The sequence below is a fragment of the Podarcis gaigeae genome (genome assembly GCF_964106915.1).
Source record: "Podarcis gaigeae genome assembly, chromosome: 2".
NCBI lineage: Eukaryota > Metazoa > Chordata > Lepidosauria > Squamata > Lacertidae > Podarcis > Podarcis gaigeae.
In genome coordinates this window covers 26,638,308-26,710,396 of record NC_139679.1, presented here as the reverse complement: position 1 = coordinate 26,710,396, position 72,089 = coordinate 26,638,308, and the positions used below count along the sequence as shown (strand labels likewise).

The following is a 72,089-nucleotide window of genomic DNA, read 5'->3' as shown; positions in this document are numbered from 1 at the left end:
TAACCTGAGGTACCACTGTAGCTGACTTTGATTCTGCAGGCTGTGTTGCGAGAATTCCTTGCGCAACAGATTTCTCCATCTGCAGTTCTGCTGCTGTTCACCATTGCCCATGGTCATCATGTAACAATTTGCATATCCCCAGAGGTATTATAATTTATCTTGCTGTGTTTTTGTGCAGTACAAACAAAGCAACAGTCTTGTCTCTTTTAAATTGCACCTGCAATTTCTTCTTCTTCTTAATTTGGTCTTCATGCCAGCAACAAAATGGTAAATAGAATTGGAGAGCAGAGGTAGCTTACTTACTGCTGAGTAGGCGTGTGAGGAATGGATTTCTGGCTAACCCAGTAATGTAAATAAATGGTATTATTTTTATTATCAGCTGTTGGAATGTCAATGCCATCGCGGTGAACTGCATGTGTTCGTGTACAACTTTTACAAAAAGAAAAAAGACCCTGAGTTGCCCTTCTCCTCCCCCATCCCACAGATAATGGTAGGAAACCAGATTAAAAACATACCAATGAATGTGAACAGCTACTGTTATTGCCTCAATTAAACAGAGTTAAAGGGAACACACATCAGCAGCACAGCAGATCTGACACTGAAATGGTTTGCCCAATTATAATAGCCTGGATCAATAAGTTGTTTGTCAGTATCAATATTACTTTTCATATTAATCCCAATAGAATTTCATGTAAATCCACTCATACAAGGTGATAGCCAATGTCAGTCATGCTCAGGGACGACTTACTGAAATCAACAGATTTAAGTAATGTTATGAGTTTGTGGTGTTAAGCTGGGTACCAGTCCCCTCTAATCAATGGATCCAGTGAGTGTTAGAATTTAACCAAGAATTTAACCAACTTCAAATTACTGGAATAGCCAGGCTAGCCTTTTTGGTGAGGCAATAGTGATGAGCCATTAAAAGGGATTAAGGGGCTCAGTGCAAGATGGCAAAGGGCTGAGGTCCCCTCACTCAACAGAAAAAGGCAGAGTTTGAAGTTGAAAGTGGGGGTGGTGTGAAGCAGCAAGTTGGAGAGTCAGAACAACATTTGAGAGCGTTGTTTGATTTCTGTTTGAATCCAAGGCTGCAGCTACGGGAGAAACAAGACCCTTCTGGGCTCTTAATGCTGTGAACCCCTCCATTGCAAGTTCAGATTGTATATATGGGTAAATAAACCTTATATCATAAAGACACCACAGTCTCCGCTGTGCCTCATTTCCAAAAGGAAATCTGAACCCTTGCTAAGCGCTTGGAATCCCTGGAATCTCGCATCGTTTGGAGATTGGGGTGATATGCAACAAGAATTTAACTCCATTGATTTTTATGGGCCTAACACTGAGTGTGACTTAGTTGGATATCACCCATTGTTTAATTAGGTAAGGATAAGTTCCAAGATTGGTTCCATTTATCCCTTCACATAGCATTTTGCTACTGCTCATTTTGTGCAACCATACCCTTAAGTTGTCTCCCTGCAACTCTATTATTAACATATCTATATCCCCCCAAAACCTTCCTGCCTCCGCCTTTTCTTTTCCAAATGTAGTATTTTAATTTTTGTGTGCCTGCTTCTTGAAACTTTCCTTCTGATTAAATAGTAAATGAATAATTCCAAAGTAATTAACATGGATGTTATTGGATGTACACTGATGATTACATTATAGGACTGGTTATCAAAGGATTACAGCTAAGAGGTTTAATATTCTCCAGCTGATCCCGTGGCAAATTAATCTGGCCTGACCTCTAATGTTCTTTGTTATGTCACCAAAGTATCATTTCAGCTGCATCATCCCTTACTCATTTAAATAATAGTAATGATAAAATGAACGCACTCTGAAACTCCAGAATGCTATTTTTAGAGGAAGATGTCATTTTGTGTGTTTGTACTGACTACTGAAAACGCGTGAAATTCTAACAAATCCACTGTTACAAACCCTGGTGTTCACGGCAACTGACTCACTATTACAGAAGAGACAGGAGTAGTTCAGAACACCACTGAGGCCAAAATGTTCTTCGTAAAGCTCAACAACATAAGGGCAATACATGATGTGGTCCTGTTGCATTATATAGATATGATTCACTTGAAGGAAAGAGAGAGTAGGAATGTTTGGGTATAAGAACATTTTGCTTCATGAGCACATGGGGGGTTTCCACAATAATGGGCAAAATCAAGAAACACGGATTATTTATATCCTATTATCATTGCTATATGGACGTGGGTGGTGCTGTGGGTTAAACCACAGAGCCTAGGACTTGCCAATCAGAAGGTCGGCAGTTCAAATCCCCGCAACAGGGTGAGCTCCCGTTGCTCGGTCCCTGCTCCTGCCAACCTAGCAGTACGAAAGGACATCAAAGTGCAAGTAGATAAATAGGTACTGCTCCGGCGGGAAGGTAATCGGCGTTTCCGTGCGCTGCTCTGGTTTGCCAGAAGCGGCTTAGTCATGCTGGCCACATGACCCGGAAGCTGTACGCCGGCTCCCTCGGCCGATAAAGCGAGATGAGCGCCGCAACCCCAGAGTCGTCTGTGACTGGACCTAACGGTCAGGGGTCCTTTTACCTTTATAATTGTTATAGCAGTGAATTTCCATGCATTGCCAAGAGGATTTGGCAAGAATACCTTTCAGGTCTCTTACAACTCTATTATTATCTGCAGTTGCTCCCATTCTGTGGAATGCTCTCCCCAGGGAAGTTCGCTTGGTACCTGCATTATACATCTTTAGGCACCAGGCAAAAATGTTCCTTTTCAACGAGGCCTTTGGTTGATCTGATTTACATCCTATGCCCTTTTAAAATGTGTTTTTTGTGGGGGAGGGGGGCTATTAGGTTGTTGTTTTTATTTTTATTAGGTATTTTGTGGTTTTATATCTTGATTTTATTCTGTGAACTTAGTGATCTCTAAGAAGCAGGCAGAGTCCTTTATCTTTTTGCATGAAGCACCACTGGTGCTAAGATTGGAGATATAGCCTGCCTATTCTTTAAGATAATGGAATGCGGGTGGAGCTGTGGTCTAAACCACAGAGCCTAGGGCTTGCTGATCAGAAGGTTGGCAGTTCGAATCCCCACAATGGGGTGAACCCCTGTTGTTCAGTCCCAGCTCCTGCCCACCTAGCAGTTTGAAATCACATCAAAGTGCAAGTAGATAAATAGGTACCACTCCAGCAGGAAGGTAAACAGCATTTCCATGCACTGCTCTGGTTCGCCAGAAGTGGCTTAGTCATGCTGGCCACATGACCCGGAAGCTGTCTGCGGACAAATACCGGCTCCCGCAGTCTACAGAGTGAGATGAGTGCCACAACCCCAGAGTCGTCTGTGACTGGACCTGGGCAAATGATCAGGGGTACTTTTACCTTTATCTGTATTCTTTAAGAAGAAAAGGCAGCATTTCCGCACGCCCCAAACCTGCGGTCGAGTAGGGAGAAACGCTGCCTTTTTCTTTGCCTAGAATGACTCATCTGCATGTGCTTGTGTGTGAGAGAGGGTGTGACTGCATGTGTGAGTGTGCCTATATACCTTAGGGTTGCCATATTTCAAAAAGTGAAAAATCCGGATACTAAAGTTGCTGAGCTGCTTTTGTTTTTTGTTTATTTTTGAGCTATTTTTAAGGAAATTCACCAAAATCTACACCTACACATACCTCTGGATTTCCCTAGACATTTCAGCAATTTCCGCCCAATCTTGGCTATGTGCAGGAAATTCCAGACGTATGGCAGCCCTAGCATATCTGATTATGTGTGCTGATTGTGCAGTATGTGTGTGTGTACATGTGAGTGCATGTGTGCCTGTACAATGGCTGCACCCATTGCTGCTATGTGACCCTCAGAAAGGTGTCTGGCCATCACTGTGTCCAGAAAAAGTTAGCCACGTCTGCAGTAAATCATTTAAATACAAATCTTCCTCAGCATGTCACTGTACATATAGCCTACAGTGCGGAGGATCAAACTTTCAGTTTGCCTCTTTACCATCCAGTTCTATTCTGTGTTATGGTGGGTGAACTGTCTGAGAAGAAGAGGAGGAGGAGGAGGAGGAGGAGGAGGAGGAGGAGGAGTTTGGATTTGATATCCTGTTTTATCACTACCCTGAGAAGTCTCAAAGCGGCTAACATTCTCCTTTCCCTTCCTCCCCCACAACAAACACTCTGTGAGGTGAGTGGGGCTGAGGGACTTCAGAGAAGTGTGACTGGCCCAAGGTCACCCAGCAGCTGCATGTGGAGGAGCGGAGACGCGAACCCGGTTCACCAGATTACAAGTCCACCGCTCTTAACCATTACACCACAATCACAGACCCTCCAAATGTCCCTATTTTCCAGGGACAATCCCGGATTTACAGAAGCTGTCCCAGTTTCTAATTTGATCCTGGAATGTCCCACTTTTCCTTAGGACGTCCCTGTTATCACCAAACAAAGGTTGGAGGATATGAAGTTAAGCGACCCCTGAGCCAAGGAGATAAGTACCTATACAACCTTTAGAAGACATCTGAAGGTAGCCCTGTATAGAGAAGATTTTCAATCTGTTTTATTATGTTTTTATATATGTCGAAAGCCGCCTAGAGTGGCTGGAACAACCTAGTAAGATTATTATTATTATTATTATGGAATAGAATTACCCTATTTCATCATAGAAATGTTGGAGAGTATATAACCGCACATCCTAGCATTGGCTGTGTGAAGATTGGTCCTCCAAGGCTCCTGCTGGCAACTCAATATCAGTCTGGCTGTACCATCAGAAACTCCAAAATAAAAGCTGTGTACATGTACATCTCCAAGGTTGTCACCTCCTCTTGCTCGAGAACAAGTGGCCATGAGATGAGATCAGTCTCATGACTAGGTTATATAAATGTGAAATATAAGCAACATGTGATCTTGAATGCCGGCTCCACTGGAATTCATGTAAAGCATCTCACACTTCACTCACCAGAAGCAGAATGTTGATGCTGCACAGACATGAGAAATATTGTTAACAAGTGAAAGCCCATAGACTCGGCTAAGGGAAATAGCTCCGTTCAAAGAGCACAATGGGCTCAGAACAGAATTCTGCATTTGGCCAATTGTAACAGCATTTAGATACATACTCAAAGCCAATAAGGGGCACTGAGCCAGTACCTAGATATGGAATCCTCCCTCCTTAGCACTCTTTTGAGACATCTTTTAAAGCAGTCACCTGTATTATATTTACTTATCATTTATTATTTCAACACTTGCCCTGTCTTTGTGCACAAAACACCCACTGCAACCAAGAACAATAAAACGTGAAATTGCAATATAATTTTAAAACATTAAAAAAGAGAGAACATTGGATATTTGTGCATCTGAGAAATCCATCTGAAAAAGACATTTGAAGACCAAATTACAGTCTAGCAATAGCAGGAATAGGAAAGGATTACATCACAGAAAACTTTCCTGAATTTTATGCTGACTCATGGTTGCGCAGCCAAACACTAGGAAAGAGGGTGTGGGGACTTTTTACCTGCAGATACAAGAATGTTGCTTGGTCAGTGCTATAGAAAAGGAATTAAAGTGCAACTAGGGGAATTACCAAAAACTCTACACCACATAATTAAAGTATAATATTCAAATAAGTGAAAGGGATTGAATTGCTTTTTGTTGCAGTGTTGGGATTTTTGCAGAACTAGGGGGGAAAGGCAGTGAAAGGAAAAGGCTAATGGAACTCACAGAACATAATCCTAATCCTGCTAAAAACAGTGAAACTTGATATTTATGGGACTTTCTGTCAAATTGTACCCATAGAAGCTAATAGGGCTATAGCAGTTAGGGGGAGAGTGACAACTGAAATTTCAATGTTTCAGACCTTTTGCAATACCTGCCTACAAAATCTGACATTTCAGTGCAAGTTTGAAAACTAGACGTTTCCTCATTTTCGGGGGGGGGGGAGGGACTTTCTACGGCACAAAGTTAAGGTGGTCACATATTTGCAGATCTCTTGGATAGCAAAAGAAAGGGGGGAAAGGTAAAGGAACCCTGACAGCTGGGGTTGCGGTGCTCATCTTGCTTCACAGGCCGAGGGAGCCGGCGTTTGTCTGCAGACAGTTTTTCTGGGTCATGTGGCCAGCATGACTAAACTGCCTCTGGCGAAACCAGAGCAGCACCTGGAAACGCCATTTACCTTCCTGCTGGAGCAGTAACTATTGATCTACTTGCACTTTGACGTGCTTTCGAATGCTAGGTTGGCAGGAGCTGGGACCGAACAATGTGAGCTCACCGCGTCACAGGGATTCGAACCGCCGACCTTCCGATCAGCAAGCCCATGGCTGAGTGGTTTATACCACAGCGCCACCCACATCCCTCTAGCAAAAGAAAAGCATTGAGTTTAACAGTTTCCTTGTCCAACCAGTTCCATCTTCCCACCTTAAACTGCCACTACAATCTGATTATAAACTAGCAATTTGTGGTTGGCATTTGAAGGGAGAGTCATACTTGTTACATAAGGTGGAATGAAACATGGTACGTGGGTATGTGATGCTCAGGGACAAACAGGATGCGGGGCTGCTCCTCAAGGACCTCCACAAACTAAGCCACCTCTCCCCATTCGCTTTTCTCAGACGCCCATAGCTGATACTTCCCAGTTCTGGAACAAGGCACCAGTTATGCCCCTGCACCAAAGAGGCAGGCCTTGGAGATTATTCCCAGATGCTTTAGCACTTGAGTGACAGATTATAAGACTGGGCTATAAATATAATGCTTAATACGTAAGCTTGGGTGGCTTGCTGATAACTCTTTGGGAAAGTCTCATTAGAGTAAATGCTGGCTCCATTTATGTAAGTATTTTTAAGAAGCAAACAAGCAGCCTGCTGTTTTACGAGTCAATTGATTCTATTAAAGTTTTATTCCCATTATAACTTCATCCCCCTGAAGCTGCTGAACAGCAAGACAGGAATACAAGTTGCTTTATTAATGACGGTAGTTGCAGTCATTGCTATTATTTGCACTTATATACTGCTGTGTGCTTTCGGGAGGCTATAAAAATATTGCCCAATTCAATGCAACATAGTGCCAGGATTATGCCACATTAAAATTGGTTTTATTTTAATTTTTCATTGTTCCTTATTCATGTTTTTTGTCAGCTAACTTCATCCTTTACTGCTTTCATCGCTCCTCCCTCTGCTGTCTATCACACAGTCAAAATTATATTATAAACTCCTTGAATATTCAAACTAGTACTGTGCCAAAATTACTGCTCTGTTTGTACGTGTGTGTGTGCTTTTCTGTGCATTCTCCCATCAGTTAAGCAGAAAAGAAACTGCATTTGAAAATTATTAAAGGGAGAGGAAATCTCAGTGAAATTCTCAGGTGGGCTACAGGGTTTTGGGTCCTCTTATTTTTGGAGTGTTTATGAGTGTCTTTTCTTTCATTCTAGAAACCATCATGGAAATATGTCATAAGGAAACTCCTTCCATGGGTCTTTTTTCCAGAATTGGAGGTGCAGCTGACCAGGAAGCAAGCAATGCTTAATGGGCAGAAAAATCAGAAGACATATTGCAGCACTGAACTAATTAAAAGAATGACATCTGCACCTGACTCTTTTGCATTGACTTTGAAGTAACGGATTTTGCATGCATGACCCACAAGGAAGAGAATTAGTGAGAATACAGAGGCTCTCTCTCTCTTTTGCAACCTTGCAGATACAGTGGTACCTTGGTTTATGAACTTAATCCATTCTGGAAGTCCATTTTTAAACCAAGGTGTGCTTTCCCATAGCAGCGGGGGGACTCAATTTACAAATGGAGCACACTCAGCAGGAAGTGGAACATGTTCTGCTTCCAAGGCAAAGTTCACAAACCAAAACATCTGCTTCCAGGTTTGCAGCGTTCTTAATCCAAGTTGTTCATAAACTAAGCTGTTCTCAAACCAAGGTACCACTGTACAAAGAAAGAACAGAGGAGGTTGAATCCAGGGTGGTGGGCATTTTGTGCATTATTAATACCATTCACACAAAAAACTGGAAGACCTTTTCCGACATGCCTGGCACGGCTGCTGTAGTTTGATAAGGCAATTATAAGTGGCTACAAAGTTAAATTTGGAATTGTGATTTCATATTATTATCAGTGTCGTGATGGCAGCTACAGTACTCCTTTCAACTGAGATTTCAGGTTTCTCACACCCTAGAGCAGAACACAGTATCCTCAAAGGCACTGAAAAACTTATCGGCATGCTAGGGTTGACCCTGATGATTGTTTCCTAGGGAGTTTGCCAGTCCTTAACAGTTATAAAACAAAGCATACAGAGAGATGGCCAGAAGGCAGAGGAGGCTAGAGATGTATTGTGCCTATTATTGCAGTGAATGAATAAATTCCAGGTGTTTGATGGTATGGAAGCAGTGGTCTTACCTAGACAGATGATTTATAAGGCACAGGTGGCAGCCAAATGACAGCAATGTCGTCCTAGTTACACGCTGAAGTTGCTGATTTGGTGAATATGAAAGTTAAAGACACTCCTGCCCCAGTTTCAAGGGAATCCTACATTTCTTAGACGTTTTGGGCACTTTGGAAAATATTAACTTCTTAGGTCTTGCTCCTCCAAATACAAGGTGCAGGTGGAAAAGTTAATTAAGAATAACAAAGTCCACCTTTGCCAGAAGTGATGACAGATCTGTTTCTTTAGCTAGTTTAGTACATGTTTTCTTTGGGTAACAAGAGCCGTTGAACAGATTTGTGTTACAAGAGTAACTTTCCTTTATAATTAATTAATTGATGACTTAGTTAATCCATTCTGTGCGATACAGTCACTTTGACAGCATGCATTACAATCCCTTTGTCAGGTTGTTAGTGACCGACCACTGACTAAATGCATGGCTCGGGTTTTGTTTTGTTTTCTGCTTGAGAAAATAGGCCACAGTAAGGAACACCAAAGTGCAAAGGAAATAAAATGTTTTGCTTTCTTTATGCAATCTTTAAATTCTTCCATCGCCAGAGGTCTTCCTGCAAATGAACTGTGTCTTTATTAACGCACAAAATAAAAGTGGGACAAAGTCATTACCAAATGTATTTGGAGCAAACTCAGGGCCCATGGGATAAGAGGACAGGACCTCTTGTGGACTGGTATCTGAATAAAGAACAGGAAGCAGGGGTCAGGGTTACATGGACAGGGAAGTAAGACCAGGGATCCCCAAGGATCTGCATTAGCATTAGAGCACAAAGAAAGTGAGCAGTTAGGTAGTCATGCTTTTTGGATTGATAAATACCCAAGCAGATAGCAAAGAGTTCCAAAAGGATTTGGGGGTTTGGGTGGAAAACAACCTGGCAAATGAGGTCCGCTGTAAATGTAAAGTGGAGCGTTTCAGGGCAAACCCTCCTGACTTCCAGCCTTAGGAATTATAGGGTGTTTTCTAGTAATGTCAAAGAGATTTTGGGAGTAGCCATGGATGGCTCAACTACCGTGGCATTGAAAGAGGTCAGTGATGACAAACAAAGGGACTGGAAAGAATGTAGCCTCGATCAAAATGCCTTCACATTTGTGTGACATAGCAGTAGGCCTGAATGGTCCAAGGTACCTCATAAAGCAGTGGGCTCATTGTCAAATCTTTTCTTCCCATCTGCCCAGTGGAGGGGGACTACTTTGCATTAAACAGCATATAGCTCTATTTTGGGAACACAGCAAACTCCAGGGCACTTATGGATTTTCAGTGTCTCTGTTGCATTTAAAAGCTGCGAAAAGGTCTATCAGAACGATGTTGTTCAAGCACACCTCCTTCTGAGAACACAATCGATTTCTCATTTTGCACTTGGTTCCATCCAAAATGAAAACTCTTCCCGGTCTAAAATCCATTTCCTTCCACTAAGGCTGCATCTTATGCAAACTTTCCTGTGCTCGGATATAGCAGGGCTTTCTTCTGTTGCAAAGTATTGCACCGCAAGTTTCTGATAAGTTTCACTAAGCCAGAGGTTTTCAACCTTTTTGACTCCACGGCTCCCTTGATCAACTACATTCTTTCTGCGGCACCCCTGTGGGGCTCAGGAGCTCAGTTATGTCACCCCTTGCCTGCAGAGCTAGCAGCTCCTCACCCTTTTTCAAACACCCTCCCTTGTGGAGTGTTCCCTCAGGCACTTACTTCTCGTATTCCCTCTACAGTGGTACCTGGGGTTACAGACGCTTCAGGTTACAGACTCCGCTAACCCAGAAACAGTACCTCGGGTTGAGAACTTTGCTTCAGAATGAGAACAGAAATCCCACAGCGACGGCGTGGCGGCAGCAGGAGGCCCCATTAGCTAAAGTGGTGCTTCAGATTAAGAACAGTTTCAGGTTAAGAACAGACCTTCAGAACAAATTAAGTGCTTAACCCGTGGTACCACTGTACTTGGGAGTCCTCCAGGCAGCTGCTGCCCCTGATCTCTGAGCTGTTCCCACCCCACCCCAAAGAGAAGCGCCTCTCTGAGGCACCATTCATCTGGGGAGGTTGCAGTCAGGGCTGCTGCATCAAACAGGTGTGCAAGCCTTTGGGAGGCAAAGAGAAGAGAGGACATCAAAGAGAAAGGGGAAGAAAGAGGGACAGAGGACAATGTTGCCCGCGGCACCCCTGACCATCATTCAAGGCACCCCAGGGTGCCATGGCACACTGGCTGAAAACCACTACACTAAGCTTCCAAAGTTTAACTATAACTAGACTAAAGTAGAAGAAAATTGGAATGGGTAAAATCATGCAAAAAAATGATACAGATGACCAGAAATATTCCCCATCCCTAACTAGCAAATCCTTTAAAGGTAAAGGGACCCCTAACCATTAGGTCCAGTTGTGGCCGACTCTGGGGTTGCGGCGCTCATCTCGCTTTATTGGCCGAGGGAGACGGCGTACAGCTTCCAGGTCATGTGCCCAGCATGACTAAGCCACTTCTGGTGAACCAGAGCAGCACACGGAAATGCTGTTTACGTTCCCACCAGAGCAGTACCTATTTATCTACTTGCACTTTGATGTGCTTTCAAACTCCTAGGTTGGCAGGAGCAGGGACTGAGCAACGGGAGCTCATCCCATCACAGAGATTCGAACCACCAACCTTCTGATTGGCAAGTCCTAGGCTCTATGGTTTAACCCACAGCGCCACCCACAGCACATCCTTTAGAATGAAATAAAAATCATGTCCAAACAGGAGCAGATAGGAAACCAGGAAAAGCACAGAAATGAGGAAGGCAGAGATATTGCAAACATCTCTTCCCTGCCCCCCTTAGTGCAGGGACATTTGCAGTGAAAATAAAAAACTGGTGCCACATTAGTGTGGTTATGTCAGATCTCTCAAGTGAGGGATCCTGGTCCAGAAATAATTCACATTTACTGGATTATTCATGACATCTTAGTGGGTGTTCAAAGCATCTGGCTTCTTCTCGTTTAACAAATATGAATTTTACATCACGTTTCATTCATTTAAATCACATTTTAATATTGAGTGTTGACATATTAATTTAGAACGATAAGGAAATAGTCGTTTGTATTTTTTAAAATAAGTTCCATGTGTGGTGTGTTGTTGTTTTTCATGCTTAATCAGTTCATATCTTGCCTGCACAAAAGATAACACAAATGAAGTGTGTATCTCCTTTCTTTCCAACTGTGACTGACCTATATTAACCTGGCTATTTAATACCACAGGTTTCACCTTTCCAACACAAAAGGGACAGAGGTTGGCTCCCTCGCCCCACTTTCCTATTCTCCCTCCTAGCTCTGTGTTGTTTGCAAGAATGGAACACACCATTGTTTTCCACTAATGATGCCTCTCCGAGCTGATCAGGTTAACGGTAGGTAGCAGCTGGAGTTTAATTTGTGAGTGTGCAAATGAAAATTATACACTTATTGGATTACTGCATCTCACCAAGAGGTTGGCGCACTGCCGGCTTCGCTTCAAAAAAATAAATAACATTTGTACAGGGCTTGAAGGAATTATTGGGAGCATGCTCAATTTTCTTACCGTAGTGGCATTTGTTCTGAATAGGTTGGTGTCAAAGGGAGAGAATTACGTAGACATTCAAGTGCTTAATTTGGGGAGCTTATCGCTCATCTCCCCCTACAATAAATAAATGAATGTAGATCTAAATATAATTCCCATTGCCATATCACAGAGAATATCCCCATGGTACTAATAAGCCTCTGGCCACTTTTCTGCCTAAGGCAAAGGACAAAATAGAAACTCCATCCCACAATTCCATGACAGGACTTGTTGTTTAGTCATTTAGTCATTTCCAACTCTTCGTGACCCCATGGACCAGAGCACGCCAGGCACTCCTGTCTTCCACTGCCTCCCGCAGCTTCGTCAAATTCATGTTGGTTGCTTCTATAACACTGTCCAACCGTCTCGTCCTCTGTTGTCCCCTTCTCCTTGTACCCTCAATCTTTCCCAGCATCAGGGTCTTTTCCAAGGAGTCTTTTCTTCTTATGAGGTGGCCAAAGTATTGGAGCCTCAGCTTCAGGACCTGTCCTTCCAGTGAGCACTCAGGGCTGATTTCCTTCAGAATGCATGTGTTTGATTTTCTTGCAGTCCATGGGACTCTCAAGAGTCTCCTCCAGCACCATAATTCAAAAGCATCAATTCTTGACGATCAGCCTTCTTTATGGTCCAGCTCTCACTTCCATACATCACTACTGGGAACACCATAGCTTGAACTATACGGACCTTTGTTGGCAAGGTGGTGTCTCTGCTTTTTAAGATGCTGTCTAGGTTTGTCATTGCTTTTCTCCCAAGAAGCAGGCATCTTTTAATTTCATGCTGTCACCCTCTGCAGTGATCATGGAAAAACAACAGGCAAGCCACTCCAGTATCCCTGCCAAGAAAACTCCATGGACAAAGACAACAGGCATATAAAAGTTATGACGCTGGAAGATGAGCCCCTCAGGTTGGAAGGCATCCAACATGCTACTGAGGAAGAGCGGAGGACAAGTACATGTAGATTCAGAGCTGATGAAGCGGGTGGTACAAAGCCAAAAGGACACTCAGATGTGGATGTGCCTGGAAGCGAAAGGAAAGTATTGCATGGGAACCTGGAATGTAAGATCCATGAACCATGGTAAGCTAGATGTGGTGAAACATGAGGTGCATTTTATTTCAATACTAGTAACAGCAGAGCAGCATACCTGAGGGTAGGAGGCTTATTTAGGGGATGCAGGGCAGGCAATGTGGCACACACAGCTCTATCCTCAGATGAGATGAGAATGGCTAGGGGCTGCTACTGCCGCTCAGCATCTGCTCCCTGAGGCAATCATCTCCAGTGTTAGGGCCTGCTCTGGGTAAGCCAAAGAGGAGGACTGTGAAAGTCAAACTAAGAGGAGACCTACCCTTCAGGTTTCATCTGAGTCTCCCTAGAATATGAACCATTTTCAGGCCTGCATTAGAGCCGACACTTATGCTCTTGCATACATTCTAGGATGTATAAAGTAGTATTGTGACTTCTTTTTTTCATCACAAGAAGAACATCAGTCATAACAGGACAAGATGGTTATCTCCTCTGCAGACACACACAGACACCATTCACATATTTGGAAAAGGGGGATTTGTCACTTTAGAAAGCACACCCAGTGTATCTATTTGTTTAACTGTTTGCATTCCACAGGGACCTAAGAGTTGATGAAAAGTTCTCCGGATGAATAGCCACCTGGGAATGTTTTCGCTCCTGGCCTCCTTAAATGGGCAGCTTGGTGTGGCACATTCCATCATTTTCCCTTCTCGTTTGAATATTTTAGATATTGATTTGTTATTTCACATCCTAAATAAATAAATATATCTGCAAATCAATGAACCAGTGTAACCTTGCAGACCAACAGTAAATGATGGCTAACAGCTTGCATTTTTTTAAAAAAAGATGGCAACTGACCTAGTTTCCTCAGGGATATCGATATAAACATAACATTCCACCAGCTCCCATCTCACGTTTGTCAATTTTTCAGATCAGTTGCTTGAGAAAAACAACAACCGAGGGCTGCTGGTTAGAGGTGAGATCCAGATTTATTTGCTTCTAACATATCCAAAACTCTATCATCATCCAGTTCTATAATTACTTGGTCTTCTTCAGAGGTGCAAAGAAAACCGTTTTCTCCTGCTAAGAATAAAAGGCCACTGATTGAAAAGAAAACTGCCACATTTCAGAAATTCCCTCTGTTTCCAACAGATGCAACAGGTTGCAGTTATGTCAATTATCTGTCAGAAGCCCTTCCTTCTTTCTGCTGGCATTTGCCTTAATTTTTTCTAGCATGGCGGGATCCTACAGTATATCATGAGCAGTATGACAAGAGTACAAGTTTTTCTGCCACATCTGTGATGGGCAAAGAAAAGGCAGAAAGGCAGGCATATGATAAAATAATGTAAATGGGCAGTTCCTGTCCCAGGGATGGCTGCGTTGGACACACAGGGTGCAAATGGTGACAATTCCATTCCATATGAGGAAAGAAAAAAGACAGAACAAATCTGTGGGGGAAATATATTGCATTGCCTCCAGTGTCAGAGACTTCCGATAGGCAACTGGTTGGCCACTGTGAGAACAGAATGCTAGTCTAGATGGGTCCCTGGTCTGATCCAGCAGGGCTGTTCTTATGTTGTTAGGAACTTCGTCTCCAAATTCTGCGGGAGCAGGAGCTGGGTGAGCAATATTGCACTCAGGTCCTCCTTGAGGGCTTCCCATAGACATCTGGCTCACCATTGTGAGAATGCTGGCCTAGAGAGACCTTTAGTCTAATTCCTGCTATCTAGAGATGGTCCTGTGTCATATTCGAGGGATTCTCTCCTCCCTCAGCAGCCTCCAGGATCAAAGAAGGAACAAGGAAGTTTGTATTTATGGTTTTATTCAGTAACTGTGGAGCAGAACTAAGAATCTGGTCCTAGACGCCATTAGGACATTGCTCACTCTGAGCCCCTCCCTGTCCTTCTCCAACAACAATCTGTGAATCTACGGGACGCCACAGGGTTCAAACTCTGCAACGTCCATTGTTCTTGAATTCTAAGTGATCAACGAGTCCTTGGAGAAGGAGGAGTTCCCAGACTCTCTAACAAAGTGTCTGCTGGCTGCTCTCCAACTTCTCCCCTCTCTCCCACTATCTCGTAACTTGGTGGTTCTTCCTGCAGCTGTAAATTAACCCTGTTTACTTCTCCTCTTGAAATTGCTGAAGAAAGTGGAAGGAGAATCTTCCCACTCCTCTTCTGAAAGGAGCTGAGGGGATGGAGGGGGCAATTCCCAGCCCTCCTCTTCAGTCCATTCCCTGAAATTCTGCTAGCTAGAGATGATGGGAGTTGTAGTTGAAAAACAGCTGGAGAGCCAAGTTTGGGAAACTCTGGAATCCACCAGGGCTCCTTCCATGTTGTTCAATTTATGGTGGTTTCATTGCTGAACCTCTCTGAGAGGTACAGAAGGCTGAGAAGTAGGGATTGGTTCAAGGTCACACTGAGCTTCATGGAAATTGTGATTTGAATCCTGGTCTCTCTGGACATTGCCCAACACTCCAACCCACTACATGGTCTGGCTCTCTGCCAGAATATCTTGATATACATCTTAAAAACTGACGTCCCAATGAAGGTGTGTGTTTTATGTGTACAACTTCATCAAGCATGAGCTAGTCGAGATAGTAAGAAGATAGGGACCCTGACTGTACTATACTAGGGCCTATACTAAGGCCATAGGTTTAAATTCAAGCACTTTGATCTAATTTCTGCAAATGGCCACCCCTCTCTTAGTGTAATCTAAATTCAATGAAATAAATGGGTCTTCCAGATTACAGTGGTACCTCAGGGTACTTAATTCGTTCTGGAGGTCTGTTCTTAACCTGAAACAGTTCTTAACCTGAAGCATCACTTTAGCTAATGGGGCCTCCTCCTGCTGCCGCGCCGCCACTGCACAATTTCTGTTCTCATCCTGAAGCAAAGTTCTTAACCCAAGGTACTATTTCTGGGTTAGCGGAGTGCGTAACCTGAAGTGTATGTAACCCGAGGTACCACTGTATAGCAGAGTGCAACAATGCATAAAACATCTTACAAGCCACAAACCACCTTACTAATAGCTGACTAGGACATTTTTTCTCTGTGTACATTTTGGAGATTCGTGTTTCTAGTGTACTTTCAGAAATGCTAGACTTCTTTATAATCAGAAATGTGGTGGAATGTGACCTATACAAGATCCTTTCTTTACAGAATGCAGTGCATCTGTGGCCAGCCTTGCCTGATGTACAAAGTACTTGGATTCTAAAGCACACAGTGTGACCGAAGGCAGCAAATGGGATCCCTGAGGGGTTAATTTGTTCATATATCTTTTCCTCTAAGGCCACAGATCTTCTTTTTAACAAGTGAAAGACAAATATTCCCAGAGAGAGGCAGAGAAGAGGCACACATAATGTGGCCAAGCAGAGGGCTTTTTTTCATCTACGGTTTTGGGTATGTTAAAAGGAAAAGGGACGGGGGTGTAGGAAAGAAAAAATGAGATGTTGCTATGCAGACTGCATCTCTCCGATGGTGCACTTAGATGAGGTCTATGCCGTGTGCCATCCTCAACTTTGCAGGCATTTGTTAGAAGCAACACTCATTCAAAATGGGGGGGGGGGGAGGAAATCAAGTGGGAGGAAATGGTGCTTATTTTTATTTTTATTTTTAAAATATGGCTTGTTTTCTAGAATAGTACACCAATTTCCCAAAATCAGAAGAGGAAGGCTTGCTTTTCTACACTGATGATCTCACCTGCAAAACATTGTGTTCCATCATGTATGCATGTATGTATTTCAGTCAATCGATAAGGTGTTCCGTTATGGCAGCGGAAGTAGTTTGCACTTACAAACTCATCAGTTATCCAGAAGAGCTTTTGAAGCCATTCTCTGCTGGCTTCCTCAATGCACACAAACCATGGACAGTAATGCAAACTTGCATACTAGTACCCATAGTGGAAGCCCACTGAGTGCTGCTTTTGCACAAGCCAGGTTAAAATGATTGGAGGGCCTATTAACTGAAACATTGTGGCTGCGATCCAGTCTGCTGCAATGAATGAGAGTAAGCCATGACTAACTGTGCACTGGATTGCAACCTGTTTGATCACATACTCAACCCTTCCGTACGTTAATGGATAGTACCTGAACCAAAATGCAATAATATAATGGCAAGTATTGAGAAAAAAGAACCAATGAAATCACCAAACTGAAAATGCTTGCTTCAGAATATGAAATTGTCACACTCATAAAACATGAGGTCCAGCACCGAGGACCTTCTGTCAGTTCACTCACCAAAAGAAGTGAGGTTACAGGGAACCAGGCAGAGGGCCTTCTCAGTAGTGGCGCCCACCCCGTGGAACACCCTCCCATCAGATGTCAAGGAGATAAACAACTATCTGACTTTTAGAAGACATCTGAAGGTAGCCCTGTTTAGGGAAGTTTTGAATGACTGATGTTTTAATGTATTTTTAACGTCTTGTTGGAAGCCGCCCAGAGTGGCTAGGGAAACCCAGCCAGGTGGGCGGGGTAGAAATAATAAATGATGATGATGATGACAACAACAACAATGACGATGACGACAATGACTTATCTTGAATTGGGCCATTTCTGTCACAAATTTTTGTATATAAACTTTCCCTCAGCTCTTTTTGCTGGCCCATGTAGGACCAGCATGAATAGTTGGCCCCGGTGAATATTTGACATTTTCTCCCCTTATGGCTTTAATCTATAGGCTACCACTAAAACAAGACTGCATTTTAAGCTGCATTTTAAACTGTATTGTAACTTATATTTAAATCAACTGGGTTTCTTTTTTGCTTTTTGGTTTTGTTTGTTTGCTTTGCTTTGCTTTTTAATGTTTTTATTGTATTTATATTTGGTGTAGCTGCCCTGAGCCCAGTCTTGGCCGGTGAGGGCGGGGTATAAATTATTATTATTATTATTATTATTATTATTATTATTATTATTATTATTATTATTATTATTTAAGTGGGGAGAAGAACCCGGCCCTGACCCATTTACCTGGCTATAACTGTAGTATTGAGGTCTTTCTGTCTTTTCTTCTTCCCTTGCTGGTACTTGCAAAGCTTCTGTAGCCATGGATGCTGGGAAATGCAATTGTGCATAGCTCAGTTGGTTAGAGCATGGTGCTGATAATGCCAAGGTCGCAGGTTCGATCCCCATATGGGACAGCTGCATTGTGAGGGTTTGTACTAGATGATCCCTCAGGGTCTCTCCCAACTGTTTGATTCTATGGCCTCTACTTCATCAGACGCATGGGAAAATTGCACTTCCTAGTATCTCTGGTGGCTCCGATACTTTGGCCACCACATGAGAAGAGAAGACTCCCTGGAAAAGACCCTGATGTTGGGAAAGATGGAGGGCACAAGGAGAAGGAGACGACAGAGGACCAGATGGTTGGACAGTGTTCTCCAAGCTACTAACATGAGTTTGACCAAACTGGGGGAGGCAGTGGAAGACAGGAGTGCCTGGCGTGCTCTGGTCCATGGGGTCACAAAGAGTCAGACACGACTAAACGACTAAACAACAACAAAGCATCTCTGGCATTTGGAAAAATACTGCAGCAGCATTCTGGGCATCAAGCAGGGAGAAAGTGGCAGGAAGAGAGAGGTAGAGGGGGCAATGGGATGAAACAACAATGGAATGGCAGGAGAATACTAGTATTCTCTCTCTCTCTCTCTCTCTCTCTCACACACACACACACCATAAATCCCAGGCCCCTATCAGAACTTATTGGAGGTTGTGCATTATTTCTAAAGGCAGAAAATTCACAATTCTGGCTTCCACTCCTTAGCTTATCTCACCTGCCACAGATGATGGGATCTGAAGGATAAACGTCGCTTCTTGTTGGGTCCCCTGCAAGTTCTTATGGTCCAGCTGCAATTTATTCATGCACCAAAGACATCTGGAAAGTTGTAAGTGGTCATCAGAGAGACTCCAGTAGTCCTGTGGTTTTAATTACAAGTATCTTAATATAGCCCCTAAGAGCACATAAATTTAATTACAATTCTTTTAAAAAATATTGTTATGGTTCTATTTGTCGGAAACTACAGGGCTCGAACCAGGGAACATCATGGTTTGAGGTTCAGACGTAGAGCTTGCTCAACTCTTGAAACGTTTTTACAAACACAGAAGGAAGTAGGGGAGTCCAGCTTCAACTGGCAATCAGCTGTCAGGGAGTAGGAAGCCCATGGAGTGGCCTGGACTCGTACAGATGCTAAGAAGCTGGCCTCCTGGTCTGGCCTATTTAATACAGCAGTGTCTATCACACTCCTGGCTCTAGGTCCTTTACATCTCCAGGCCTGGGTTTAGTTAACACCATCCTCAGCCAGGTTGTAACATTGCCACTGCTGTTCACTTGGTGCATGAGAGCATAGGTGAAATAGAGAGATGGAAAATCTGAGGTCACAATCCCTGAGGCAGACTGAGGCAGCATAATCCGAGAGGTGCCACCATGGGCCACCACCGCAGAAGCAAAGAGAAGAAGAAGTGGCTTTCAGGTTCCAGCAAGATCTTGCCAGAAACCAGAAGTCGCCACTGCCCCACAACCCCAGTAAGTGAGCCTTCCGTAGGGGGCAGGGCATCTTCCCATTTTGCCCTGGGTGGCAAAATGCAACAGGCTGCCCCTGGTGATTTCCTAGCTAAGTTCACACTTTATTCAGTCACTACAAGTTGGGAGAGAGAAAAATATGTCACTGTGTTCATTATAACCTGCTCAGTGCCAACCTGCATCCAGATTTTGACTGAGCGTGCCACTGCAAAATGTTCCCCTGTTTTTCGAAAGCCAAGCCACGGGCCCCCTACTTTTGAAAAGGTGGATATTTCTGCTGTAGTTTTTCTTATGTGAATGGTGCCACCATACCCTCCAACATTTCCATGTGTGAAACCAGGATGTGTGTCTTCTGGGCTGCACTCCCATGCGAGTCACAGGACCTACGAAAGAGCATGAAGCCCCAAAATGTGCATATTTGGGTGCAGCGATCTCATGTGAGACATACGTCTGGCTGTGAGAGCACAGTGCCCCAAAATGGGATGCCCTGGACAGTTGATGAGTATGTGCCCTGGGTGGGTTACGTGGGAGCTCTGGGGTCCACAGACCACCTATTGGGAACCACTGCTCTATAATATTAATTTGTGTGATGAAATATGCGCAGCTTGCGGATTTAACATATAGAATAAGAGAACAAGAAGAACATACATTTAAAGAAGATGGGAAAATGTTTATTGAATATATGGAGGGAAATTGTGTACAGTTGAAAACGTTGACAGCATTAAGATAAATTCAACAGTGTAAACAAGTTTGGGTAGATGTAATAATGGAATACCGAATGGTTTAGTTTATGTAAAATATGCAGGGATTTATGATATACAAAATGAACCATATATATATTGTAGTGGTCTGCAAAATCTGGAACTCTTCAGAAAACAGCAGGGGGATGTAGTGTTTAATCTCTGGTGACAAACTCTCCCCACCCTCTTTTTTTATTTATTTTGTAACATTTATATACCGCTTGAGTATAGCAAAAAATAATAATAATCTCACATCGGTTTATAGAAAAGAAAAAGAATAAAACAATCACTGAAAATATTGCAGCCATAATCAAATTCATGTGAAAAGTTAAAACCACAACAGAATAGGCTAAAACAAAACGCTTGCAAGCTCTCTAAACATCTGGGCAGGGTTGTCTAAATAAGAACGTCTTCAGCAGGCGCCGGCAAGAAGACAGCAAAGGCTCCTGCCTTAATATCAATAGGCAGGGAGTTCCAAAGTATTGGTGCCGCCACACATGGAGAAGAAAAGAAGAGCAAAATGTGATAATTTGAATCATCCCTAAATTTTAGGTCTTCAAGTATTTCATGAGAGACAGTGCCATAATTAGACTTCTGTGTGAGGTCAACAAAGAACATCACATTCCTATTACATGTCAGTTTGGAAACTGGAGGCGATTATGTCCCTCATTAGATATTTGTATAGCATTTGTTGGAATGGAATCCCTCCTAGCAGACATCCACGAACACTTAGCACAGCGTGACGTAATGTTTTGGGCAGCTGCCCACAAGCCTTTAATCCATCCTATGTCTATTTAGACTCATCATACAAACAAAGCAGAGGGGGAATTTGGTTTGTCATGTCACTATGAAACAAATGTTTGCAAGAACTTGTCTACTCCATATTAGATATATTCTCCCCTCCACCTCCCCCCCCCAAAAAAAACCCCCCACAATTATGGGAGCTATCTTTTCCACTTGAAATGGCCCATTAGCCCTAGTTTTTTATCTGATCAGATAATGATGACCAGTCTCAATCGGTTCAGCCAATCCCCACTTTTAAGTTCCGTAAGATTTATTGATTGTCGGGTTTTTGCCCTACTGATGAGTTACACAATTTCATATCATAACCAGGATCCAACCTGGTTTGATATATTTGTCTGTCCCATGTAACCAAATAAGCTTTATTATGTCTTCCCTTGTCATCCACCATGATTTGCCAAGGTATTCACCTCTCATTAGGAAAACATTGCTCTAACACACCAGAGCCTTTGACCTAGTACTCTTGAGACTTCAACTATTTCCCCATTTTAATAACCACAACTACACATACACCAAGGCACAGGGATTTTTAAAAGAAGCAAATTTGCCTTCTCGCAGAACTTGTGACACTTCCAACAGAGGTTTCCTCACTTGTTTCAGTATGAAGCATTTCATATATGCAGCTGCAGAGAAGTCCCTGGACATTGAAGTGAATGAAGAACTTGATATGCATATCAGCTGGCACTTGTACTGGCACAGAGCTCTGCAAATGTTACACAGGCACTACAGATATAATTTAAAAGGTCATGCCAAATGCTACTACTTTCTGGTGTCTGCAACCATACACAGTATACCTATGACAGTGCCAGCTTGGCCCTAGTTCACAGCCAATTGTGTGTGTGTGTGTGTGTTCGCAACCCGCACCGCTGAGTCTGTGCACATACATGACATGCTTCTGCGGATGCGCAAAGTGCGATTTAGTGTTTCTGCTCATGCGCGAGCGTCAAAACCCGGAAGTAACCCGTTCCAGTACTTCTGGGTTTTGGCACGACCGTAACCCGAAAAGACGCAGCCCCCAGCGATCGCAACCCAAGGTATGACTGTACATACAATTGTACAGTATTATAATTATTGTAATAATCATAAGGGACACGTGTGGTGCTGTGGTCTAAACCATTGAGCCTCTTGGGCTTGCTGATCGGAAGGTCGGTGATTCGAATTCCCACAATGGGGTGAGCTCCCATTGCTCTGTCTCAGCTCCTGTCAACCTAGCAGTTCTAAAGCACACCAGTGCAAGTAGATAAGTAGGTACTGCAGCAGGGAAGGTAAATGGTGTTTCCGTGCATTCTGGTTTCTGTCACGGTATTCCGCTACGCCAGAAGCAGTTTAGTCATGCTGGCCACATGACCCAGAAAGCTGTGGACAAACGCCAGCTCCCTTGGCCTGAAAGTGAGATGAGCGCTGCAACCCCATAGTCGCCTTTGACTGGACTTAACTGTCCAAGGGTCCTTTACCTTTACCTATAATTATTATGCATTTAATTGCTGATTTTATGATCTCAGCTAAGGCCATTTGTGAAACTCCCATTTCACCAGCAACCAGCATTTTCTCTTTCTTTCTCTCTGTCTTTTTTGTAATCATATTTTATTCTTTTTTTTTTTCCATATAGAAAGTTACATTTGTTACTCAGCCAGCATTCTCATCCATCTGCATGCTATACAGAGCTCAAACAGACCAATTTTTGCCTGGCTTAAAACCCCTTAAAAAGGGGGAAATTCCTGTGGTTTTAAACAGCAGTATCTTTCTTTTCATTATAAAGAAATATTGTTCTTGACAAGCCCTTTATTTTCATGCCTAATTATGAGTATCAATCCTGCTCTCTGGAGACAAACACGTGAATCGTAGGATGCTTCTAACCAGTGTGATAACAGAGATTTAATTTTGTGTGTGTGTGTGTATGCCATAATAATGTTGTAGAATCAAGAATCATCCTCACAGTATTCTGAACCTCAGAGCTTTGCAGTCACGTCTTGTACACAGACATAATCCTTCTTTTCTCTTTCATCGTCTGATGAAGGTAATTCCACTTGCATTCTCTCCCATCAATTCATAGAATAAATCCTCCATCAGAAATTAAAGTGGTAGGGATCTAAACAACGCTGGAGCAGAACCAGAAAAATATGCCTCAGCTGCCTCACGAAAGCAGAAGCTCTTTTCCAGTCATGCAAGACACCTAAAACCTAAGGAAAAATACAGGAACTTTGGAAGCTGTCTTACGCTGAGTCAAGAAATTGGTTTGTCTGGCTCAATGTTGTCTACAGTATAGACTGACCGTAGCCAAGCACTGGCTATCTATGATTGCTGCAGAATGGAGTGTGCAAATACGGCAATTAACTCCAATGGAGAAAATGACTCGTGAACTATGTGTCAGGAGGAACGAACAGGAAGCAAACAAGTTTTATACTATTTGGTCATGCTTTATTTCATACGCTGCAACAGAAGAACATGTTTTCACCTGCCTGGGAGACATGAACTTCTTTGGAAGGACGCTTTGGGATGGTGTTTATATTTTCCTATTGTTCGACATAACAATAAAATAACAATAACAATTACTTCACCCATCTAGCTGGGTTTCCCCAGCCACTCTGGGCGGCTTACAGCATATATAAAAACATAGTAAAACATCAAACATTAAAAACTTCCCAATACAGGGCTGCCTTCAGAAATCTTCTAAAAGTTGTGTAGTTCTCCTTGAGATGATGATGGGGGGTGTTGTTCTTACCTTGCATTTCTGTATGTCAGAAAATGAATGCAGAGAGAGAGAGAGAGAGAGAGAGAGAGAGAGAGAGAGAGAGAAAGAGAGAGAGAAAGAGAGAGAGAACAACATTGACTAGCAGAGGCCCTTTTCTTTCTTTCTTTCTCTCTCTCTCTCTCTCTCTCTCTCTCTCTCTCTCTCCTTGTACATCACCAGTAGCTTAAATTGCAACCTGAATTTCGATGCTTGTCTCCCTTTTCAGAAAGAGAAGTCAGCGGAATAAATAAATAACTAGCAGACTTTTCCTAAAACAAATGGAAATTACAACTGATTTGTTTCATCTCTCAGCAACTCTATCTGTTGATTGCTTGGCAAGTGGTATCTTATCCTCCCATTCTGGGAGTGTTAAACTTATCGTTTGTTTTTCCAGCTCTGTGTATCGCAGCCAGCAAGGCTACCTTAACTTTTCTTGCTCCTGAGAATTTCTCCCGGACTTTAAAAAATATATCAAAAAATCATATATATTTATTTCGGTCAGACTTGGACCTAAACAAAACCTTCTGGAATTTGATGGAGACACTGGACTTTCCAGTGGTAATCTAGGAGCAGGATTAATTCCAGCAATACAATATGCTGAGATTCTTAATAGCTTTCTGAACATTGATATAGAAACAATATAATTAACCTCAGGCCTGTTACTTCAAGCTTAGAAGTCATATATTGTTACCATGACCACGGCTTAGAATCAGGAAGCATGGGATACCCCCCCTCCCACCGTCTGGGTCCCTACCACTGAGTAATCTGAGAAGTTTCTTCATTTCTCAGTGATTCTCCTTCCTTTCCCACCTTTTATCTGTCTCAACTGTTTATTTTGCATAAGGTCTACGAGGCAGGTGATGCCTGAGCAAAATATAAACAACACAATGTGTTTATTTCACACAATGGTGTTGCTATCCAGAGAGGTTCCTGTTACTCTCCCCCAGAATAAATAAAAGCATCCTGCTTCAGTCAGAAGCTTTTCACAAGCACACACATTCACAAATAATTGGGTTGTGGTGGGATTATAAGAGCATACGGAGAGCCCTGCTGAATCAGGCCTATGGCCCATCTAGTCTAGCAGCCTGTTCTGACAGTGGCCAACCAGATGCCTGTGGGAAGCCAGCAGATGGGACATGATCACAAGAGCACCCTCCCATCCTGTGAGGCCCAGCCACTGGTTTTCAGAAGCAGACTGCTCCTGGAGGTGCAGGGAGAACATAGCCAACATGGACCATCTTCGATGTGACAGCCCTTGAGATATTTGAAGATGGCTATCACATCTCCGCTCAGTCTCCTCTTTTCCAGGCTAAACATACCCAGCTCCTTCAAGCATGAAGAAGTGCCCTGAATCTTCCAACATTCAGCTTTAGCAAATGTTCTAGTGAGTTTTAGTGTTATGAGAGAGGGAGGAAAGCTTCTCTTCACCCACTTTCTGCAAGCCATGCATAGCTTCTGTCATGTCTCCTCCTACCTGTTTCCTAAACCAAAAAGTCCCAAATGTCCCTTTCCTCATGGAAGAGTTTTTATTGATTGGTTGATTGGTTGATTGAATTTATATACAATACTGCCTTATACCCGGAGGTCTCAGGGCAGTTCACATAAAAGGACCACAGTATATAAAATATCTTGATCACTTTGGTTGTCCATTTCTGGACCTTCTCCAACTCCACAACATCAACAAGTATTAACATTGTGACAACTCTGGACATGCTTCCCACAGTCACAAATAAAAAGGCCAGGGATTAGAGTAGGGATGAGGAACTTGTATCCTTTCGGATGCTGCTGAGCATGTAACTCCTGTCATCCCTGGCCACTGCCCATGCTAAAGGAATATGACAGAAGTTGGAGTCCAATGACATCCGGAGGGCTATAGGTTCCCCAGCACTGGACTTGGGTATTGGAAAGAGAGCAGGGAACCCTTTACTTGCTCAGAACTCATGCCTTGATTCAAATACACCATACAGGTGACCAAACAATCCTCATCTTAGAATCACTGGACCATCATTACCATCTTAATTAATTAAAGTTCAGAATGTCCTTCTCAATTTACAGGCACACTATGTCAGCTGGATTGAAAACAGGCATCTAACATATCAGAGGCGACTTATATTTCCCTGAACTTGGGGCTCTGTATCAAACAAGACACCCTAAACCTATCAGCGATCCTGCATCTGTACCATTGTGCCTGTGGAGTGATAATGTTTAATAGGCCAGGTTCCAAAATAGTGTCTGCCATTTTAAAAATAAATGCAGACACTTTACATCTGCATTTGGAATGAAAAGGCACATTTCCCAATTTCCTTTCCGAGTTGCAGTCTTAATCCAACCTTAAAATGCCCAGACTATCTGGCCAAGCATTCCTGTGCCCACTGAATCACAGCCCCTGGTTCTCCTGGAGATCAATCTCTACTTGGAAGGCTTAAAGAGAGCCAGTGTGGTGTAGTGGGTAAGAGCAGTAGACTCATAATCTGGGGAACCGGGTTCGCGTCTCCGCTCCTCCACATGCAGCTGCTGGGTGACCTTGGGCCAGTCACACTTCTCTGAAGTCTCTCAGCCCCACTCACCTCCCAGAGTGTTTGTTGTGGGGGAGGAAGGGAAAGGAGAATGTTAGCCGCTTTGAGACTCCTTCAGGTAGTGATAAAGCGGGATATCAAATCCAAACTCTTCTTCTTCTTAAAAACAGGAATGGAAAACCTCTGGCCCTCTTGATGTCGTGGAGGGAAAGTTCTGGTCACCCTTAGCCATGCTGGCTGGGACTGATGAGAGTTGGAGTTCAACATCTGGAGGGCCTTTAAACTAGTGACGACCCCAGTAGCAGCTGGCAGGGTGGTATGGGCAAGGCAGTGGGGACAGTGCAGTTCCGGATCTGAAACATAAGATTGTCTCTGTCCTTGTGCCCACTTGCCTTGCCTTGCCTTTCTCTCTCTGGGGAACTGGCAATGTTGTGTGGCGTTGGGGAGCCAAGTCAACAATGTAGCACTACCTTCCCATCCTTGTCCTCTATCTTTTTAGGCAGTAATGTTGATGAATTTAATTTAATGCTCACACTTCAGCACAAGGTCCCAGAGTGGGCTACAACAATCGAAATAGGAGAAGTTATCAGTAGGAGCTGGGGCTGGGGCTGGGGCATGTGGCTTTCAAACACTACATGCTGCTGTTAGTTACCAAGAAGGGGAGGAAGGTGCAGATCATGATGATGATGATTTATTTATACTCTGCACATAGGGCTGGGTTTCCCCAGCCACTCTGGGCAACTTACAGCATATATAAAAACATAGTAAAACATCAAACATTACAAACTTCCTGATACAGGGCTGCCTTCAGATGTTAGTTGTGCACCGGGCCAGATTTACGTATAAGCTAAACAAGCTATAGTTTAGGGTCCCATTCTCTTGGGGGCCCCAAAGAAATATAAGAGAAAAACTGGATGTACATTTACAAAATATAAGATAAAAAAACAAATAAAATAAAACCTACATACAGCAATAGTGTTTTGTGTTGTATATGGACCTATTAGGTCCATAAATTACCATATAGCAAATATTCAAGACAAAAAACAGCTACAATTTGTTGTTGACAAAGGACAGCTGGACATATAAAGGGCCCCATTACCTTCAGTAGCTGAGGGCCTCATCAAACCTAAATCCAGCCCTGCTTGTGCAGTTCTTTATCTCCTTGACATCTGAAGGGACATTCCATAGGGAGGGTGCCACTACCGAGAAGGCCCTCTGCTTGGTTCCCTGTAACTTCACTTATCACAGTAAGGAAACCAGCAGAAGAGCCTTGGAGCTGGACCTTAGTGTCCAGGCTGAATGATGGATAGCTGTCTTCTGAGGAGCTTATGACTTGCTACCTTTTGTGGAGAGGGATCTGCAGTGGTGAGGGGCTTCTTTGGCAGCGTGCATGCACGTGGGGGCCCTGCATGGTTATGCCACCTCAAGAAATGGCACGGGGCCCTCCAAGCAGCAGCACCTCAGGACTGAAGTCATCTTTGATGCTCAAGGGCTTGTCCCAGGCCATTTCCCCCGAGTGCTTCTGTCCCCTCTTTCACAAAGACAAAATTCCCTGGGTGAATGCCTACAGAAGAGATCATCACATTTTGCAAGACTCCCTCTGTTTAGACAAATAAGGCAGTGGCATATTAAAAGATTAAGTGGGAATGTCGTGAGGGCTTCTTTCAAAATGGGTGAATCATAGGCTGGGTAATACTAACAGTAGGCCAGGTATGGGTGTGTAGAATTAACATTAAAAGAGTATTTACACAACCTAGGGAGCTTAATCCTCTTGAGTGATATTAAGCACTTGTAAAGAAGACACTAACAATTGTAGAATTGTGTTTTACTATCGACTTGGAATCAGAGAATAATGGCTCTCAACAGCACACACAAAATCACATGCATATAGTTCCTTGCATTTGGCATCTATATAGAACCTGCATGTTCTTCAAACAAAGCAACGTTTTCTCTGTTCCCCAGCCTCGCTTTCTTTTCACCAGGTACAGTCTACAGACAATAATGACTGCAGGAAGTAATCGAGTTTCGAGGGTGAAATGTAATTGTGCAGAGTTTTCTGCATCTCAGATTTAGAATACAATGCAAGTGGTCATCTGTAAAGAGCAGAGAGAGAATTAAGTGCTTCCCACATCCAGTGATTACTGCTATAGCCCTGTTTTCATTTTTCGCCCAGAACAGACAAAGCACATACTAAGTAAGAAGCAGGCATTGCTCATTGAATGAATATATTGATTTTCCCGCACTGTAGCCCACACTGAAGACTTCTGTTAGCATCTGAAGGGCAAGGAAGAAAATCAGTGCTTAAACGTTTCCACCTAGATCTTCATTTATTTGAATGGAACCTCCAAGCCGAACTTCACATGCTAAGTAAGGAAGTCAAACATTACTCAAACATTGGCCTTATATATTTATTGCTGAATTAGCGGCCCCTTTTAGTTATTTTTGACACATTTGGACTGCCATCCTAGTGCACATTGCAAAAAAAGGGCTTATAAAGCACACCATAAGAAACCTCTACCTTTATCTTTTTAAAAAGCACACCAGAAGAGTCTGAACTCTTTCTGAACATATGAATCATTCTGAACATATGACAGCCATGTATATTTATGTTTTGATTTAGGGTTTTTTTCTGAAAAAGACCACACAGTCCAAACACTTGCAAAACTGTAAAACAGCCACTTCTAAAACAACTAATGAAAAACCTTATTTCCTCTGCCTTTTACCTCACTAGGTGAGGGGGAGGTATTACAGAAAGCTATACAATCCTTGTTAATCTCTACATAAACCATGTTCAAGTCAGACACCTCATCAAGGGCTTTGCATAAGGGTCAATTATACCATTAGCAGAATCAAGCATAAAATCTTGTCCTGGATTTTGCCACTTTGGGTTGGAGACATCCTTATATATCTTTGCAAGGAATGTTAAAAGATGCAGAAGACACACATTCTCAACTGGAGAAAAAGCTTGGGTGGCTGCTTCTGTTGATGGCATAAGCTGTTCTAAGTTGGATAGTCCAGAAGTAAATATAATGTCTATGGTAACTACCTATTTTTTCCACTTTTCTGTCCATCAAATGCAAAATAGAATTTCTCTGAATTCTAGAACCCAGTTTTGAAGCAGTCTCGGTGCCAAACTAGGCCCCACCTTTCACAGATATGCTATTTTGGGGTTCACATACCCCACTTGGTAATTTAATAACAACTGTTTTCCAGCTGTAACTCTCACTGTATATAGTATATCTCCAGTTCCCAAGTGCTCACATGCTAGGAAGGAGACTTATTCTTTATTAGGCAATGTCTCACTGGAATATTGCCTACTGACTTCTTTAGAGTAGATTATTCTGGATTCCATTCTCATCAAACAAGTTTTCATTCTTCCATGGTAGGAAATATTTCATAAGTCATTCTGTGGGAAGTCAGATCAGCCGGGCTACAATCTGTAATAGAGTTACCAACTGTCTGTGGTTGCCCTGAGGCAGAAAGAGCTACTGATGCAGCTGGAGGTCAAAAATCAATGCAAAGGCTGTGAAAATAGTCATGCTTTCTGTTTCCATTCTGATGGATTTCTCTTTTTTTAAAAAAAAATAATTTTTATTAACTGGCCAATCACATCAAATTAAATCACATCACATAAATTCCGAATTACAAAGCCAAATTTTGAATTTTGTTGGGGGGACCCATATTTCAAGATTTCTCAAACAAAATCTGGTGTCTGGACCGCAATAAATGAATGGCACAATCCAAGATTTTAGAACGGGGCATCAGTGTATGACACAGTGGTTCTATGCGCCTTCAAAAATTCACCGTTCTCTTATTTTTACACTGCAGTTGTTTAACCGAAAGCTACTTACAACAAAGCATGTATCACAGTCAAAGACATACAGAAATGTTGACATTAGTAAAAAAAAAAAAAACCAAAAGGTCTATGAGAAAAACTTGCTTATGAAAAGGTGAGTATTTGTGAAAAGGTGAGTATTTGGGGCAAAATTGCATACAAAAAATGTGGTTATGAAGTAAAATGCACGTGAAAATGTAGATGAATTTCCAGGCAATCATAAAAGAAAGCAAATTGATGCAAAATGAGAAAAATTGAACTTAAGATCTGAGGGAAAGAAAGAGAAACAAAAAGCAGATGAAATTGATAAATTCATCCATCAGGTCACATGTTGGTTGACACATGCCATGGAAAATGCACTGAGTGCCGATAGATGCAATATCCTTTCCACCTACCTACGTCTCTGTATTTTCCTGCCTTCTGATTTGCTCTTTTTTCTCCCCCCAACTTTTTCTCCACTGAAATCCAAATCTGTATCTGTCAATAATGTCAGGGGCAAATTCCTGTGAAACAGGTGTTTTGGTTTTTTAATTAATTGGGTGTGTGCCACATTCTCGATCCTTATCGGGGTACAAGGAAAGTCAGGAAGGCGACTCGGAGCCACTGATGAGTCTTCATCCAGGCGTTTGATCTCAGCTTGATTAAAACCTTGCCAGACGTTTTAATCTTATGTTCCAGAACAGGGTCACCCAGCATGGCTGGCAGTAGGGAGTATCACACCTCCTATCTTCTTTGCAAAGGTAGATGATCTCAGCTTGACTAAAGCATTGCCAAGCCTTCTATTTCTCATGAGCTAGCATGCCCTTAAATAAGCTGTCAGTTCTCTTGACTAAAGTTGCTTCCATTCCACACCTCCTGGGGTAATCTCCTGCACTGTACACACAAAAAATTTCCCCTCCAAATGACATGAGTAACAGAAATATGTTGTTTGTTGTTGTTGTTTAGTCATTTAGTCATGTCCGACTCTTTGTGACCTCATGGACCAGAGCAATCCATGGAGTTTTCTTGGCAGGGTACTGGAGTGGCTTGCCAGTTCCTGCTCCAGGTGGATCGTGCTTAGTCAAAAATTTTCACTATGACCTGTCTGTCTTGGGTGGCCCTGCACGGCATAACTCACAGCTTCTCTGAGTTATTCAAGCCCCTTCACCATGACAAGGCAGTGATCCATGAAGGAGTACAAAAATATAGACAACTGTAATGAGTTGGAGGCTGGGCTGCCCTTGAAAATTCTCCAGAAACTGCACCTAGTGCATAATACAGTGGCACTTCCACTGTGTATTCATAAGGGATTTGATTAGATTGTGTCTTACTGGCACAGTGGTTTTTCCTACCTTCTTCAGTTTAACCTGGAATTTTTCTATAAGAAGCTGATGATCTGAGCCACAGTCAGCTCCAGGTCTTGTTTTTGCTGACTGTATAGAGCTTCTCCATCTTTGGCTGCAGAGAACATCAATCTGATTTTGATGCTGCCTATCTGATGCTCTCCATGTGTAGAGTCGTCTCTTGTGTTGTTGGAAAAGAGTGTTTGTGGTGACCAGCTTGTTCTCTTGAGAGAACCCTATTAGCCTTTGCCCTGCTTCATTTTGAACTCCAAGGCCAAACTTGCTAGTTGTTCCTTTTATCTATTGACTCTATACTTTAGCATTCCAATCCCCTATAATGAGAAGAACATCCTTCTTTGGTGCCATTTCTAGAAGGTGTTGTAAGTCTTCATAGAACTGGTCAATTTCAGTTTCTTCAGCACCGGTAGTTGGTGCATAAACTTGGATTACTGTGATGTTAAAAGGTCTGCCTTGGATTCGTATCGAGATCATTCTGTCATTTTTGAGATTGCATCCCAGTACAGCTTTCGCCACTCTTTTGTTGACTGTGAGAGCCACTCCATTTCTTTTACGGGATTCTTGCCCACAATAGTAGATATGATGGTCATCCAAACTGAATTCGCCCATTCCGGTCCATTTTAGTTCACTGATGCCCAGGATGTCAATATTTACTGTATTCTTGCCATCTCATTTTTGACCACATCCAGCTTACCAAGGTTCATGGTGCTTACATTCCAGGTTCCTATGCAATATTTTTCTTTACAGCATTGGACTTTCCTTTCGCTTCCAGGCATATCTGCAACTGAGCGTCCTTTCGGCTTTGGCCCAGCCACTTCACCAGCTCTGAATCTACTTGTATTTGTCCTCCACTCTTCCTCAGTAGCATGTTGGACGCCTTCCAACCTGAGGGGCTCATCTTCCAGCGTCATAACTTTTATATGCCTGTTGTCTTTGTCCATGGAGTTTTCTTGGCAGGGATACAGGAGTGGCTTGCCGGTTCCTACTCCAGGTGGATCATGTTTGGTCAAAACTCTCCACTATGACCTGTCCATCTTGGGTGGCCCTGCACAGCATAGCTCATAGCTTCTCTGAGTTATTCAAGCCTCTTCACCATGACAAGGCAGTGATCCATGAAAGATTCTGCTATAATTGGCATTTATTACAGGTAAACCAGTTTTAGGTCACAGTATATAAAAGCTTTAAATGACTAAAATATACCCAATACTAGCTTGTAAAGGACCCAGAGAAGTTAAAATGTGTTTTGCGTTAATTTGTAAGATTTGTTTAATCCAGATTTGTTATCAAGACAACCTCAAAAACAGATTTCTATAGAACTTTAGGGATGGGTTTGTTTCTCTTTTTTTGTTTCAAAAACCTCTATTCTTTCATCTATATCACTAGAACAATATTTCATCACCTTTCCTTTCCCTCAGAGGAAAAGAATGTTTTCTTTGGAATTCTAAAAAAAATAAAAAATCTTTTTCTTCATTTTTCTCAAAGGTAAAATAGCATGTAACAATGGTCTGGTGTGATAAGAGTCTCTGTAAGTGTAGTCAATGGAAACTCCTGAATGTAGATGATATGGAAAATGGCCCTGGGCTGTCAGTCAGCTAAAGGATAAGGTCAGATAAAGTCAGCGCTATAACCCTGTCATTGGATCTTAAATCCAGTATTTCACATTGATTGTCAGCATCCACCAAGGGAATACTGAAACCAGTGACACAAATAGTGACATCAGCATGATGAAATATGGCCGGTACATATTGCTGCATGCCACCACTCCCAATGTCTGAGCGGCGCAAGATTGCAAGGGTTCCAAACAGTGTTTCCTTTTTGGAAATGAGGCATAGCAGAGACTGTGGTGCCTTTATGATATAGGGCTTATTTACACACACACACACACACACACACACACACACACACACACACACACACACAACCTGAGCCTACAGTGAAAAGATACACAGCATTAACACTCCAAGAGGTTCTTGCTACTTCCATGGGCACCAATTTAAAAATAACAAAAGGAAAGAGAGAAAGAAGTGAGTTTTGAAAAAGGGTGAAGACAATAATATAATTTCACTTATTTCTTTGATTGAATTTGTCGTACTGTACATGGTATAGAGCAAGAGCTCAGAGATGCAACTAGCCAACTGTTCAATCTGTGCTGGGAAATTTGTCTATGTAGCCCAGCAAACTCAGGTACCTCTGTATTGTGCTACATGACTTAATGTCAGGGACTGGACTGGAGAGGAGGGCTGGGAATTGCCTTCCAAAAAGCAATTTCAAGAGAAGAGGGAGACAGGAATCAATTGCAGCAGAACTCAGAGCTGCCAAGTTAGGAGGTGTTAGGAGAAGGAGGGGGAGAATTGCCAGCAGAGACATCCTTGGAAAGCATAGAAGCATCACCATCTCCACATACTCGCTGCTCACTGAGAATTCAAGAGCAAAGGGCCCAGAGATGTTTGACTCCTGGGGCCCCTTGTAGAGCCATGGGCTGTTGTTGGGGAAAGAAGGGAAGGAGCTCAATGTAAGCAATGTCACAATGAAGTTAAGGACTGGATTCTTTGTCTTGCACCATGATACTAAATAAAACCATAAATATGAACTTTCTTGCTTCTTCCTTTATCCTTGATGCTACCAGGTGAGTAGAGAATCTCCCAAGCCTGACACTTAACATACAGGCCATCACAGGGAGGTTCTGTGAGGTTTTCCAAATATCCTGAAGCCACATCAAGTTAATTTATTTGCTCCCTTCTCACATACCTACCAACATTTCTCTGATGAAAATAGAGATGTCCTATTCCGTAACAGTATTAATAATGATGATGATGATAATAATAATAATAATAATAATTTTACTATTTATACTCTACCCATCTGACTAGGTTGCCCCAGCCACTGGGCAGCTTTCAACATATATAAAAACATACTAAAACATCAAACTTTTTTTTTAAAAAAAAAAAACACCTTATACAGGGCTGCTTTCAGATGGCTCAGGGGTTGGATAACTCCATACCCTCCAACATTTCTCCAAAGAAAACAGGGACATCCTACCATACCCTCCAACATTTCTCTGATGAAAATAGGAGTGTCCTAAGGAAAAGAGGGACATTCTCGAATCAAATCAGAAACTGGGATGCCATCTGTAAATCCAGGACCGTGCCTGGAAAATAGGGAAACTTGAAAAGTCTGTTAGCATATGATTCTGCTGTGAGATTCCTTCTTTGAAATTCAACTGCACTTGATAAACATGGAGCCACTACTTCATCAGATGCAGGTAGCTGCTCTGGAAAAGAGGTGGTGGCTTGTTGCTAATAGGCATTCATTAGAGTGGAGTCTCATGAATACTTGCAGGATGTGGCTGGCTTTCCACAGATAGCAGCTGATAGCATATACCGTATTTTTTGCTCTATAAGACTCACTTTTTCCCTCCTAAAAAGTAAGGGGAAATGTGTGTGCGTCTTATGGAGTGAATGCAGGCTGCGTAGCTATCCCAGAAGCCAGAACAGCAAGAGGGATCACTGCTTTCACTGTGCAGCGATCCCTCTTGCTATTCTGGCTTCTGGGATTCAGAATATTTTTTTTCTTGTTTTCCTCTTCCAAAAACTAGGTGCATCTTGTGGTCTGGTGCGTCTTATAGAGCAAAAAATACGGTAATTAATGACGATAAGGAAAGAAATGCCAAACTCATATTCTCACATCATCTTTCTTTTTTGTGTATTTCTTCATGTTGGGTTCCCAGAGTATAGAGCATGCGTTGTTCTTCAGCAGCCTGCAATTAAAACGCAGTTCTGTCTCTGAGGGCCGAGCTCATTTGCCATAGCAAAAGAAAGAAAACAACCGATCTTTTATTTTCAGTTATCTCTTTAATGTTTCTATTAATATTTCCCAACACTGTTCTGATATTCTTTCCACACCCAGCATTTAAACTACTAATCTACAGACCTTTTTCCACACTATCAGGATAAAATATATACTTTTCATTGGGGGTGGGTGGGTGGGAAATCTGTTGCCTGGCAAGTGGGGAAAAATTAATGCCCACGAACAGACTAATTATAGAACTATATCAGAACAACCTGAAAAGCAATGTTCGCAGCATTTTTCTACAAAGTCTCTCTTTAACAGTCTGAGGCACCTGATTCCAAAAAAACAGATGCAATAGAGACAGCTGTTCACCCACAAAATCAATGGGTCATCTAGTCCAACCCCCTGCAATGAAGGAATCACAGCTAAACAATCCCTGACTTATGGCCATCCAACCACTGCTTTAAAACTTCCCATGAAAGAGGGAGCTCCTGAGGGAGTCTGTCCTGAGGGAGCTCTTACCATCAGAAAGTTGCTGGTCTGATTGGTTTCTGTATTTGGGATGGAACAGACACCACCTTGCATTGTTTTCCAAGTGCCGGCAATACAAAAAAAAAAAAATCAATTGATTTATTTCATGCTCCATGAAATAAATTCATCTGTTTGTTTGTATTGCTTTTGGTTTTGCTTTTCATAGTTCAGTTCTTTTAGATTCCTGAAAACCCATGTGTTTGTAAATGGCATTGCCTGGTTGCTTCAAGCAGCCGCAATTTCATTTTTAGCAAATAGGAAGGTGATTTATACAAATCCACCCTCACCTAAACTGACTGGCAATGGCTTCCCAAGGCTTCAAGCTGTATTTCAGCACCTTTCCCAATGCTTCTGGCAGATGCCAGAGATTTCCTTGGGTTCTGCATGCAAAACCATGCTCTTCCAGTGAGCTAGGATGACCCTACCCAAGAGAAGCAAATCATTTGTTACATATATTCACATTTTGATCATTTCTTTAGGGTGCTTTTGCCTTCTCTTCCAGTTCACTCAGCTATTTTGAAAATGTTATTGAAATGTCTCCAGGGAAAATCCAAAAGGCCCTAGGAATAAGAAAATCAACTTTGATTGGGCTACAGCATTAGACAATTTCAGGGTCTCGGGTTCCAGATCCCCTTTGGGCAGAAAGATTCCTGCATTGCAGGGGGCAGGACTAGATGGTCCCTTCCAGCTCAAAGTATGGCACTATGGATGAAGAATAAAAACATCCAGGCCCAGCGCCTATTAGCTCATCCACATGGAGGGGAGAATTAAACAGCAGCTCAAATATCCACAAAAGCAATGGGACTAAGAGAGCTTTTTATGGTTTCATTTGGTGCCAAGTCAAACTCCTGGTGTTCGGATAGTATTTGTTCAGTCCCTGAAGCCTGTTGATCTTAAGGGAAGGAAGCGCCACAAGGGATGTTCTGCAGCGGTCCGTGTGCCAAGAGGCTAATGTGAGCAATGGGGTTTCCGCCATGGCTTGAGAAAGATACTGCAGGATGTTCCCAATATGTTTAGGTAGAGGAAAATCAAGGGAAGAGATTGCGGGAATACAGAACACTCCTCTTATCTCAGGCACCAGCAGCAGTTCATTGAAATGAGCAGAAGCCGATTTGTTTGAGTAACCCAAAATGCCTAGACCACAGTAGGCAAGATAGCTTGCATACCTTCTGACATTTCTCCAATGAAAATAGGGATGTCCTATTCAACAGCTACAATAAATTTATTATTTATACACCACTCATCAACTGGGTTGCTTCAGCCACTCTGGGCAGCTTTCAACATATATAAAAGCATAATAAAAGATTATTATTTTTTAAAAAACCTTCCCTTCAGGTGTCTTCTAAAGGTTGCATAGTTACGGTACTTATCTCCTTGGCTTGGGGGGGGGTGTCACATAACTCCATACCCTCCAACATTTCTCCAGTGAAAATAGGGACGTCCTTGGGAGAAAAGCAATGACAAACCTAGACAGCATCTTAAAAAGCAGAGACATCACCGTATAGTTAAAGGTCCGTATAGTTAAAGCTATGGTTTTCCCAGTAGTGATGTATGGAAGTGAGAGCTGGACCATAAGGAAGGCTGATTGCCGAAGAATTGATGCTTTTGAATTATGGTGCTGGAGGAGACTCTTGAGAGTCCCATGGACTGCAAGAATATCAAACATATCCATTCTGAAGGAAATCAGCCCTGAGTGCTCACTGGAAGGACAGATCCTGAAGCTGAGGCTCCAATACTTTGGCCACCTCATGAGAAGAGAAGACTCCCTGGAAAAGACCCTGATGTTGGGGAAGATGGAGGGCACAAGGAGAAGGGGACGACAGAGGGCAAGATGGTTGGATAGTGTTCTCGAAGCTACCAGCATGAGTTTGACCAAACTGTGGGAGGCAGTGGAAGACAGGAGTGCCTGGTGTGCTCTGGTCCATGGGGTCACGAAGAGTTGGACACGACTAAACGACTAAAAAACAACAAAGGAAAAGCAGGACATTCTGGGATCAAATCAGAAACGAGGATGGCGTCTGTAAATCTGGGACTGTCCCTGGAAAATAGGGACACTTGGAGGGTCTGAACTTGTAACACAGTGGTGGAATATAAGCATTGCTTGGGAAAAGTTTGTATTCAGTCCCTGGCTGAATATAGAATAAATAAATATAGAACAAATAATATAGAATATAGAATAAATGAATAATATAGAATACAGATTAAGTAAATAAATGGTCCCAGAGGTACCCAACAAACCTTGGGTACACATATAGATTGAAAAGTGGGTGTGAGATAGTGCCCTTTTACCCTGCTTCTGGCAAGGGTGTAAGAATAAAGTCTACGAATCTACAAGATGTAGATATGTGAAAATAAAATAAAAACAGTTGAACAGAGTGATATAGTTCAATGAGTGTCGCCTGCAGACACAGGTGGATCAAGACTGTGTGTGGACTACATAGGAAAAACAAGTCTTCATTGATTCTAGACTAAAATGTTGCATGTATGCAGCAATTAACTTTTGCATATGCTTCACGCGAGCAAATCCGGATGACTGCTCAATGAATAGGTTGTTTGGCGATGCAGATAATCCCACGTTCCATCAACACACGTTCACTGAACGTGCAGAAGCTGTAACAAAAGGGCTAGAGTGTTCAAATTCAATAAAGTACCCTAAAGAACAGAGTAGGTTAATCCATCACACTGATAACTTCATCTGTGAAAGGCCAAGGATGCTTTTTGCATTTCTCTAGTTTCTTTATTCTATTATGGGCTTCACATCGAGAAAGACATGCTGTTTTAGGTAAGAGTGCTTTGCTTAGGAATGCCCATGGCATCTTTCCCCACAGTTCATCACACAGCTTATCCGAGCACATAGAACCCTTCCATTTACAACGCAGAAATAGTTATGCAACATCATAAGGAGTCAAGCTAGGGAAGAGAAAGGAAAGCAGTGCTATCAAATCCCCGGGGTGTAAATTATAGCTGCTTTTTTTTTTCATGTCTGGAATATCTGGAAGTTGACCAGCAAACAAAATAAAGGAAAATTTATTAGCACCTTGGGGATACGGATTGGTTTATATACGAGAGTCTTCTTGGAGTGAGCCACTGCTTATAAAGGGTCTGTGGTGGTCATGGGATGTTCTGCACTGAGGTCCCTTCCAGCTCTATAATTCTGTGATTCTATGATTTCTTAGCTGTGATTCCAGCATTGTAGGGGCTGTGATTGCTGCTAGGATTTTCTAAAAGGAACAAGACTAACTGTACACATCTTATAATGGGGAAGAACAGGAGAGGTTGGTTTGCATGAAAGTTGATGCGTCTCAAATAATCTCCCCCTCCCCCTTAGCAAGATGATAATATATTATTTGAACAATTAATAAAGGGCATCTTAATCCTGGATCAAGGAAGAGTTGGAGGTTGGACTGCCAACCTGGTGCCCCTCCAGATGTTTGCCATGGCTAATGAAAGTTGTAGTTGAAAACATCTGGAATTCTGGCATCAGTGGTGAAGCTCTGTGTTACAGGTTGATTCATACATAATGTTGATACAGTAGTAGCGACATTAATCAGATGCCAACACCTGTGTATCAATATGCAGTTATGATCTCATGTGAAGGTGCTATTCATGAGGCCATCCCACCTCCCAGGGAACACAGAGGTCCTGCAACTCGAAATGTTTTTGTGTGTTTGTGTATGTTTAAGTCATGATGTCAAACACCTGTAAAATCGAGCCCTTTATTTGCTTACAGTTTCCTTGCTGTTTCATAGCCAATCTAGCTAGACTGGATAGGATTCAAAAAGTCCCGTCAGTGGAAACCAACCCATGTGCAAAGACTTGTATAATAGGCCTTTCCCCCCTCTCCTACCCACTCACTCCCAAAATTGGCTTGGAGATCTCTCAAGAGTGGGAGATACAGGCACGCTAAACTCACGGGGAAATTGTTAATGTGCCCCATGAAATGAGCATGAACCTGACAGTTGTGCCTCTTCAAAATGCAAACACTGGGCACATGCATTGCCACCTACAGAGAAGCTCATCACAGAAGGCAAAAATCAGAATGAGAAAGGGACAGATTGCTTTTGTTTATTCAGCTACACTAATGCTAATGCAACACCATTGTAAAGGGCATTGAGGTGAAATATCCAATGTATTTTGTTTAAAAAGCCAAGAACCCATGCATAGCAACACTGCCCGCTTGCTTAGCCAGCTAGCCCCGTTGCATAACAATTTTGCCCTGGTATTATTTTTCAATGAAGCTATGGCATCTTGCCCCTTCATGGATCACAGCCTTGCCGTGGCGAAGGGGCTTGAAGAACTCAGAGAAGCTATGAACTATGCCGAGCAGGGCACCCAAGATGAACAGGTCATAGTGGAGAGTTTTGACCAAACGTGATCCACCTGGAGGAGGAACCGGCAAGCCACTCCAGTATCCCTGCCAAGAAAACTCCATGGACAAAGACAACAGGCATATAAAAGATATGACGCTGGAAGATGAGCCCCTCAGGTCGGAAGGCGTCCAACATGCTACTGGGGAAGAGCGGAGGGCAAGTACAAGTAGATCCAGAGCTGATGAAGCGGCTGGGCCAAACCCGAAAGGACGCTCAGTTGCGGATATGCCTGGAAGCGAAAGGAAAGTCCAATGCTGTAAAGAAAAATATTGCATAGGAACCTGGAATGTAAGAACCATGAGCCTGGGTAAGTTGGAGGTGGTCAAAAATGAGATGGCAAGAATAAATATTGACATCCTGGGCATCAGTGAACTAAAATGGATGGGAATGGGTGAATTCAGTTCGGATGACCATCATATCTACTACTGTGGGCAAGAAACCCGTAAAAGAAATGGAGTGGCCCTCATAGTCAACAAAAGAGTGGCGAAAGGTGTACTGGGATGCAATCTCAAAAATGATAGAATCCAAGGCAGACCTTTTAACATCACAGTAATCCAAGTTTATGCACCAACTACTTGTGCTGAAGAAACTGAAATTGACCAGTTCTATGAAGACTTACAAGACCTTATAGAAGTGACACCAAAGAAGGATGTTCTTCTCATTATAGGGGATTGGAATGCTAAAGTAGGGAGTCAAGAGATAAAAGGAACAACTGGCAAGTTTGGCCTTGGAGATCAAAACGAAGCAGGGCAAAGGCTAATAGAGTTCTGTCAAGAGAACAAGCTGGTCATCACAAACACGCTTTTCCAACAACACAAGAGACAACTCTACACATGGACATCACCAGATGGGCAGCATCGAAATCAGATTGATTATATTCTCTGCAGCCAAAGATGGAGAAGCTCTATACAGTCAGCAAAAACAAGACCTGGAGCTGACTGTGGCTCAGATCATCAGCTTCTTATAGCAAAATTCAAGCTTAAACTGAAGAAAGTAGGAAAAACCACTGGGCCGGTAAGATACAATCTAAGTCAAATCCCTTATGAATACACAGTGGAAGTGAGGAACAGGTTTAAGGATTTAGATTTGGTGGACAGAATGCCTGAAGAACTATGGATGGAGGCTCGTAACATTATACTGGAGGCAGCAACGAAAACCATCCCAATGAAAAGGAAATGCAAGAAAGCAAAGTGGCTGTCCAATGAGGCCTTACAAATAGCGGGGGAGAGAAGGCAAGCAAAATGTGAGGGAGATGGTGAAAGATACAGGAAATTGAATGCAGATTTCCAAAGAATAGCAAGGAGAGACAAGAAGACCTTCTTAAACGAGCAATGCAAAGAAATAGAGGAAAGCAATAGAATGGGAAGAACCAGAGATCTGTTCAAGAAAATTGGAGATATGAAAGGAACATTTCATACAAAGATTTCCATAATAAAGGACAAAAGTGGAAAGGACCTAACAGAAGCAGAAGACATCAAGAAGAGGTGGCAAGAATACACAGAGGAATTATACCAGAAAGAAATGGATGTCTCGTATACCCCAGGTAGTGTGGTTGCTGACCTTGAGCCAGACATCCTGGAAAGTGAAGTCAAATGGGCCTTAGAAAGCACTGCAAATAACAAGGCCAGTGGAAGTGATGGTATTCCAGCTGAACTATTTAAAATTTTAAAAGATGATGCTGTTAAGGTGCTACACTCAATATGCCAGCAAGTTTGGAAAACTCAGCAGTGGCCAGAAGATTGGAGAAGATCAGTCTACATCCCAATCCCAAAGAAGGGCAGTGCCAAAGAATGCTCCAACTACTGCACAATTGCACTCATTTCACATGCTAGCAAGGTTATGCTTAAAATTCTACAAGGAAGGCTCAAGCAGTATGTGGACCGAGAACTCCCAGAAGTACAAGCTGGATTAAGAAGAGGCAGAGGAACCAGAGACCAAATTGCAAACATGCGCTGGATTATGGAGAAAGCTAGAGAGTTCCAGAAAGACATCTACTTCTGCTTCATTGACTATGCAAAAGCCTTTGACTGTGTCGACCACGGCAAACTATGGCAAGTTCTTAAAGAAATGGGAGTGCCAGATCACCTCATCTGTCTCCTGAGAAATCTCTATGTGGGACAAGAAGCTACAGTTAGAACTGGATATGGAACAACTGATTGGTTCAAATTGGGAAAGGAGTACGACAAGGCTGTATTTTGTCTCCCTGCTTATTTAACTTATATGCAGAATTCATCATGCGAAAGGCTGGGCTGGATGAATCCCTAGCCGGAATTAAGATTGCCGGAAGAAATATCAACAACCTCAGATATGCAGATGACACAACCTTGATGGCAGAAAGTGAGGAGGAATTAAAGAATCTTTTAATGAGGGTGAAAGAGGAGAGCGCAAAATATGGTCTGAAGCTCAACATCAAAAAAACGAAGATCATGGCCACTGGTCCCATCACCTCCTGGCAAATAGAAGGGGAAGAAATGGAGGTAGTGAGAGATTTTACTTTCTTGGGCTCAATGATCACTGCAGATGGTGACAGCAGCCACGAAATTAAAAGACGCCTGCTTCTTGGGAGAAGGGCAATGACAGGCCTAGACAGCATCTTGAGAAGTAGAGACATCACCTTGCCAACAAAGGTTTGTATAGTTAAAGCTATGGTTTTCCCAGTAGTGATGTATGGAAGTGAGAGCTGGACCACAAAGAAGGCTGATCGCCAAAGAATTGATGCTTTTGAATTATGGTGCTGGAGGAGACTCTTGAGAGTCCCATGGACTGCAAGAAGATCAAACCTCTCCATACTGAAGGAAATCAACCCTGAGTGCTCACTGGAAGGACAGATTGTGAAGCTGAGGCTCCAGTACTTTGGCCACCTCATGAGAAGAGAAGACTCCCTGGAGAAGACCCTGATGTTGGGAAAGATGGAGGGCACAAGGAGAAGGGGACGGCAGAGGACGAGATGGTTGGATAGTGTTTTCGAGGTTACCAGCATGAGTTTGACCAAACTGCAGGAGGCAGTGGAGGACAGAGGTGCCTGGCGTTCTCTGGTCCATGGGTTCACGAAGAGTCGGACACGACTAAACGACTAAACAACAACAACAACATGGCATCTTGGCATCCATGGCGATTCAGGTCCTTCAAAGATGCTTTGAATAAAAGTCAGGCAGACACTGACCAACGTTATTGAAATCTGAAACAGGGTGCATTGGAAAGGAAGAAGAGTGAGCCTTTGAAACTTCACGTAATAATAATAATAATAATAATAATAATAATAATAATAATAATAATTTATTATTTATACCCCGCCCATCTGGCTGAGTCTCCCCAGCCACTCTGGGTGGCTTCCAACCAAGTGTTAAAAACAATACAGCATCAAATATTAAAAACTTCCCTAAACAGGGCTGCCTTCAGATGTCTTTTAAAGAGAAGATAGCTGCTTATTTCCTTCACATCTGAAGGGAGGGTGTTCCACAGGGCAGGTGCCACTCCCAATAAGGCCCTCTGTCTGGTTCGCTGTAACCTCACTTCTCACAATGAGGGAACTGCCAGAAGGCCCTCGGCGCTGGATCTCAGTGTCCGGGCTGAATGACGTTAAATCTCTCCCCTGCCCAAACACACAAGGAAACTGGAAGTTTCTCTGTCACTGAGGGAGGCAACAGCTTGCTCTCTGCCCTACCTAAACACACCACTCCTAGCTGATATCCCTTTATATACTAGCCTCAAGAGGTGCCCTTCTTGCCTTCACATCTTAGGGGAATGTGCACCAGAAGCCAATAGAAACAGATGCATGCTTTCTTCCTTACTATCACAAAGCTAAGGGGAAGGCTGTGTGCGTGTGTGTTGCCATCTCCTCTCTAGGCGCTCTGCTTTCCTCAGCCCAGTACTGTACAGTGACAGTTAATCCCTGCGGTCTAATCCTTTTCTTAGCAGGACTGAGGAGGGAGGGCGGAGGACAGAGCGTGTGTGAATGAGATAGGGGATGGCAGAAGAGTTCTGTGGGACAAACTGGGCCTCCATTTTGAGCTGCAGTTTGGTGAAACATGAACTCACCTCAGGGTTTGCTACCTGGGGGGTAGTGTTTATGTTTATTATTATTATTATTAGTCATTGCAAATCATCAACACTTATCTACTGCCTACCACCAATTTCCAATGTTTACTATGTTGTTTCACAATTAAAGGGAGCAACAGAGCCGTAGCTAGGTGATCTGCACAATCCAGATTGCACCCCCAGCCATGAGTAAATTAGCTCTTCTTTCTGCCTCTCCTCCAACCCCCCTCCCTCCACCCATTCAATTCACCCTCTATTTAAAACCATTTCTTATGAGGCAATAATCAATATTTATATGGACATATCTTTTAGCCGATTTTGCAGGGGGCCCACCACCTGCACCCCTGGTGGGGGCCCACCTCACCACCCCCTAGCTATGGCCCTAAGGAGCTGGCACGCTGTGGTCTAAACCACTGAGCCTCTTGGGCTTGCCTATCGGAAGGTCGGTGGTTCAAATCCCCGAGACAGAGTAAGCTCCCATTGCTCTGCCGCAGCTCCTGCCAACCTAGCAGTTTGAAAGCACTCCAGTGCATGTAAATAGGTACCACTGTGGCAGGAACATAAATGCATGTCCGTGATCTCTGGTTTCCGTCCCGGCATCCCGTTGCACCAGAAGTGGTTTAGTCATGCTGGTCACATGACCCAGAAAGCTGTCTGTGGAAAAACACTGGCTTCTTTGGCCTGAAGCAAGATGAGCCCCGCAACCCCATAGTCGCCTTTGACTGGACGTAACCGTCCAGGGGTCCTTTACCTTTACCTTTAACTTTACCTTCCACAAATGAATTAGGAGAAAACTATCCACTAGTGATTTTGCTGAGGGGTAGATTGGAGCAAAATTACCCCTCATTCATCATCTGTGAGGAGCAAAATTTTCTTCAACTGCAATTGCAAAACCATCAAATTATCGTGCAGGAATAAGAATATTTTATGGTTCCATACTCTCCAAGTATCCCTATTTTCCTGGGACAGTCCCAGTATTCTGAAAGCCATCCTGGCTTCTGATTTGATCCTGGAATATCCCTATTTCCCCCATTAGTGTGACTGCAATCAACTTTTGGGATGTATGTGAGCCGGTACTTGTCTTGAGCAACAGTGGCAGCAGCCTTGACTGCTGTGAGGGAGCAGTTAATAATAAAAATGATTTGAATCAGACATTTAAAGATGTCATGTGCTCCTAATTACATTAACCTATGTATAAAAAATCCCCATAGGGGTTGTATCTTGGAAAACAGCTAGCAAGAAAGCAAATCCTTGCTTGGAGATGCTGTTCTTAACATTTTCTATAGTTCTGGCACTTGGCACAACAACCTTAAAATGTGATACGCAATACCTTGGCTGATGAATGATGTAACTGAAGAACCAGAAATGGTGCCAAGGACTCCTTGATCTCTGAAAACTCTTATTACCATTAGTAAAACAGGGTGGAGGACAACAGACCAAGAAGTTCTCTGGCACAAGCCCCATTGAAAAGGCAGGTAGCAAACAAGGTTTTGCCCCTTCAGCTGGTACAACCATTGACAACAGCAGAGTACACTCACACCTGCAATAGCTGGACTTAACTTTTCTTAACTCTTATAGCATACACTTCTGCAAACATTACTTCTTTCTTTTAACCACATGCCGTGAGAGGTCTATAATTTCATTTTTTCTTACTTCCTTTCACAAATTATAAGACTGTGCACTGAAAGATCTGAGAAGTGTGATGTATTGTATTTATCAACTTTATTAATCTCTAACTTCTCTTTGGATAACACTTGTAGTGATATTGATTGTACCTATTTGGCAATACAGTGGTACCTCGGGTTAAGAAATTAATTCGTTCTGGAGGTCCATTCTTAACCTGAAACTGTTCTTAACCTGAGGTATCACTTTAGCTAATTGGGCCTCCCACAGCTGCTGTGCCACCGCCGTGCAATTTCTGTTCTCATCCTGAAGCAAAGTTCTTAACCCGAGGTAATATTTCTGGGTTAGCGGAGTCTGTAACATGAAGCATCTGTAACCCGAGGTACCACTTTACAAGATAACTGTCCTTCCCCTTTGCCCTGAGGTGTGAACATTTACTGGGGTTAATTGAAGGTTGCCAGGGTAACTGGGTGGAATGACAGGAAAAAACAGTGTTTTTGGCAGGGTATTCTGGGAAGAAGAAATAAGAAGAAAGAGTGGGATCCATTTTGGGCAGGTTGGCTGCAGGCTGGCTGGGGGAAATGCCTTGGACTCCATGGCTGCAGTGCTGTGGGGAATGAGGCCCTCTTGAAATTACTCTGCTGTAAGATTTGGACTCCTTCCATGCAGACTGAAGGTGTAAATAGGTGAATAAGCCATATTTCTTAAAGCTACAACAGTCTCCGCTGTGTCTCATTTCTCCAAAGGAACATAGACCCTGGAACCCTCTGGAACTTGCTAATGCTCAGCAGAGAGTGGGGGTGGCACCCAACTTGTGTAACAGGTGAGTTGGTTGAAATATAGTTCTCTAGTTGAAAGGCTGTCCAGTCCAAGTTAAGTTTAAAGATAACCCTAAAAGGGGAGAGCAGGGAAGACCTGGAAGCTACTCACCAACAATTAGCAACTGGACAGCAGATTGAAGCAAATCAAGGAGTGGGGTGGGGAGTGATACAAATGTGATTATTTTTGCTGATTTATAGATGCAAATTTTGAAATAATTACTGGAGATGAAAAATGTGGTCTGGAATGTAACACACTTTTTAGATCTTTTTCACTGAGAAACTCTCTCTTAAAGAGACCTGCAGATATTTAGGCATCAGTGTTAGGGTTACATTATATAACATACCCTCCAACATTTCTCTGATGAAAATAGGGACATCCCAATCCATAGTGATAATTTTACTATTTATACCCATACATTTTACTAGGTTGCCTCAGCCACTCTTAGCAGCTTCCAACATATATAAAAACATAATAAAACATTAAACACTTTTAAAAAATAACTTCCCTATACAACTGTACCTTGGTTTTCGAACAGCTTGGTTCTCAAAAGTTTTGGCTCCTGAATGCTGCGAATCCAGAAGTGACTGTTCCAGTTTGCAAACTATTTTTGGAAGCCGAACATCCAATGGGGCTTCTGCAGCTTCCGATTGGCTACAGGAGCTTCCTGCAGCCAATCAGAAGCCGTGCTTTGGTTTCTGACAGTTTTGGAAGTCGGACAGACTTCCGGAACGGATTCCGTTCGACTTCCAAGGTACGACTGTACAGGATTGCCTTCAGATGGCTCTGGGGGGTCAGTGAAAATAGAGACATCCTAAAGAAAAGTGGGACATTCCAGGATCAAATCAGAAACCGCGATGGCTTCTCCAAATCAGATAGTCCCTGGAAAATAGGGACGCTTGGAGGGTCTGATATAATAAAAGAATGATAATGCCCACATGAGCTCAGAACAGTGAATAAAGGAGACATGGTGTTTGCAAACCTAGCTGCTAATGGCTAAGTGCCAACAGATGCATGAAAGAGCTCACCACTGATCACAGCTCACTTCTTCTCAAATCTCCCCCGAGCAGGCACAGCTGGCTGTGACATGAATAGCTCCTGTAATACCAACGGAGTTCCCTGGAAGCATGACTTCATTACAGCATTCTTTCCCCTTTTACTAATGGGGAAAATGCAGTTTAGAGATGCTGTCATTTTACAAAGTGTCTTAGAGAAGGCTATCGCCTAGACTGTGCAAGCCGCATAGAACAGGAATGGGGGCAAAGCTGTGGATTCCATTTTCAATAGGTTTCTCCTATCCGTTGAAATACACAGCATATGTATTTGGGTCTGATTCAAGTTATGTTGCTTGCACATCAAAAAGCTGGGAAAAGTTTACTTCCTTCCTGAAGAAACCGACTTAACTTTTCGTTGAGCAGTCACTGCGATATGAATAATTGCTACTTTATGATCTGCATTCCTGCATTCTTATGCTGACCAATCCAAACAAAAACAACTGAAGTCTAGTTATAGATAGGTAGCCGTGTTGGTCTGCCATAGTCAAAGGGGGGTATTACTCAGAAGGGTGATGGGAATGGGTGATAGGCAGATAGCTGTGATGAGGCTGTTGACGACTCTTAATGACTGCAATAGGTCTTACAGGAAAAAGCAAGGGGTGAGAAGGTGAAAAATGGCTTTGTCATGTATAATGAGATAAGAATCCAATGTCTTTACCCTTCTGAGTAATACCCCTCCCCACCTTCTCACTATATAGAAGGGTCTGGTTACTTCTGTTTCAGTGTATCTGAAGAAGTGTGCATGCACACGAAAGCTCATACCAAGAACTAACTTAGTTGGTCTTTAAGGTGCTACTGGAAGGAATTTTTTTGTTTTAACTGAAGTCTAGTCATTCTTCTGTCTACCTATATATGTGCTACACTGCAGCCACTCGAGCCATACAGGGTTGGGGAGCTAGTTCTTACATCAAACCACGGTTAACATAAAATATGGTTTAAACTGAATGAGCAGCATGCAAGTTGCATACTGCTCAAAAGTACCCAGTCTGTTCCTCCTGTGTTCCTGCCACTCTGAGAAAGGGACAAGTGATAGCCTGCCTTGTTTTTATGTCTAAACCATGGTTCATGGTTTGTTGTTCTCCACAGATTCTAATGCCAGATATGCATTGTAGAAACACACTGCAGAGAACTAAACTGAGAAGGAAGGGTGTGTGCTGCATATTATTAGATTTTGGGGTTTCAAGGTCATATTCATATGCAGCCTCTTATGCATTATGACTTTTTGTGGGTTATTTTATTGCTGTAAGAGATTGCTCTTGGTGTATTTGATACCTTGTTTGGGCACAATATATGAATATACATCTGCCCTGGAGCTAACAAATATCTCTGTGTGAACACTGGGCATCATTTAGAGAAATAAGTTTATGAGCCAGCTAATAAATATAAAGAATAAATAAAGAATATGTAGGGCAAACATAAGCCACTTCAGTTAATGCAAGACTACCAATGAGGTAAGCACTCTTATTTGGCATGGAGATAAATTACAACCACTAGAGATTTTCTCCCACAGGAAAAACTCCTCTGCAAAAGAAGGGATGTTGTGATAATATGTTCATGATAGATCAGAGTAGTAAAAGCATTTATTCACCAAAGTGTTTCATTTTGTGGTTTTGCTTTTTGCAATTGACACCCTATAAAGTCCAATTAATAGCTGCAATGCATTATTCTATTTTATAGCTTTTTAAAAAATATAACAAAACGTCTTTGGGGAAATGTAGCATATTTGAGTTGTTTACCTGATTAATGCATGGATAATGAAGCAAAATACCATGTGAATTTAAGATCTGAAATTCCTTGCAAAGGTCTGAGCTCTGGCTTTTCCTGTTCAGTTAATCCTGCTAAGGGGTAGCATTCAACAACTGAATCTTAAGTCAGATTGATGGTAGAAGCAATATGGTTAAGCATTAGCTTGCTAATTATACTTTGACACCTCCATTCCCCCACCCCCTCAACATCAATAATTGGAAGAATATCAAAGTTGAGTTTTTGCATGCAAATTTGAGTTCATGAAATATGCCTGAGGGCCTTTCCTTAGAATGCGTGTAGGGAATCTGCTGCAAATCTCCTTAATATGGACCTCTGACTATGGCGCAGCACCAGAAAGACATCAGTATAGATCTTTAAGAGTGTATTTGTAAACAGTAGCAGACAGATTGGAGGATCAGAAGCGCTCACCTGACCTCCTGGGACCTGAATTGCTGTTGCTTATGGAGAGGAGCAAGGCAGCAGGAAGGTCAGCCTGGTGCAGACACAATGGCAGAGGCAATCTGGCATGCTTGCCGGAAGGTCTGCCATCATGCCAGCCTTGATACCATCTCCCTCCCTATCTCCTCCCTGGTAAGCAATAGCAACCTAAGCTCTCAGGTTAGGTGTGTGCTGCCACTCTACCCTGCAATCTGCTACTGTGCTTGTAAAATAGCATTTTCATAACCTCTGAAAGTCAATGGAAGCAGATCTGTTAGGGTAGGGACGTCCAACTCCCAATAGAATGCAATCTACTCACAGTCTAAAAAAAAACTGGCAGTGATCTAACCACTGTCATTGGATGGACCTAAGTTGTTGGGCTTTTTTTAAGGAAGCGAATGAATGAAACTGAATAAAATTGAATGAGCATTGCGATAGACACAGAGCATAATAAAGAGTCTATCATATAAAACACAGTTTAGAGTTCTGAATCCTCAGTCAAATAGTGGGCGTTAATCTGATGGAAACACAAGTTGCTGAGCTTTTTTAGGAAAGGCAAAGTTCTTGAGCTTTTTGGAGGAAGCCAAGGTTTTTTAGATTTTTGGGGAAAACCAAAGTTGTACAGCTTTTTTTGGGGGGGGAATAGATTGCTGGGGGGGCAGAGATCTACCAGGAACACCCCATGATCTACCTGTAGATCTACCTGTTGGATGGCAAATGAGGCAGCAACCACAGTCTGCCATTAGCAGTCTGCCCGACCTGTCTGCCATTTTTCTTACAACCAGCCCAGGAGGCTGTCAACTTCCTCCTTCTTAGTCTCAGACTGGGAGATGGAGGGAGAATTGCCTTAGGCTACCTTTGTGGCAGAGGAAAGATCTGAACCGCAGGCACATAGTTTCTATGCCACACTAGATCAGTTCTAGGAGAGATCTTGGAACCAAAATGCCACCGGGCATTCATAAATACTGAATTTGCTTATACTTATGCTACTAGTATACCAAACACCTTCTTTCACTGACAACTCCATGTAAACAGCCAAATGGCCAATTTCCTCTCTGAAATTTGTATGGAAGTGGGGCTGGGTTATCAGATATTGAAAGTGTGGATGGGCAGGTGAGAATTGAATAGGATTGCATGCGAACAGCTCCTACAGGTAACTGCCCTATGCCTTGGAATCATCAGTTGGTTGGGGCATGGAGTTGATAATGACAACGTTGCTGGTTTGATCCTTGTATGGCAGTGGTTTTCAAGCAGTGTGCCATGGCACCCTGGGGTGCCTTAAATGATGGTCAGGGGTGCCATGGGCAATACTGGCCTCTGTCCCTCTTTCCTTCCCTCCCTCCTCTGATGCCCTCTCATGTCTCTGCCTCCCAAAGGCTTTCACAGCTGTTTGTTGAAGCAGCTTAGCTACATGTTCCCCAGGTGAATGGGACTGCTCAGGGGGTACTGGTTGTCAGGAGCTGAAGCAGCCTTGGAGTAAGCAAGCAAGTCTGCCAGCCCTTGCTGTTGGGAATGGACAGGATTGGTTCCAGGCCCCTGTGAGGAGGCACTTCTCTTTGGGGCAGCTAAGAGACCAGCGGTGGTGGCAACAGCTGCCCAGAAGATCCCCAAGGAAAGAGGAGAAGAGGGCTGAGGGAACACTCCAGAAGGGAGGGTGTTCGAAAAAGGGTGAGAGGCTGCCAGCTCCGCAGGCAAGGGGTGTCATAACTGGGCTCCTGAGCTTCACAGGGGTGCCACAGAAAGAATGTAGTTGGTCAAGACAAGAGCCATGGACTCAGAATGGTTGAAAACCTCTGCTATATGGGACAGGTGAATATTTCCGCATTGCAGGAGGTTGGACTAGATAATTCTTAGGGTCCCTGCCAACTCTACAGTTCTATGATCTGCCAGTTGTGGCGTTTTCAGAGTGAAAGAGCATCATGTTAGAAGAAGAGGCAGCATCCTATCTGTTGGGAAGAGGAATTGCAGCTCATGGTAGTAGCCAATGGGAGAGGGCATAATGTTTCATTAGTGTAGCATCAGCAGAGGGAAGGGTTGCAACTCTGAAATGTTATCTATATAAAATGTTCCCTGCACTGGAGAGGAAGAGGCAGACCACTAGTAGGATAGGTTGGTGTTCAGCTAAGGGAAACTCAGAGTAGTAGACCCATTGAAATCAGTGGGATTAATTTGAGCCTATCAGTTTCAATGGCCCTACTCAGCATATGGTAAAAATTGGATACCACCCATCAGGTTTCAATCAGACTTCTGAACATTTAATATGCAAAGTTGAATAAGGTTTTTATTCACAAACACAGCGAAGCTTCAACTATAAAGGAGCCCACTTTTTAAAAGACACTAAGGCCACATAGTTTTATCTTGTGTGTGTGTGTGTGTGTGTGTGTGTGTGTGTGTGTGTACACAGTGGTACCTCGGGTTACAAACACCTCGGGTTACAAACACTTTGGGTTACAGACTCCGCTAATTTGGAAGTAGTACCTTGGGTTAAGAACTTTACCTCAGGATGAGAACAAAAATTGTGCACCGGTGGCAGCAGGAGGCCCCATTAGCTAAAGTAGTACCTCAGATTAAGAATGGTTTCAGGTTAAGAACGGACCTCCGGAACGAATTAAGTTTGTAACCTGAGGTACCATTGTACACACACACACACACACACACACACACACTTGTGAAGGCCTGACAGTGACACTTACTAGAGAAATAAGGAGTAAATTAATTTTGTGGCACAAGCTACCCCCTGCCTCAAATGGTGTGATCTAGATTCCCACTGTTCGTGTTGTCATAAATGAGATGGGGCCTGTTCATTATCCCATACAGGCTTAGAATGCATAATCTCGTACAGGCTGAGAATCTGCTACAGCGATTGGGACACATCCAAAAAGAGGGTAGCTAGCTGCACATTGCACTCAGACGGGCAGAGCATGCTTATGCAATCAAGCTGCTGTGTTGCTGCTTGTAAAGAGATTCAGCGTCAAATATGCAAGAATACTTTTATTTTTTATTTTTTTTAAGAAATAATAAAATAAGACATAATATATATATAAAAAATTTGTACAGTCCATGATTTGTGCAGTACATTAGGAAGACTTTGATACAAAAGGCTGCAAACAGGAAAATAAGTAAAGGAGAACGATTGTCAAATGCCTGTTGGTTTTGTTCACCTTACAAACAGCTGCAGGACAGAAAATCCATTTACGAGAAGAGAGAGGTCTCTCCAGTTGCCTGTGGGGTGGCAACTGCACAGCACTCTCCTACCTTAAAAAATGATCAACAACAGCAGCCAGGTTTTTGTTTTTTGTTTTTTGTTTTTTTTTAGAAAAAGAAGACATTACAGTACTTATCGGCTTTTACTTTGCAACCCCACCCCAACAAATAAAAGGAGAGCAAAAATAAGAGAGCAAAAATATCAGATTCAGAACCCTTTGTCTTTGCCAAATGCATGAGCAATAGAATGAATAGTTATGAAGGAGGGGCGTGAATCTGTGACCGAACCATGTACCCAAAGAATACACACATTTTTATTCATTTTAAAACCTTGCACACCAGGCCACGGTTGAGAAACAATAGCAAACCATAGCCTTTGTTGCATGAGCGAGATAATAAGGCTGCAACCCTATACTGTGTGCCCACTTCCTTGGGAGTAAGTCCCCGTTGAAGCAATGGAACTTACTTCTGAGTAGTAGACCTGCCCAGGATTGCACTGTTAGTTACATACAAGAGAAGCCCCCACCCCCATTCAAGTATTTCTAGGGAAAAGGAAAATTACTGCTTGTCTCAAAGCTCTTATTTGTGGCTTGAGGACTCAGGTCTGCATGCAGTCTACATTCCAGTGACGTCAGTGGGGAAATTTCCCATCGGTGTAAGTGGCGAGCGATTGCACCACAAATCTATACTTGCTCAACACTTTGCACAATTGTCCCTTGTGATCAGCTGCTTCAAAAATAATCTTTCGATAGCTTCACAATGGTCATGGAACCTAAGGCTAAGCCTCCCAAGGCATGTTGAGCTTGTTTGTTTGTTTGTTTGTTTGTTTGTTAAAAAAGAACATCATGAGGACAATTAAGGGCCAGTAGGTACCATGATATATACATAAAGGAAGGTTTCGTTTTAGCGTGTTTTTTTTCACATGCAGAAGCAAACAGGTAAAGACAAAGGGTTATTTGAGGAAGAGAAACATACCCCCGACAAAGAGTGCAATAGATTAACCACTCTCATCAAGTCTGTAGCGATCTGAATGCAAGTAAAAAGGAAAGGAAAAAGCCAATAGCAAGGACAAACACAATCAAGTTAAACATCCATGCCTAAATAAATAACAAAAAATAACTCATAGCATTAGAAATCCCATAAGGCTTGCAATTATTTGCTAAAAACCACGCTAACCTGTAGCATCATAGGTTCTAACTGATGCCATCTTGGCCTGTTCTCCTATCATTTTTCTTTTTCAATGGACTTCTCTATTTACATTTGGCTTTAAATATGAAAATACTTGATAAACTTTATTTTAAAAAATGTACATTTTCGTTTAAAAAAATTCTGAAAACACAAAACCCTGCTTCTCAGGAAAAGAAAAACCAACTCTGCACCAGGAAAAGAAAAGAAATATTAGATTTGTTTTTTTTTAAAAAAGAAAAAAATCCCTTTCTCTGTGTGTTTGTTTTTAAAACAAATATATTCAACACTTTCTCAACCCACCTTTCCCTTTAATGTCTCAAGTCTTGCAAGTGGGAACTTTGTGCATTTTGGAGTAGTTTCCTCCCTTCTTTGTTTGACATGTCACTAAATACTCTTTGGTTTGCTCTTTATTTTCCTTTGCAAAATATATCACAATAGCAGCACGAGTCATGTTCAATTGCTTTCATTGTTTCCCTGACCCAGAGACTCCAGTCAGGTTGCCATGCATATTTAGTTCTATGCCCCCCCCCCACCTCCTTTTTTCACTCTTCAGAATCAGCCTCAGTACATGGTACATAAACAATATCTGACTTAAGAGGGAAAACAAACAAACCTGCCTATATAACACCACCTCCAATTTCTGCAGTTTCGGACCCATCAAGTCTGCAAAGTTCATTCTAACTGGGAAATGCCACAATTTGTCTCCTTCTGACATGGCAACTGTGGCCCGGAAAGCTTCGCAGATGATTATTAGGAACAGCATTAGACCCAGAACAAGCTATTTTTTAATGGCATACAGGGAGATCCAATACTGTAAAAGAATTTAAGGTTTATTCCCTCAGTTATCACCTTCTTCTTCCACCTGCTGGTAGGGCTCGTACGTCTATAACCTATGGGTGCCACTGAAATGGTACACTTGATCTTACGAGGCAGGGAGAATTTTTAAAGCATTCTTGGCAAGGGGCCCCAAAATGCCATTAAAGCCACGGTTCAGCAGTCGGTCGCAATAGCTGTTTAAAGATTTCGGTGAAGATATATTGCTATGTCTGTCGATCATCCCATCGTGGCTTTCTCAAGTCGTTGGAAAACAAAAAGAGGGAACTCTTTTACAGTATTGTTCCCTTCAAACTCACCTGCCCACCCCCACCCCCTGACAAACAATGTAGAAAAATTTTAGCATGCTTCCCCCCCCCCCCCCCATCACCCTGGCAAGGAGAAGCTGTCCCATCGAAAACAAAACCACTGATTTCCTTGCATCAGATTATTCCACATCAGTTTCCTATCTCCTGGGGAGAAGCCTGTTGCTTTGTTCATGGCAGCCTATTACGTATGGTGAAGTCTATCTCTATGGCTGAAACGATGGTTTTGCCAACGTGTAACAAAGCTGGATTAAATGTCAAACGGAGCGTAACTATGGCCTTGGTTCCGTTTGATGGCTCACAATACAATCCTATACATGTCCACTCAGAAGTAAGACATACTGAGTTCGGTAGGGCTTTCCCCCATCTGCCTCTAGGATTGCAGTCCCTGCAAAATCCTGCTCCACTTCTAACAGGGTTCTGTGTTCTAAAAACTGGTCTGGAATGCATGACTTCCCAGCTGACTTTCTGCCACAGTCTTGCTGTTTTGCAAACAGGAAATGACATATGTCTGCTCCCTTTCACTCAGTTTCTCCTCCTCCTCTTTAAGATCAGAAGTTTATTTGCCCAGAAAAGGATGGGGCAAAAAAAGGAGTCTTTTGATTTAGAATAAGGTGCATTTTTAGAAGAAAAAAATTTACTACATGCGTAAGGACCTTTGGGGAAGAAAGATGGTCTGAAAGCAACCTGCTCTGTTTAAGTAAAAAGCTGTGCAAATGTGTGCATTTTTTTCTCTTTGGTATTCACTTAGGTAACTTTGAAATCAAAACACATTTTGGATTTTTTTTTTTGGGGGGGGTGACTCCCATTCCATTCCCAAACACAAATTAAAAAATATATATCTTGCTGTAGGCTACTGCATGGCATTGTGTTACATAATACTTCTTATGTAACTGGATAGTACGAAGAGAAATTGATTCTAGCCACCAATCTACTGGCCTCATCAAAAGTTCAGATTCCCTAGCATCACCAGTCACTTTGACTGACAGAGAGCTTTGAAACTAACAAGTTCAACACTGAGAATTTCCCCCTTTTCCGTTTTTGTTGTTGTTGTTGTTTTAGAAAAAGGATATATAAAAGAAAAAAACAAATACTACACTGCGACAAAAAATAATTACAATTTGTGTTCATGTAGTTAGCAGCAACATTAAAAAAATAGTAAGGCCGTCTCTTGCCTTTGTTATGCCATTTAAAACATTCTTGTTCCCAAGAAAGAAGCATTTTGGGAGACAGAGAGAGAAAAATAGACGACAAACAATACCACTCAACCAAAGCTTGCCTGCAAGTTCAAGTTTTGTAAAAAATATATATACATAATTTATTCTACAACATATATGTGCTTTCTAGTCACGCACAGACATAGTGCTTCATGTTCCAATTCACACTTTTGCTGTACCTCCCATGAAGACAGCGTTTTGAAAACCAGCCTAGCAGGACTTTTTGGCCTGCATGCCTATCTCTGTTTGACAGTACCGTCATCTGAAAAACTGTTTGCGGCCACTCCTGCGTGTAGCCTGCCCGTTATTGACAGATATATTTTAACCAGAGTGGAAAACATTTCCATCAGTCATATTTCAGATTCCCGCCTTAAAGGCCTAGGCTCTAGGGGGACACCAGCTTGGCTGTGGGGCTCCATCTCTGGCTGTGTGTCTGTACTCGTGCTCTCGGGCACTCCATTGTCACTATCTTCTTCCTCTTTGCCCGTGAGGGCTACTTCGTTCTCGTAGCAAAATGAGTTTGCATTAGAGAGGATATATTTCTTTTCCGCTAAGTCTCTGGCACTACAGAGGGGTGTATTCGGCACTTCGTATGTTTTGTGGAACCTAGAATAATCCACTTTGTAGTAGTTCTTCTCTTCAAACAGTACAGGCTCATAACGGTGGCCCCAGAGGATTTCGTTTGCCAGATAGGAGCTACGGCACTGGGTAGTCATGGCAGTAGCTTCCACCATGCCTTCTAATATTACTACAATTTCAAAGTCTGTGTTGTCCATATCTTGCTTACTTAAGTCATACAATGGGCTCTCTTCATCTATTTCGTGGACAATTGTAATAGGCGACACCAAAAATATGCGGTCTATCCCGCTGTCAAACCCGACATTGATGTCGATTTGGTCTAGAGGGATGTATTCTCCTTCAGTGGTGATTCGGGATTTGAGGAGCTGGGCTCTGACATGAGCTTCCACCAAGTGGCTTTTGCGTAAATTCCCAACCCGCCACATCAAGCACAGCTTTCCATCCCTCATAGCTATCACCGCATTGTCGCTGAAGATGAGAGTTTCGTTCCTCTTCTTCGGCTTGGCCATCTTAGCCATCACAGCACCAATGATGAAGGCATCAATGATGCAGCCGACTATCGACTGGAAAACCACCATAAAGACTGCGATGGGGCACTCGTCCGTGACACACCTAAAGCCGTAGCCAATCGTCGTCTGCGTTTCAATGGAGAAAAGGAAGGCCGCAGTGAAGCTGCGAACTTCAGAGACACAGAGTCCTTCCTTTTTATCGAGGTCCCCGTGCAGTAAGGCAATCAACCAAAACACACAACCAAAAAACAGCCAGGAGAGGATGAAAGCCAGGCAGAAGATGAGCAACATCCACCTCCAGCGGATGTCTACGCAGGTGGTAAAGATGTCTGCTAGGTACCGCTGTCCTTTCTCTCCCACGTTTATGAACTGAACATTGCAGTGGCCATCTTTCTTGACGAACCGGCTCCGGCACTGCTGCCTGGTGTGTACCTTGCTCTTGCCATTCCCAAAGCCATTGGCAACAGCCATGGTGGCCAGCTTCATGCCGTCCTCTTCCGAGGAAACTATGCTGTAGCGGTTGGTTCGCACGCTGCCCATCGCTTCCGCTGTGGACTGTGGTGCTTCTGCTTTAGAAAACAGTCTGAGTTTCTGCAGAACCCTTTGGAGAAACAGTTTTGAATGCTCTCGGGGAACACACTCAGAGGAAAAAGAGAGAGAAGCCGGGGCCTCTGTCAGACCTTGACTGCGCCAAGGAACCTTCCGATCGTCGCGGCCAACTTAGCAGCCAATCATCTGCCACAAGGAGACATGGCCTGTCATAAAAGAGAGAGAGAAAGTTGTGTCAGCAACTGTTGGGATCGCATTTCTATTTTTCTGTCCCCACGTGATCTTGTACGGATCCCACTCCCAGCTTCGTTCATTCCAGAGGCACCTCATCTTGTTCTGTAGCAACTCAGGATAGCCGCAGGAAATCACACAGCTAATCTTAAAAGAAAGCATCATCTAATAGCTCGAGTTTTTATATACAGAATCATAGCATAGGAAGGTACCATGAGGGTCATCTAGTCCAACCCCCTGCAACGAAGGAATGTTTTGCCCAACATGAGATTATGAGGCTCATGCTCTACCGACTGAGCGATCCCAGGAGATTTGGCCGATACAGGATGACAACTTCAGCCAAAGATGGTATAATGAATTTAATCTAACACAGTATGCAATGACCAGAAACACATTTTTGCCAAGGTCAGGGAGTGTCTCATTTAGTCACTCTGCAAAAATAACGAAACAAGGTAACACTCCTTAAACTGTCCAGCTTTTTGCTATTGGGGCTCACTTGTCCAATTCTGGTCTCTGGCTGCATAAAACCTTTCTTAAGAGTATAAAGTTTAAACTCTAGTATTACACTGCCACCAGTATGAATTGCCAATAGCCTGGTATCTTGCTGATTAGTTTTAAGCCATCCATTTTGAGATTCCTAGATCTGAGAATCCTTGATGTGATTTATACCAGTTTTAACATAAGATAGTGGTGCAGCAATAAACCTGCTCGCACATTTGCAAAACTAAGCAGGGTCCGGTATGGTTCCAATATTGGATGGGGAACTGTGTGCATTGCAGGGCCTATCTGACCCTTGAGGTCCCTTCCAACTCGATATTTCTATAATGCATTTGTATCCAATCCAAGTTTACCCTTTTGCAGTATTTGACATCCCTCCTCTTATTAAATGAAAGTTGATTGGAAGCTAAGCACTGAATTTTGTTTTCACCTTTTTTCAGAATTCAGTCCACAAAGCCATATGTTGCTAGTGAATCTAAAGCAGCTTGATGCTGGACATTGACATAGTGATTGTTTCAAGATGTGTGTTTTGGTAGTAGAGCAAATATACAGAAACGAACCTCATGGAACTGTGAGTGAGATCCAGGTTCACCTTTATTGCGGGGGATCAGTATGTTGCTTGTGTTTTGTTTTGTTTTGTTTTAACTAATAAATTAAGCAACCACAGGTTGGGGCCTAAACCAAAATATGGCTGAACCAAAATATACAGACCAACATTCAACATGTATGCAAGTTACAAGGGCATTTACTATAGTAGTGAAACAATGGCCCTGATCCTGCTCAACTCATTCCCAACTAGTCATGTCTATGATGATGCATGTTCTTATCCCACGCAGCCAATCGGATGCTAATCTGCCTATGTATTTCAAAGCCTGCTTCCTTGTCTAGATCTCTTTTGTTGCATCCATCCATTTTGCTGCCATCCAAATTTCTGCAGCTCAACTGCCTGAACAGCGAGGTTGGAACTTCGTGAATTTGCTATGTGAAGGAGCTGCTGTATAATCAGGACTGGCTCATGTCCCTATGTGTTTGTTTATTACTGGGGTTTGTTTTTTTAAAAAATCTAACCCAGAATGCTGCTTGTTTATTTGAAAAGAGGCTTGCTGTAAGGCACATGTGCATAAGACTGCAGCCACGAAGACTTAACCACCTCAAGCATATTCAGTCAGAAGTATGGGTCACTGGATTCAGAAGCCTAAAAATGTTTACTCAGAAGTAAAACATTAAATGGGGATCAGGTAAGTAGGTCTAGGATTGCAGACTTACTCCCTAATGGTTAGGACTATAACTGTAGAGATGTTTCCATTTCTTTTCATGACTCCTCATAAGATCAATTTAAGATGCAGCAGGTGACACAACAGTAGTCTTGCTGACATTTTACTCTTAAAATGAGGAGGAGCACTTGCTTTGCGTCATACAAAATTTGATGCGCATCCTCAGTGGGTCAAAACCACAGGTCATCCCACAGCAAAATTTCAAACTCAAACAAACATCAAATAACACTTAAAAGTCTAGAATAGCAATTCAAATATAGAAGAATTTTCATAGGTCAAGTGACTCTCAAAGCATGGTTCCAGATGATGCTATACAGTATAAACTTTTGTCTAATTCTCCAGGTCACAGCTGCATAAGGTAACCTTATATGTTAGGTACTTTCCTAGATAACAGAAAGCAGATCTTCCCATAATAATTACAGATGGAAAGTCTAGGCTGGATGTAGGATAGGTCTGTCCCTGGGTACTGAATGCAGTATGTAATGGGTGACATCTTCTTGAAATTAGACAAACTTATTATTATGCTACGTATTTTGGCAGCTTTCAACAATCAAGGGTTATTCAAATGTGCACTAGTTTTCTAGTTAATTTATACCTGTCTGATCATTCGTTTGCAAGGCAAAAGTTCAATTTTTCCAGCAACTAATGCTTTGTTTTTTATTTAAACAATAGCTCAGCCAATATCTAACCCCTTAGGCAAAACTACTTTCAGTGTTCAATTTGCACTATTTTACTGTTGATGTATAAACGTAGTCTAGAATATCAGTTTAAGAAAGAATCAGATTTCTGTTTATACACAAACAAGAACAGTTAACTGAAAGATAGCTTCGTTGGTCTGCAGATTATTCCATGTCAGAAACCACATCCTATTATTGTCATCATGCTGCATGCCGATGTTCAAATTACATTTGTAGGCATGCTGTTTGGGCTGATCTTTTTCTCAGATTTAAAGGAGGAAAACAAGCCAGTTTAAGGGAGGGGAGAGAGAGAGACCGAAAGAAGGTCTACATGAGACTTTGGAAAACTACCTTGACCTTTGGCCATTTGATCAAATTCCAAGCATCACTCCAACGTAATACCAGCTTCCTATGAAATGCCTGCTCAAATTAGAACCCTAGAAATAGACCAAGTACCTATTACTGGCAGATTTCCACTACCAGCAATAGTAATTGTTCCATATGTTGTACATTTGCATGGTATTATTAGCTAATAGAGTTCCACCACTACGGGCACTCTGCCTCTGGAAGCAAACCCCTTATGTGCAGGTTGGCTAAAATAATTCTTAAAGAGCCTGGGGTTATAACTCTTTCAAATGTTTATAGACTAGAAGTTCATCATGCAACAAAACTTTGGCATACCACACACAACACTTATTACAGCCTTTATAGGATAACCACCCTCTCTTTTAACAACACAAATTGCCCACTACTGCTCCCACTGTAACTAGGATACAAACAGGGAGCAGGCAGAGGGACAGGTTAACCTTCACGATGAATCTCTAGACAAGGTTGACAATGGCACATTAGTAGTTGCAGAAATCTAATGTCCACAAAGTGAATGGCAAAATTCCTGCTATTTATCCAAGCAGGATCAGGTTCTGGGGATGTTTAGAAGAATGGTGCAAGCATCTAACGCACACATGAATTTTGTGGGAGCCACAGAGACAACAGAACTGATACAGCAGCAGCAGACCTACAGCACAGATGTAGAATTTGGACAGGACAGGGATCAGGCCCTGTGGAATGCTTTATGAGCATATAGCCCCAGCATTAAAAGGGTAGTGCCAAAGTCTCAGAAAATTCTGAACTCTCCCTCCCGTTCAGCTGTCCAACACACACACACACACACACACACACACACACCTTCCTTTGGAAATGAAGACACCACTCACTATCTGAAGAGAATGCCCAACACCATTTCTGACGGTGCACTTTCTTCTCCCAGCCACAATTTACCAAACCCATGTTACCAACACCTGCTCTGTTCCTATACAACAAGTTCACAGTACTGAAAAGTGGGTAAAAGTCTGCAGGCTTTTCTCCCCTTCCAAGCTGTTGCTACTTCTCCTGCCTACCAGCAGTCTTCCCACACTCTACTTGAAGAAAAGAGGGAGGAGGGGAGTAAGCTGACTACGAACCCACATGCTAGAGAAACTCCAGAGCTGGCTCCTTCAAAACCCTAAACAGAATTGGGAACAGCATCTTTCAGAATGAAGCTTCAATTCCAATGCCACTGCTAAGGTTATTAAACCACTGCTGTATACAGTGGTACCTCGGGTTAAGAACTTAATTCGTTCTTAACCTGAAACTGTTCTTAACCTGAGGTACCACTTTAGCTAAAGGGGCCTCCCGCTGCCACCACTGCACGATTTCTGTTCTCATCCTGAGCAAAGTTCTTAACCCGAGGCACAGTTTCTGGGTTAGCGGAGTCTGTAACCTGAAGCATTCCGTAACCTGAAGCGTCTGTAACCCGAGGCACCACTGTATTGAGCTAGCCTCATGCAACCTGAACATACCCCATAAATAAGTTCAACGCATTACGTTTACTCCCCACTGCCTCTGTAGATGTGTTCTGCATGTATGTGTTGACAGATGGAGAGAGTCGGGGGATTCCCCCCCCCCACTTCCACCCCAAATAATGGGCTCTGAATCTGAGCAAACTGTGTCTAGGAACTGCGTCTGGGAGGAAGCTTTGGAGCACAAGCAGCCTTCTGAATTTAAACACACTCATGCTTGTTTGAAAATTGCTGTAATGAAAGAGGTGAGAAGCATTCTTAAAAAGAAAAAAAAATCAGCACTCTCAGGCTGCTCAGGGTTGAGTGAACAGGGGGAGAGAAATAGTTAATGAGCAAGCAGCAGTTATTCCCCAGTTGTCGCTGCACACCTCTGCTGAGGCTGTTCAAGGCACATGTTGCTAAGTGAACCTAACTACTACCTTCCTGTGCCCTGAGTAAACAGAATGGCTGTGAGCTAGAGCTCAAATCAATAATCAGAGCAATGCCCTCCTCTTCAAGCGGTTCAGGAGTCTATTCTGCCTTCCCCTTACTGGCAGTCTATTAATATTCTCAGCTTAATTTTTAATTGTTAAGGCACAACAATGCACAGGACTGCCCCTCCAATACCTCACTGCAACGGAGGACCAAAACAATGAGGGTGGTTTTAAACAACAATGCCAACAACAAGAAGAAAGTTTGTAGAAGTGTGTGAGGGGAAAGGGGGAAGGATGAGAGGCTTTTGATCCCGGATCCTGCTTGTGTGGAGAAGATGGCAAGATATTTCTAGATGATGACAAAGTAACAACAAATGACCAGAGTCATCACCAAGAAGGGGGGGGGTGTCTTTGGCAAGCTGCTTAAGATGGAAAAAGAAAGAAGTACAGAAAAAAAGGTAAGGGGCAGAATATAGAAATTATGCACAGTGAGAGAACGAAAGAATCTGGGAAGCGGAAATACAGGGAGGGGAGAGAAGAGTGATAAGGAAGAGGTTTTCCTCACAATAGTTTTTTCAGCTGCAGAAGCTGCTTCAAGCTCTAAACATTCCTGCTACAACACAAACTATTTTCAGATGGCAACGTCTGTAACAGGCTACAGCAGAGCCAAAATGATTTGCTCTTTATTTCTTATATTTTAACCGGGGGGGGGGGGAGCCCTGATGAATCAAACTAACGTGATGCAATCTCTCCCCAAACGCAAGACATGCTGATCTTTTCTTTCGATGCCTGCTTTTGGCATGGAATAATACTATATTTTTTATTTTAAAATATATAATAAAATAAGAGGGGTGGGGTACAAACAATCCACAAGTTGCTTCGGAACATCTTTGGAAAAGGTCGACATGTGGTATTTTAGGCTCTTTTGAAATATGTTTCAGAGCTTCAGGAGGACCTAAGAGGTCTTGATGCTGTGACCTATTCCTGAGTCACAGCATAGTTGCAAACCAGAGGCAAAAAAAGGAAATAGCAAAAATAATCCAGAGCTCAGCAGAGCTGGCAGCATTTATTTTTTTTTTTTTTTTTTGCTAAACTCCATCCAAAACAGTCCATTGCAAAAGCAACTAGATGCAGTGAAAGTTAAGAGCACAGAAGAACCGCCAGCAATCGCAGACAAATCTACCTGCAACAATTTCAGCAGCTACTGAATCTGGTACCGGAAAGCAAATTTATAAAATGTTTCCATTTTTGGACCTCCGGGGAAATCTCCCTGCTGCAAGCAAGCAACAAACCATTTCTTAATTCTTTCTTTCAAGACCCTCAAGCCTATTGATCTGTGGGGGCTATAGGGATACATTCTGACTCAAAAGAGCAACAGTTCGCAATATTCCTCTCCATTGAGAGGTTCCAAGCCACCCCGCTTCCCGAAGGTCAAAAAAGAGAGAGAAAGAGAAAGGCTTCCTTACCTGTCGGTGGATTTTAAGCTAGGCCAAAATTATATTGTTAAAAAGGGTGTTAGATCCAGAGGTGAGCAAAAAAGGAAAACCATCCCCAAGCTCTCACTAGCCTCAGCCTGCCGCTGGCAAGTGATACAACGGAATAAGCTACTGCCTCTCTTTTGAGCGCTGCCCATGTGATTTTTAATACCGGCTCGCCAGTCTCCGCCCACGGGGGCCTCCTCGGACCAATGAGCGCCGGGGGGCGGGGCCGGGAGCGCCTGGGGCTCCGGGGCCGCGGCTCCGCTCCGGCAGTAGGAGAGAGGGGAGCGGAGGCGACGGAGCTGCTCCCCGGGACTTCCACCCGCTTGCGCCGAGCTCCTCGTCCAGCAGCTCCGGAGTCCTGCTGCGGCTCGGAGGGAACTGAACGCGAGTGGGTGGGAAAGGGGTTGCAGGAGGACCGACCCCGGGGGCCATGCGCGTCCCAGCCCCGGTTTGCTTACTACGGGGCGGGTGGGGAAAGGGTAGGGAGAGGGATGGCCCCGCTGCGCCCTCGAAGCATTTCTGGCCCTGCGGGAGGAGCCGTGGAGCGGCCGGTGGCGGTGGATGGACGCGTGGCGGGACGTGGGAGAGCCCGAGAGGGGACTTCTACCACGGATGCTTCAGTGGAGATTGCTGCATCGCAGGGGGGTTGGACTAAAGGACCTTTGGGGATCCCGTCTGACTACAATTCTGTGGTTCTCCGCGCTGAGGAAGTGCGGCAGGGTCGGGAGGAGGGTGCCCGAGAAAGAGAGAGAGAGAGAGAGAGAGAGAGAGAGAGAGAGAGAGAAAGAAAGAAAGAAAGAAAGAAAGAAAGAAAGAAAGAAAGAAAGAAAGAAAGAGCCTTCAGTAACTTGGGGGGGGGGGACACGTCTGGAGGAGCCAGGAAGTGAGAGTCTTGCTCACCCTAAAGAGCAGCGCACAGGCGATGATGGTGATGGGTCTTGCTTGCCTTTTTAAAAGCTTGGACGTGAGGGGTTTTTGCAGGTGGGTTGACACCAAAATATGAGGCAGAGAGGAACAGAGACCTTAAAACAGGTGGTCTGGAGAAGAGAGCTGTGTGTCTAGTGAGGGGTTGGGGGAGGTTGTGTGAAAGATCAAAGGCAAATTCAGGGTTGCTACTCCTTCTTTTCCCCCTTTTCCTCCCCCTTGGCAAGAGGTTTAAGCAGAAATCCATCAATCGCAGGACTAGGGAGAATGGCACCCTGCTGGATTTTGTCCTGTTAAAAGGGTGCAGAGCAGGCGCCAAGGAAAAGGTGGCAACCCTTGGGAAGTGGACTGGGGGGAGCGCAGGAAAAAAGGGATGGTTGGTGAGGAAGCGTGCCTGTGGGAGTACAATCGAGGACTTCTCACACGCTCTTTTAAAAACCGGGATTGGGGGCAAAATCTATGGGGCGAAGAGAAGTTATGAGGGGCTGGTAGAGAATTGCCCCTGAGGTTGGATTCTGGGGGCGGGGGGTATGGAGAAACCGGAGCGAAAAACTGGGAGAAGATGGTGTGGGGGATGCTGTGTGGGTTGCAGAGAGAGATAATTGGGAGTGTTGGTGGGGAAAATTGAAGGGAGCTCAGGGGAGAGGCTGAATGGCAGCAAAGTGATGTAGGCAGAAAGTGAGTGAATGAGACATTAACAAAGCAAGGAGGGTCTTGTATTTGTGGAGGAGTAAAACGGCTGACGAACGTGTGTGAAAAGCCGAATACCTTGCCCTGGGAGGAATGGAGACAAAGAAAAGCTGAGCCTCTGTTAACAAAACGCAGCAAATTAGCAACAGTTAAAATCGTGGTTGTGTAACTATTGTCCCTAAAATATCACAAAGCACGTTCAAACAATCAAGCTGTGCAATCAAGTTATTAAAGTGACTTCATCTCAAGCACCCGTTTATTTTCTCTCCCACCCACCACCCGAAATGGCCCTGTCACCAGCTAATTTGTCCAGAAATAAATAAATCCGTGGCCACAGTTATTCCAATCAGGTGACACTGAGCATGAAATGCACACATTCTGTTCCTTATAGCCTCCGTCATCCTATGTCCATCTTCAAACTAGAGATGGAATCATCTTATGCAGGATATTTTAGAGTTCCACACCAACTCATGTCCTCATATCACTAAATGTTTAATTGAACATGGAGTTTCTATCAGTATGTATTTCTGAAAATGGGGAAAATGTCTACTCATTTCTCTCTTCTCCCTTCCTGAGAAATTTGCAGTTGGAAACATACAGAATTATTTTGTGTGCATAAGCCAATGTGTGCCTCTCATGTAATGTGTCTATAGCCAGTTTTTCTCATCTGTGCATTTTGTTGCTATAAACAGACATGGTGCTGTTTTAATTCTGTGCATTATTGTTTCTTTTAGGGTCCATTGAGGACCGGGATAGCTGAGTTGGTTAGAGGGGTAGTGCTGATAACACCAAGGTTGCAGCTTTGATCCCAGAGCTCAACAACTTCGGGGTAAAATTGAGAAAAAAGAAAAAAGCTCAACAACTTCAATCCTTAAAAAAGGTCAGCAACTTTGGTCAGCCCTCATGCACGTTCACTTCATCAAATCTGGCCCTCTTTGAAAAAGGTTTGGGCACCCCTGGACTAGATGGTCTTTAGGGTCCCTTCCAACTCTATGGTTCTGTGTGATTTAGACTTAAGAAATAGGCCTTCAGGAAAGAAAGGCTAAAAGTCAGTACACACAATAGAAGATCAAGAATACATCTTGGGTGGAATGTATACAGTGGTACCTCCAGTTACGAACTTAATCAGTTCTGGAGGTCCATTTGTAACCTGAAACCACTCGTAACATGAAGCGTGCTTTCGCTGATGTCATCTGCTGCTGCCGCGCTGCCGGCACACGACTTCCGCTCGCATCCTGGGGCAAAGTTTGCAACATGGGGCATCTGCTTACAGGTTAGCGGAGCTTGTAACCTGCAGCGTTCGCAAGGAGGACAGTACATAACATGAGGTTCCACTGTACTTTGGTTTTAAAATTCTGATGTGAACAGAAGCAGAAGTATATACAGTGGTACCTCAGGTTAAGAACTTAATTCGTTCTGGAGGTCCGTTCTTAACCTGAAACTGTTCTTAACCTGAAGCACCACTTTAGCTAATGGGGCCTCCCACTGCCGCCACACCGCCGTTGCACAATTTCTGTTCTCATCCTGAAGCAAAGTTCTTAACCCAAGGTACTATTTCTGGGTTAGCGGAGTCTGTAACCTGAAGCATCTGTAACCTGGGGTACCACTGTATTCAGGTCACTAGCCTCCCCCCCCCACTCATTTTTCAGGTCTTGTAGGTCATCAGTAAGTGCATATTTTATTCCACACATTTGTGTTTGGAGAATCTGACAGTGAGGGTGGGTCATATTTCCATGGGCTCGTCGCATTGGCTGATCACATTTGGTGGACATTCTCAATAGAAGGCGATGGCATCAGGTCTAGAAGGAACCCCCTGGTGACTCCCATTTGTTTGCCTGATTAAATGGACAGCTGTTTCTGGTTTGGTGCAGTAAGTAATCTATATTTGAGGGAGCATGAGGAGAGATTGCAGTTGTGGAAGAGTTCTGACAGATGCTAACACAAAAGGTCTGTACACCTGACATTCAGTCTGAAAACGAGGCTATTGCATTACCGATCATATTTTTTAAAGGAGGCAATCACAAGGGAGGAAATGGCATATGTCACGAAATACATTTCTCAGGAAACCAGTGTCACTCCAGTGGATAATGTAATATACAAACTTGCCCTAAACACTCTTCAAGTTACTTTTATCTTGGATAGTTAGATTTCAGGTAGGTACCTCCCTTTTAGATACTCAGTTGCCTTGTTTTTAATGTATTGCAGTAGTAGGTTACATCTTCCATACCCCGTGGCAATGTGTGTATTATCTAGTTCATGGGTAGGCAAACTGAGGCCCGGGGCCGAATCCGGCCCAATCGCCTTCTAAATCTGGGCCGCGGACAGTCCGGGAATCAGCATAGTTTTACATGAGTAGAATGTGTCCTTTTCTTTAAAATGCATCTCTGGGTTATTTGTGAGGCATAGGAATTCATTCATTCCCCCCCCCCTTCAAAATATAGTCCAGCCCCATATGAGGTCGGAGGGACAGTGGACAGTGCTGAAAAAGTTTGCTGACCCCTGATCTAGTTGGACTGCAGTGATGTTCTCTCACACACACACTCCTTAAAAGATGGAACCATTTTATCATGGCAGAAGACTTTGTGGGCCAGAATTGATCACAAATATGAAATGTTCAGCTAAGTAGGTAAGGTATAAGCACGCTCTGAATGTTGAGAGAAGCATGAGATTATGTGTGGTTCCACACCTCCTGCCCAGGTGAAGAATGTTGAAGGCCAAACAATGTTACAGACAGTCGCTGGTGTCGCCACACAACACTGAGCAGCACAAATAAACTATGAGACTGACATGGCTTCTGAAAGGGGCAGATTAACCGCTCTGCTTCAGAGGCCAAGCTTTCATTCACTTGAGGATAAGGGCACATTTAAAAGTTTGGTAGAACTGGTTTTGAACACACATTCAGTGCATTCCATGGTATTTGTTTTCAAGGCAGAAGCAGCCTGCACCATGCTTAGAACATAGGTCTTGATTTTACCCTGAGATTACCTCTGCTTCCTGGTGAAGGGGTCTGTTCTGCTCCTTGAGAAATCCGCAGTTGACAATATGATCCCACTGACAGCAGGACCCCGCTTCCACTTGGCCACGTGATAAGGGATCCCGGATGAGGGGTTGTGTTCCCAGTTAGGGAAAGCTGAAAATGCTGGTGGGGCATGACACAACGCAGATAGGAAATTAGATTGTGTACCTGGGTGGACAGAGAAGAATAAGAGGCGCAGACATCAAAGTGCCTGATACCTTTTCCTGGATCGTTCAGCCTGGACACTGAGATCCAGCGCCGAGGGCCTTCTGGTGGTTCCCTCATTGCGAGAAGTGAGGTTACAGGGAACCAGACAGAGGGCCTTCTCGGTAGTGGCACCCGCCCTGTGGAATGCCCTCCCAGCAGATGTCAAGGAAATAAGCAGCTGTCTTATCTTTAAAAGACATCTGATGGCAGCCTTGTTTAGGGAAGTTTTTAATATTTAATGCTGTATTGTTTTTAACATTCGATTGGAAGCCGCCCAGAGTGGCTGGGGAAACTCAGCCAGATGGGCAGGGAATGAATGAATGAATAAAATGGTGTAAGTTTCTCTCCTATGCTAACTGAACTAATCAGCCCACCATATAGGAGCTAACTCCTAGGGGGTTGTGGGGGCTTTGACCCCACAATAAAATGTTTGAGGGGAGCCTGCAAGTAGGAGACAGAAAAACCGAAATATAGGAAAAGCATGTTTCTTTAAAACAAAACCAGACATTCACTGTTAACTTCCCCTTTTCTGTCTACACTCCATAGACTTTTCCTCTCTTTGCATCATTTCAGGTTCCTCATAATCTTTTTCTGTTAACCCTTCCTGTGGTCTCTCCATTCCACAGCTTTCTTTCTCTTTCCCTATCCTAAAGTTCATACTCAGTTTTCTCTACCCTTAAATCTCTGTAGCCAAATTACCCCATTTATTTTTCTTTTCTTTTCTTCTCCACCCACTCTTCTCTCTGCAGCCTCGTCTCCATTTTGCCATTTTCTGATGTATTCCACAACACTCTTTGCACATTATAGGTCCTTCTGCACCCCTATTTCCAGAAATAAGGTAGCAATGCAGCCTTTTTGATGCTGCCCTCAATGTGCTTTGTCTTGTGAGTCGGAATCTATGGCGATCTCAAGCCGCCGGCATCATATAAATCTTTATTGCTGTAGAAAACTTACACTAAACTTTGCTGGCATAAAACTGCCCAAGATGAATGTGGTTTTTCTGAAGGTCACCAGGCCTGCATGCCCACTACTGTGATGACCAGCTTTCCTTTACAGATTGTTCACACCATAGTTAGGTAAGTGCGATTGTGATTTTAAAGGGTATAACGATTCAATATCCTGTCTTTTATTTATTTTTTACCGCCTGGTCTAAAACATCTGATAAAGGAAACAATGATGCCGTGTTCTGCCAAATGCTCCAAAGGAACCAAAGGCATGTTTAAAGGCATGGCTTGTTGGTTGCTATGCTCATGCCATGCCTATGGTGGTTAGGGACTATTACAGATGGTCACCTTTTAAGCACAACACACAGTTGTTGCTCTTTGAAAACAGTAACCAGTCAGATGAGATGCTTGGTCCTCGGCCTCCTATTTTGCAGTGGAAAATCTCAGGAAGGATAGCTTGTTAAGTGGAAAAGGTCACAAATCTGAATACCATGGATCTGGCAGATTATAATTACTAACTCCGTCAGATGCTACGTTCATCCTGGACTGAAATATTAGCCATTCTCACATATGGAGACCAGGTGGGAAAAGAAGATCTGGTTAATGTTTTGAAAATGTGAGAAGACATGTGGGAATTGGTTTTCTCTTTTTGCACAATTAGAACGAAAAATAAGTTGGCAGACTCCAAATACATTGATCAAGGAAAATAAGCAAGTTACGAAAAAGGTAATTTTTAAAAACTCTGCAAGGATTACAAAATCTATTAATGGGTTGATAAGGTACAAATATTATAAATATATATATATGAGATCTACTCTGGACTTCTTATGAGTCATTGTTTTCTGTTAAGTATATAAATTAAATATATGCTTGGTAAATCTTCATGTTTGAAGGTGGGAGGAAAATTGATTTTAGCAGTCAGAAACTTTTGTGTAGTTAATTTACATCGGAACGAAGCTGTGTGCATGTGGTTTGCACTTGCAATAGTGGTAGCAGATTATTTAAATCCGTAGCCCCATATTTCAGCAGGAGAGTAGGAGGCACAACTTGAGTCAGACTCAAAATAATAAAGGCACAGTTTTGTTGAATTAATTTCATGCAAACAAACAAATGCCGAAGATCAAGCGTCTTGCCGTAATTCTTTTCTGGATCATGCTTTGTGGTGATAGTTGATTCTCTAGCCTCTAGGCACTTGGCCATCTTATATTTCTAATATTTTGTGTTATTGGTTGCTATTAGGGGGCTGTCAGGATACTAGGAAGCTGCTTTATGCTGAATCAGACCATTGGTTCATCTCAATATTCTCTACACTGACTGTCAGTGGGTCACCAGAGTTGCAGGCTGGATATTTCTGGAGATGCTAGGAATTGGACCTGTGACATTGTGCATGCAAACCAGATGTTCTGCCACTGAGCTATGACCTTGCTTTGGGTCTTTCTTAACTCAATGTACAGTATTGTTCTTTGACCGTATTCTATTCTATTGTTAAGTTTTATTCCATACAGTGGTACCTCAGGTTACATACGCTTCAGGTTACATACGCTTCAGGTTACAGACTCAGCTAACCCAGAAATAGTGCTTCAGGTTAAGAACTTTGCTTCAGGATGAGAACAGAAATTGTGCTCCGGCAGCACAGCAGCAGCAGGAGGCCCCATTAGCTAAAGTGCTGCTTCAGGTTAAGAA

The 72,089-nt window shown here is 43.0% G+C and overlaps 1 protein-coding gene and 1 long non-coding RNA gene across 2 annotated transcripts; one reads left to right on the top strand and one right to left on the bottom strand.

Annotated features, from left to right (window-relative positions):
* Nucleotides 1–52,804: 52,804 nt before the first annotated feature.
* Nucleotides 52,805–64,765, bottom strand: KCNJ2 (potassium inwardly rectifying channel subfamily J member 2). The gene is made up of 2 exons (XM_083727677.1): nucleotides 64,611–64,765; nucleotides 52,805–58,419 (listed from the first exon to the last, which is right to left on the bottom strand). Exon 2 carries the CDS (start codon nucleotides 58,202–58,204, stop codon nucleotides 56,927–56,929), a length of 1,278 nt encoding a protein of 425 aa, XP_083583803.1. The 5' UTR covers nucleotides 58,205–58,419; nucleotides 64,611–64,765; the 3' UTR covers nucleotides 52,805–56,926.
* A 141-nt stretch (nucleotides 64,766–64,906) lies between these two features.
* Nucleotides 64,907–67,957, top strand: LOC310839339. Its single transcript, XR_014561451.1, has 3 exons — nucleotides 64,907–65,013; nucleotides 66,974–67,119; nucleotides 67,889–67,957. It is a non-coding gene; the product is annotated as an uncharacterized lncRNA (long non-coding RNA).
* Nucleotides 67,958–72,089: the final 4,132 nt, after the last annotated feature.

Excerpts from the sequence above, each read along its gene's own strand:
- KCNJ2 (XM_083727677.1), bottom strand. The coding sequence starts at position 58,204 with ATGGGCAGCGTGCGAACCAACCGCTACAGCATAGTTTCCTCGGAAGAG.